This window comes from Papio anubis, chromosome 11, assembly GCF_008728515.1.
Source record: "Papio anubis isolate 15944 chromosome 11, Panubis1.0, whole genome shotgun sequence".
NCBI lineage: Eukaryota > Metazoa > Chordata > Mammalia > Primates > Cercopithecidae > Papio > Papio anubis.
Genome location: NC_044986.1, coordinates 124,329,611 through 124,401,699, shown reverse-complemented (window position 1 = coordinate 124,401,699; position 72,089 = coordinate 124,329,611). Strand labels below are relative to the sequence as shown.

At 42.4% G+C, this 72,089-nt stretch overlaps 1 long non-coding RNA gene across 2 annotated transcripts; it reads right to left on the bottom strand.

Moving 5' to 3' along the window:
* Positions 1 to 31,158: 31,158 nt before the first annotated feature.
* LOC103887232 lies at positions 31,159 to 65,297 on the bottom strand. Of its 2 annotated transcripts, XR_004177129.1 has the most exons (4): positions 59,774 to 65,297; positions 49,889 to 49,965; positions 44,023 to 44,198; positions 31,159 to 31,398 (listed from the first exon to the last, which is right to left on the bottom strand). It is a non-coding gene; the product is annotated as an uncharacterized LOC103887232 (long non-coding RNA). The 2 variants fall into 2 exon arrangements; XR_002524129.2 differs by lacking the exons at positions 31,159 to 31,398; positions 44,023 to 44,198 and adding an exon at positions 45,845 to 49,018.
* Positions 65,298 to 72,089: the final 6,792 nt, after the last annotated feature.

Sequence of the window (72,089 nt, the reverse complement as noted above, 5' to 3'; positions counted from 1 at the left end):
TCAGTGGAAAGGGACATTTTACCACATGCTCATGTTTTACAACAAGGGACAAAATTCTCTAAGCTTTTCTTATAATGAGAATCATTCTTCTTAGGCGAGGCATACTATTTTATAATACTGGACATGGAGTCTCTTTGAATAGGAAAGTATTGCTAAATTAGGCTCATATTTTGAAACATTATGCAATACTAATTATCTTGACTGCTGGTAGATCACATGAGCTACTCAAAAATAGATGCCTGGTGCTGCTTAATACAGTTCATTGATTTATTCCATCTCAATTTCATTTTAAAAGAGCTCGAAACAAAATGCCCTTCAGCTAGATACAACAATTTTCAGTACTTAGCTATGAGAAATCATAGAAAAAGGACAAAAAATAGGTACCAAATAAACTAAAATAAAAAATCTTTGAGAGAAGTTCATAGTGTCAGTACAGAGTCAATTCTGTCTTATCATTGGTGATTCTCAACCTTATTTACTTATCAGAAAAGTCGGGGGAAAGTTGAGACATAGAAAAGCAATCTAAGGACTCCCAACTGATGAATCAGAACCTCTGATATTGGAATCCAAATATTAGCACCTTTTAAAGCTCCACAGGCAACATGAACCCACAGCCAAGTTTAATCACCACTGCTCTGCTCCATGCAGAGAGGAAGGCTGGGGAAACTGCTCTGCTCCACACACACAGGAAGGCTGGGGACACTGCTCTGTACTATCCACATAGGAAGGCTGGGGACACTGCTCTGTACCATTCACACAGGAAGGCTGGGGACACTGCTCTGCTCCATCACACACAGGAAGGCTGGGGACACTGCTCTGTACCATCCACATAGGAAGGCTGGGGACACTGCTCTGCTCCATCACACACAGGAAGTTTGGGGACACTGCTCTGCTCTATGCACACAGGAAGTTTGGGGACACTGCTCTGCTCCATCACACACAGGAAGGCCGGGGACGAGTGTTCTGCATCACCTACCTTGGAAGATTGAGCAAAGCGTTTTCCTCCAGCTAGGTAGGGCAATTTATTCCTCAACAACAGCTGAAGGGCATGTACTTACCAAGTAAGAAAGGGAAGTGCCCTAGGAAGTGAGCACACTCCTGCAGGAAAGCTGACTCGCAGTTTAATGTTATTTGCTCTTGCAATCAGCTGAAATACCCTAATAATGCTATTCTTTATCCTCAATGGTTGATTAAATAGCTAGGATAACAATTGCAAGTACATTCTCGTTATTTAAGCTTTTCGGAACTGATCACACTCCCAATGAGTGTCTCATCTAAGAATTATGATGTGAACACAAGGAATAGCAGAAATTATCCTTTCAAATATGGGCAATAACAGTGTCCATGGCAGAAAAACACTGCTGTTGTGGTCTTCCTCCCATAAGATTACTCACTCATTCATTCACTCATTCATTGGCCAGATCTGTAGTTAGCAAGCCTTAGAGCTAGATATTCTCCAAAGCATTGGGGAAACTGGTAAGAAATGATTGACTTGTGGCATTGGCCTTCAAGACAAAGTGAAGAGTGCAGGCACCAGTGGGAATGTGTTAAGTGAGAGCAGTGCTGTCCACGGTCCACGGAAGTATGCAGGGCAGGGTGGGAGGGACACGTAATTTCTGTACACCCTGTCTGTGCAACTGGGCTGCAAAGTATTCGTGTGTTTGGAGGCGTGGGGGGATGTTCAAATTATTGATACAAATGGGAAACAACTGTATTTTTATTTAAGTTGTCCATCAAGCAAACTTGGGAGGATATGGTGTCATCAAGCTTTCCCTTGGGACATAGACAGTTGAAAAGAGCGGCTCACCCTCCTCAGCAGGTGGCTTGAATCTGTCTCCTGGCTGTGATTTCAAACACACTGGAGCCTGTTCCTGATGACAAGGTTCATGATGACAGCCACAATACTGCTCAACGTGATGTCCCGGAGGACCCAGGAAGGAGGTAGCTTTCTAAAAACCGCTATGAGGAAAAACAGTAAAACCACATCTCTGTTAGTCTAAATACTTCCTGCCAGTAGCGTTATAGATTACAGTTTCTACAATCATGGGAAACAGTCACCTGGGGTTTGCTACCCACTGTATCTGGGTGTGGATATTAAATACATTGTTCTAAATATTTTTCTCTATAACTCAAACCAGAAATTTTCATCATCCTCATGCCTCAGAGGAAATGGCTTATTTTTAAAGCTCTATGAGTACACGTGCTCAAAACCCGAGAGTTTTGTTTCATATATACGTTATGCCTTTGTTTTTATCTACGTTGTCTGTAAAAGTTTTTTGGTGCACATAGAAAAAAAATAAATGAAAGAGAATTTTCACATCTCTCTAGGTCTAATATAAATTCAAATCTTCTAGCTGAAGAAATTTTGACAATGCTCTCGGTTTCATAAGTAATTACTTCAGGTTTATAATTTTTTTTTCTAATTTGTTTCTGTTGTTGTAGTTTTCCTTGATAATTATCAAAATGTTCTCTAGAAAACAAAACTGTTAAAAATGAAATTCAGATGTCTGGATAGAGACCTCTTGTTATACAAGGATTTTGCCTATCTCAGTTACCAAGGCTGTAACAAACTAAGATCAAAGCCAAAAGGCCCTTCTGTGTACATTTCTACATGTGTCAAAGTCAACATATTCTGGTATAATTTCCAATTTTTTCCCCTCATACTTTAGGTAAGAATGGTGACTAAAGTTTTTTTTTTTTTTTCCACTTCTTGTATCATCTGTGTCTCTTGAAATGAATCATAAGGTAAATTGGCAGGACTCAGGCTCTTTTACAGAAGGTAAACGATTTTGTGCTATTTTAAACGTCTCTGTTTGTTAGGAGAGTGTGTGCAGGGTGATCCATCTCAGCTCCACTTCCCTGTTAGAAACAAAGTCACGGTGTAAAGCGATTTCGTCTTTTCTGTGTCGCAAAAGCATGGTCAGCATTGATGCTATTTAACATTTTATCAACTGAGGACGAGAGGAGACGGGAGCTCTTTGAGCGCCCTGCGAAGGCCGCGTGGCTAATGCTGACCCCTGCTCGCCGGGCTGCAGGGCACGGGAAGCAGCGACAATTACGGCTCCACTGCATTTTGCGAGACACAGGGGTCAGAACAATAGGATTGTTGTGCCGCCGAAGAGCAATAACTCAAGTCCTGCTTGCCTGTGTCAAGCTCCAGCCGGCTGCCCAGGCCAAACGTGGCTGAGCAGTCAGCACCGGCTGGAAAGTGATGGACGGCCTTGGGCAGCCCTAGGGCAGGCTTTGGGTCACCTGGGGGGCTTGGGGTGGAGACACCTTGCACAGAAGCTCCCCACTTTCTGAGTTCCCACTTCTCACTCTTGGAAGAGGGAGATGAATCCCTCTTTTACCTCTGAGACAGATTTCTCTGGAAGCCCTGAGTAGCTGGAGAGAAGGGAAGGTCCCTCTCTCGCTGTGGCTCTTCCTGCCCCCTCTTTCCCTCACCCTACACTCCTCAGGGCTGGGCCTCTGGGGACGGGCGGTTACACTGGGTTCCTTCCCACAGGTGCTGCCCTGCTTGGGAGAACCCGGCATGGGGCAAGGGCGCTGCAGGCCTCCTGTTTGCTCAGATGCCAGTATGTGAGGACAGCGAGGGAGCAAAACAAACCCGACAGCTGAAAACAGCACGACAGGGAAACACCGGAACCAAAGGTCCCGCAGGAATGTGGAGAAATCACGATCTCTGCAGCTTCAGGCCTGTGGCTGCCTGTAACAGGCTTTGTCTTTTTACCAGCGCTTCCTAATAGATTAGTTCTCGTTATGTAAGACATACTTTTCTCTCCTTTGTTCTTGGGATAATAGCTACGAGTTCTTTCTTCTCTTGGTCACAAGTGTGTTTCCCCAGCAGAGCTCACACCCGCACTCACACAAGGCGGAGCCTGCTGGCACACCCTCCACTCTGAGGCCACCCTGAGACTCAGGCCCTGCAGGTCTCTATTATTGGGTTCTAGGAAGGCGCAGTACTATCAACGCTTATCAATGCTTCAAGTGCCGTATTTTCAGGCTAGTGTAACTAACCAGAACCCTGTTTTCTCCCGAACACACACACACACACACACACACACACACACACACACACACACCAGTAACTTTAACAAATGACGCCAGGGAGACAGACTCTGTCCCGTGTGGCCACAGGGGGTCGCTGGAGAGCGCCGGTCTGGTCTTGCAGGCTCAGGGAGGTCTCTTCCTCCTGCCTGTCTTATCAGTAAAAGCATCCTCTAAGTCGTCAGGGACACCCTTGCTTTGCTTCAGAATGATCTCATTTGGAATACGTTTTTAAAAATGAAGCAAGAAAATGTAAGAACAAAATCTATTCCCTAGTACTGAATAAAAGGGGATGCGGTGTGCAGATGACTCAACTGGTTTGTGAAGATAGTCCCCTGCAAAGGCTGCTGTGGGACAGTCAGTGGACAGCCAGGAGCCCAGGTGCTGAACTTCCAGAATAGAGCTGTGGAACCGTGCCAGCAAAACTGGCCTTGGAATAATTTAGAAAAGAAAATTTTATGACATGCTAAGAGAATTAATTATTAAAAACAGAAGAGAAAAAGTCCACACAAAGGAACAGAAAGAACACGGTGATGTTTAGAGAATATGTTTGAAAAACGTAATAATTACTGTGCCTTACCTGGCAAAAATAAATTGAAAATTGAAATGCTGAATCTAAAATAGAAAGTGTAAAGGACAATATTTATTTTATTTTTTGGTGTAACCTGCTGTATCAGAATGAATGGTTAGAGTTCGTTCAGTGCTTTGATAAGTATATCTACCTATATTTTGGTAAGTAAATTGCTGAGGTGGTTTAAAAAAATCTATGTGCATACACACATGTTCATGGAAATAAAGGTTTAAAATAAGACAGAAAAAATTCACTTTGGGCTAGAAAAGTGAAAACGATTTCTGAGAATTTTCAGTTAACAAGATTGAGTTATCAATCATGTAAATCTAAATGAGTGAAGGAAAGAATCATAGCTGATCAAAAAACACCTGTATACCTGCCACAGATAAGGCACACACAGATACTCTCCAGGGAATGTGTACATCGTAATTCTTCAACTTTGTAGTATCAGAGGAATAGATGCCAAGGTTTGAAATGTTAACTAATAATTCATATAATCTTATAGCAAGTTCTGCTAATTTTGATATATATATATACACATATACATATACATGTATTTACATCTATGTATATGAAAATGCACATATATATTTTCATATATATAGAAAATGCATGTATATGCATATATGTATATGTGTATGTGTTTACATATATGTAAAAATATGAATTAAGAGCAGATGAGGCTGGGGTATTCTGAGAATTCTTCATTTAGCAGGTGAGTTTTCATTAATCCACTAAACAATTATTGAGTATGTAATAACCTTGAAATAGAAAAATGGCTTTGCTTCATTGTGGAGATTTATATGCTTGGAGGCATAAGAGAGATTTCAGGCTGAAAGGCAGAAGGAAGGGAGTAGTCTACTTCGTTTCAGGAGTTCTGAGGAAGTCATTCTGAGGGAGTTATTGAAAGGATTTTAATGGAAGCATGGAGATTTGAATTTTATTTTGTACAGAAGCCGTAGAAAATGTTTCAGTAGAAGAGTGGTTGACTGCTATCAACACAGAGACAAGATCCACCTCAAAATGCTTTTTCTTGTACTCCTTCTATGCTAGGGAATGTATTCCTTCCCACCTCCAATTTTTCTAATTCTGATTTGCCCCTGAATGAAAAATTCTTAGGAGCCATAAGGGTTTGAAGCATATACACTTGGCCCAGGCCCATAACCAGCTGGATTAGTCATCACCTGCCAGGTGCTGCTGCAGTAACGAATACTCCCAGCATCTGAAAGGCTTACAACAGCAGAGGCTCATTTCCAATCCCATTGCCTATCAGCCGTGGCCTTGCTCCACAAGGTTCTCCTCATCCTCAAATCCAGGGTCATGACAACCTTCATCTAGGGCTTTGCTGTTCCCAAAGTAGAAAGAAAAGAATGGTGGCTGAACCATGAGACGGCTTTCAAAGCTCCTGCGCAGCCGTGATCAACATCACTTTCAGTCTCCTCTCATTGACCAAAGCAAGTAACATGGGCAGTCTGGAGTCAATAGCATGAGGCAGATAAGCCCGTCGTGGGAAAGGGCTGGAATCATGGGAGTGGAATGATGCATGTTCATCCACATGTGTCCACGTGACCCATGGACACACAAAGCAAAGGACTCAGAATCTTTCCCTAAGTGTTTTCTTTATCATCTTCTTTTTCTTTACTTGTGGTTTGGGCATGGGAAAGGGTATGAGGAGGGAAGAGCCTCTCTCTGTTAGGAACCTGGGAATACGTGGTGTCAGAGCTCATGGAAGCCATGGCAGCTGGGAAGTCAAAGAAAATAGAGTTGAGAAAATAAAGCCTCCAGGAAGAAGAAGCAAGGAGAAAATAAAAAATGAGGTGTGTGGCAGTTCAATCGCACCTGCTTTTCCTGCAAACTGGTTCTTTGAAAAACGGTAATTAAACTGATAAGTTCCTAAAAGAACCTATCAAGAAAAAAGAGAAAAATATACACTTCCAATAGCAGTAATGCCAAAAAAAAAAAAAAAAAAAAAATCACCACACATCTTGATAACATCAGAAAGGCAATAAGGAAATATTATGAATCAACTTCATACCAATAAAATAGATAGCTAGATTAAATGGACAACTTCCTCAAAACACAATTTGCCAATATGGGTGGAAATGAAATATGAAATCTGAGTATGACATTTATGAAGTAATTCTAATTTGTTATAAAAACATCTTCATAAAAAAGAAACTCATGACAGTCACACTAAATTTTGTGTAACACTGACAAAATAAATAATTCCAATCTTACCCCAAATTCTTCAGAAAATAGAGGGGAAAAAACATTTTCTCACTCAATTTATAAAAATAACATAATGCTGATACTAAAATGCAGCAAACTGAGAATTCAAAGCTACTTGCTTGATTCAATGAGGTGACCCTATGGAAAAGTCAACAGCCAACATCACAGTTAAGAGTGTAACACTGAACATTTTCCACAAGGCCAGGAATATGGCAAGGATCCAGAAATCACAGTCATTAAAAAAGAAATAAATCAGACTTCATAAAAGTTAAAAAACTTCTCATCAAAATGCACCATTAAAATTTGTGAATGAGCAAAATAATGATTGGGAAAAAATATTTCCAAAATACGTATCTGGCAGGGGATATGTATTGAGACTGTAAAAAGAATCCCTGCAATTAAACAGCAATAAAAAGCAAGAAAAAGACTTGAACAACCACTTTACAAGAATACATATGATGGTCAATAAGGAGATAAAACGTTCGCCATCACTTGTGTTCAGAGAAATCCACGTTGAAACCTGAATGTCATAACACTGTCCTCCGTCTAAAATGACTAACATTGCAACAATGGACAAGACCAATTGTCAGTGAGGATGTTGAGCGGTCAGAATTCTTAAACATTGCTTGTAGGTGTTAACATTTTTCCACTTTGAAAAAATATGGCAGTGTTTTAATAAAATTAAAAGATATATCTTCCCTTTGATACAGCAATTCCACTCCTAGTTATTTACCTAGGACAGATAAAAATTCTGGCCCCCTGCAAAAGGCTTGTCAAAGGTTGTCCATACCGTCTTCATTCATAATAGCTGCAGACTGGAAACAATTCTGAAGTCCATGAAGAAGATAACAGGTGTAGACGAACGGTCGGGCACTCGTAGATGTAACAGTCCCCGGGAGTAACAGGGAGTCCACGACTGACAACGGACCAGTGTGGATACATCGTAGGCATTTCACCGAAAGATGCTGGACACAAGAGTCCGTACCGTATCACTTTATTTATGTCATGTTCTAGACTGGACAACCAAATCTATGCTAAGAAACAAACACTAAATGTGACTGCTCCATGTGGGGTGCTGGGAGGGAGGAGGGGAGCTTTCTGGGGTGGTGAAAATGGGCTGCATCTTAATAAAAACGAGGCGACCTGGAGCATCACTCTGTCAAAGCTGTGCTGTTAAGATGCATGGATTTCAGGGGATTTGCTACCTATAAATAGGATATCTATAAAATGGGTGGTAGAATTACACCCTAACAAAACAGAATTACACCCTAACAAAATAGGGTAGAATTACATTCCTAACAAAAATGACATTATATGTAAACGGTTGAAGGCCAGCATGGTTATATTGGGTGGTTCACTCCACTGCCCTGTTCCCTGTGTTTGTGTTCCACGTTTCCACACTAAATTGTTGCTAGCCCCTTGTTGTCCCTTCCCGTGGTGTGTGCTGGTCGGCCACACTCGTCACTGCCCTCTGCTCTGTGTGGTGTTAGGTTGAGGTGGAGGAGAGGAAGCAGGATTGGAAATGTACTCCCTTTCTTAGGAAACCTCCCCATGGCTTTATTCTTTTCCTCTCAGTAGAGTGGTAAATTGAGGAAAGTCATTCAACTATGTGCCCATAAATATAGGTATCAATACCCTCTCAATTCCCAGTTCTTGGTGTCAGAGTAAGTGTTGTTGGAACACAGCTGTTCTGTGCACATCTGCAGTGACTCTTCCCATAGCAAACTTCTGAGAAAATAGGGAAGTGTGAGTCCCCACCCATTAGTCCAGATGGGCAGTTGGCTTGTCTGAGACTCCATATCCTTCTGGTTGGGCATTGCACACAAAAGAATTTATCTCTACGGGGACTCAGTGTTCCAGGTAAATTACAGTGAAGCCAGCACCTGGGCCCCAGCCACTCTGTGTGCCCTCACCACACGTCTGACCGGGGCTGCCTCTGCAAAGAAGACCGTGGCCCGGGGCGGCCAGGCTCTAGGGAAGGCTACTCCGTGCCGGTGCATTGTCCTGCCATCGTTGTGAGGCACTGGGTTGGTTGTGAGTTATTATGGCATTTTAGACATCCATCCCTGCAGAGAACTCCTGAGTGTGGCTGACATGTCCCTTTTACCCGGCTGCATCATTCTCAGGTAGGTGAGGTTCTCCTCCTCCATGCAGCCCTCCAACTGGGGTGGAATCCCGTTGGTTAGCTGTAGGGGGTCCGAGGGGTTTGGGAACCTGGGATGCCAGTGCCTGCGAGGTGGGACCCGTGCTCCCCCGTCTGTGGTAGCCACGCCACCCTATGTCATTCAACGCCTGCCCAGCCCTTTCCTCCCCACATCACTCAAGCATAAGAGTCTTCCTGGGATGACCCTGGAGGGTGGCTCCTGATTTTGCCCCCTAGCCCAAAGGAAGTCTGCCAATTCAGAAGAAAATCAGTAGACTTCCGCGACTGAACCGTATGAAGTGTGGGTGTCAACGTGGTCCATGCAGTGGCACACGGGGGCTGAAATCTAAGACATGAAGCGAGCATTTGGATCCAACCTTCATGACACCCGTGACAGGGTGTATCATCATCAACGTCATCAGATCCGCTGTTTTTACAGCAGTTTCATGGCTGCACTGGTGACTAGTCATGTACACAAAATACAAATATTTTATGCCAAAACTCTTTTGAATCTTCCTAATGTCTAAAATAACTGGCCGTTCTGCCATAACCATTTAATGAAGGCTAATTTGATTCAATGGGAATGGCCCAATACTATGAAAAGGAAGTTTCTACAATTCATCTGTTCAGAAGCTGTAGTAGGATTACTTACTGATAAACTAACAGCGGACACTAAGAGACATCGGAGCATTTTGCTATTAAACATTGACCAACAAATTAGCATTAAGAAAAATGCATAACCTGCATAGTGATTCGTGTGAATTGGACCATACACATTCTTGCCAGGTAACCTATTAGCAAGTTTGGTGTCTTATACACGTTTTAAATTGTTGTGAAAAATTACAAGAACTATTATTTTATTTTTAAAAACAGTGGTTTGTTTTTGACTGAGATGAAGAATGGAGCATAATTTTTGGAAGCCCTAAATGGATTATTCACAAACCCAAGTATTAATTCTAAATTCAAAACCCAGGAATATATTTTTTCAGGAGTTCCTACTCCCACAATCTTCTCTCAAACAATCAGAATTAAATTTATCAAGGTGTTATTTTTTTCAGTGGACTTATAAAACCATAGAAAATATGATATAATGTTTGTTTCTTTAAAAAATCTTCAGCCTTTTATAGATTACTCAACTAAAATGCACTTAGAAACAAAGGCATATCTCTTCATTCTCTGAGGTTAGAGTGAAAAGAGAAAAGAAAATCTAATAAATACCGGTGAGAGCCATGCATCAGACCCAGGGGAGGCTGTCTTCTGTGACTGAGGCAGATGTTTTAAAAACCCATGCAAACTCCTAGGTCAGTAATTTACAAATGCTCCCTAAACATGGAAAGAACTCCAGTGACTTTCCAGGGTGCCCGTTGCCCTCCAATTTTATAATAGTCAGACATACAGGAAGGAGCTCATGTGATTAGACCCATTCTTCCATTTTAGATTTATTTATTACAAGATGCATTACATTCTTCACAGTTTTTAATGTAAGTGAGAATGAGAAAGCCAGGGGGAAAAATAAAACAAAAAACAGAAACTCAAATACAAGCAAAAAAAATTTTGCAAAATTCATCCATATGATAGTTACTTGTAAGAAATATCATTTTGTTGCTTAAAAGTTAAAAAATGTTTGAACAAGTGAAGTAGCTGAAAACATGATTTTTCTTAGGGTGAAGTCAGTCTCTGAAAGAATGACTCAGTGGTGCCTGAAATAAACATTACCTGTGTATGCCGTGGGAGTTAGCAAGGACTGGAGAAGGACCAAAAACAGAAGCAGCAGTCAAAAAGAGAGAAAGAAAAAAAAAAAAACAGAAGAAAGAAAAGGCTGCTTCCTAACAAAACAACAAACCAAAAAAAAAAAAAAATTCTCAAAAGAAAAAAAACCTGTTTTCTTGTTAAAGACAAATTTTCAAATGAGGAAATTCAAACTGCCCACAGTTATCATTTGAAATCTTAAAAGCAAAGAACCAGAGAACATTTGAGTTGGAGAGAACTTTGGTTAGAAAGGTGAATTAACGCAGAAACCAAAATTTAAAAATCGCATGTTCTCAGCTAAATAACAGGTTCACACAGACACGGAGATGGAAACAATAGATACTGAGACTCCACAATCGGGGAGGGAGAAAGGAGGGTCAGGGTTGAAGAACTGCCTGTTGGGTGCCATGCTTACCATTTGGGTGGTGGGTTCAAGGGAAGCCCAACACCTGTGTCACGCACCATGTTCACATAGTGAACCTGCACGTGTAACCCCTGAAACTAAAATAATAAAATATTTTTAAAAGGGGATAAATTCCCAGGAGATGAACCATCCCTCTACTCACCCACCTCCTCTAGGAGGTCTGCGAGAGACCACTTGGGTCAGCTGGGAAGGGTCTTCGTCCCACAGACCCGCGTGTTTCTCCACCTCCTGGGCACCTTGCTGGCCACCAGCATGATCTCACGATGACGTGATGCTATAAAAGTGATTATCTATTGATCCATGTGCTCAGTTTTTAAAATAAGAAGTCGAGCCTCATTAGTCACAGATTCACAGTTATGAATTTGCGCACTTAGTAAAATTTAACTTGTTATCCCCAAGCTTGTGCCACTTTTGAGGCCATCTGCAGACGTGCTCGGGAAAGCCTCAAAGGGTGAGAAGCTTGGGCAGTGCAGGCGCGTGTTCACGGCGGAAGTCAAGCTGTGTTCTTCCTGCAGCTCTCATGCTGTGAACACGTGTTCTCTTCACGGCCTGTTCCACGCCTTGCGTTTTGCTGTTTCAGGCCTTTTGCGGCGATCTCACTGTTTACAGTGACGCCCAGCACAGAGCTGAGATGCTTCCTGGTGTGTGTGAGAATCAGCAGCTGGGATGTGCCTCCTTGGGAGAGTCTGTGTTAGAGAAGCTTTAGTCAGGCCTGGGTTATGGGCTATGGGCCTCGGGTCCAATATCAACGAGTCCACAATGGTTATTAAATACGGCGTCTTTAAACAGAAGCACACACCCATCAAGGTTAGCTATTGACTATTTGATGAAAATGTGTGCCCAGCGGCTTTCAGGAACCTAACCTTGTGTGTTCCAGGGGAGCAATGGTTCAGGCTGATTCAGGGTCAAGTTGACTTCACAGAACACGAGAATCTGTGTTTAAATCTGCACAGTTCTCTTGGTTCACTTATTCCCTTCCAGGCCCGTTCTCATGCCTATCCCTGTACTGGATGATAGGTTATAGTCGGGACCAGGGGCAGACACGGCCCTGTTCTCGCCTTCTTTACAGTGAAGACCGACATAACACACTCAACCAGGTGGTTCCCCAGCTGAGGGGTCTGTTCCCAAGACAGGCCCGCGGGCTCCAGGAGCACCGACCTCACTGACCTGGCCGCTGCTCTCTCAGGAGGGTGGGAGGAGGGAGAGCACCAGGAAGGATAACTGCTGGGTCCCAGGCTCAGGACCTGGGGGACGAAATCATCTCTACAAGAACCTCCTCACTAGGGACATGAGTTTACCTAGATTACAAAACTGCACATGTACACCAGAGCTGAAAAAAAAGGTTTTTTTTTTTTTCTGTTTAACGTTTCCACTAAAAAAGCAACAATTGGGATGAGAACTGCTCAGGGATTGCGGCTGAGTGAATATGAAAGTGGGGGTGCAATGAGTACCCCCCAAAGAAGGGGGAAGGTTTTATTGAAAAAGTCCTGAGGCCAGAGAAGCAGTACCTTATCTAAAGGCTTTGTTCATAGAGTGCCCTGTTGCTGCAGGGTATTGGAGGTGGTCCCTGTCCACATCTAAAGATGAGGGACTCCAGGCTGGGAAAGAAAAGCCACTTGCTGAAAAGCACTCTTTCACACCGGTCATGGCTGCCCCTCCTGGGTAAAGTAGACAGCTCTTTGTTGAAAGCCTTGGTGATATTTACTTAATTCCCCCAGTCCCTCACTCTGCAACCCTCCCCAGCTTTCAGCTCCATCGTCCTGTGCGTTGAATCTGGCTGTCTGTATCTTACAGCAGAGACTGAAGGGCTCTCCTTTTGCAAGGCTGTCCTGAAGTCCTAATTCCTCCCGTCCAAGAAAACCAGCAGCTGATCATCATCTTAAGCAGATCAGCACCGGCAGCCAGATGCTGTTCAGGCTTAAGTGCCCAGAAAGCCGCACGGATTAATTGCACTCTGTGTCATTAACCTCCAGGTCGGATTAGGTCACCTCGATTAAAAGCTGATGCTGGAAAGATTGAAAAGGGTGAGAAAGTCCTGGATACGAAGACAAAAACTTAAAGCACGAATGTCCCAATCCTTGGGGCTTTAAAACAACAGTTCAACCGTCTGATTCATACAGAAATCTCTTCATCTGTTTTCATTCACACACTCACACTCCATTTCCATCCTTTGCACACATAAAGTTACTTTCAGAAGTTCAATCTACTGCTGTGACAAGAATCTTTTGCTGTCATTACTGATGTTGCAGGTTGTTTCGTTGTTGTTGTTTTGTGGGATGGTAGTGTGTTACAAACATTTGTAAAAGTCCATTAAACTACAACAGAAAACCCCCTAAAGGCCAATTCTTTGTGTAAAATTTGAGCCTGCTTGGTTGCCGTCAGAGCCTGCAGTAACGTGGTAATTTGCTGTGGAAGTGGGATTTCCTGTGTTGCTTTGGTAATAGAGTCCTGTGACGGGCCAATTGCCCGTGAGGACTGGTCATGTCCAGGTCTGTGAGCGCTTATGCCATTTCGATCCCAAAGGAAATGGCCTGACTTACTTCTACTGATTGTTCTGTAGCGGGGTAAGATGTCTAAGCAGAGAAGATCACCTGCTGCAGAGCCGAACTGTCTATGCTTCCTGTCCCTTTATGGAAGCCTCGTGAATCCTTCTGATGAACGAATAAACGACGTTTCACAAGTGTGCCTTAGATATGTAGGCTCCAAATCCTAAATTGGTGCAAAGGTTGTCCTCTCTCCTCTGATCCTTCTCTCTCTAGACACTCCTTATAAATATGACCACTCCCTCCATTCCAGCTCACCAGCAACCACCCAGCTCCTGGCCTCCACCCGACAGCCTCACAGAGGCCTGCTTTAGGGTTTCTCCACTCTGACTCTTCCCCTGGTTGGAACAAAACAAGTCCACTGCAATACAGAACAAGATGTGGACTGACACGGTGTGCCTCGATGGATACCCAGAATCCTTCTTGCCCGAACCTCCAGGACTCTCCTGCTGAGATACGCAGTCTGCACTGTCACCCACTGATATTTAGCTGGCCCCAAAAATGCACGAAAGGCCTGCTGGGCCACTCCCCTTTCCCTTCACCGATTTCATGATTGAAGCAGCAAAGCTGATACCTTTTTTTTTTTTTTTTTTTTTTGAGATGGAGTCTCGCTCTGTCACCCAGGCTGGAGTACACTAACTAGTGTGATCTTGGCTCACTGCAACCTCTGCCTCCTGGATTCAAGCTATTCTCCTGCCTCAGCCTCCAGAATAGCTGGGATTATAGGCACCCGCCACCATACCTGGCTAATCTTTGAATTTTTAGTAAAGATGGGGTTTCACCATGTTGTCCAGGTTAGTCTTGAACTCCTGACCTCAGGCGATCCACCCCCCTCGGCCTCCCAAAGTGTTGGGATTACAGCGTAAGCCACTGTCCCCAGCCCCATTACTCATTTTATTTTTTTCAGTCTTCTTTGGAATAACCTAAATTTGACCAACGAAATAAATAAAAATAAGAATTATGCTAGTTTGGGGGCCTTCTGGAAAGGTACTTGCTTCCTAATTAAAGGACAGAGGAGAGATTGCCAGCACTGCCTGTACCCTGTCTTCCTTGCTTCAGTACAAGGGACTCTGGCAGGTATGGGGTCACATAAGCAGGGAGACAAAACCCAGCCATCCTCCTGACAGCAGAGCGGAAAGCTTTGGAAAGCAGGTCGACAGTGACACGGCAATTCTCCAGCTCACTCCTGATGTGCAGGTCTCCAGGCATTTGTGACAGAGAATAACCAGACGCTTTTGCTTCCTAACCCACGCACACACATGTCCTTGCAGTTCAGTGTAACCTTCATTGATGCATTGTGGAAAACACTACTGTGCTTTGTCTAGGCTACAGAATACATAGCAAGACCCTGTGTCTTCCCCGAGAGCCAGCATGGCAGGTGGATGGGTCAGAGATGTGGGTAAGAGGGCCCTGTCTCTCTGACTCCAGGACTCAGGGTCGCAGCCCAGCCCCTCATCAGAACTCCAGCTTAGTCAACGTAGATTCTCTCATCTGTAAAATGATGACGGCAACACTCACTTCACAGACTTGTCATCAAGATTGGAGGAAATGATGACTACCAAACAGTGCCAGGCATTCCACACCTTCACAAAGCGTACCCTCCACAGCCCTCCCTGTTCAGCAATTTATTCCTGAATAACAAATCACCCTGGAATTCCAAAGCTTAAAGCAACCAGCATTCTAATCTCACTCTTCCTGAAGCTGAGGAATCCAGAGGCGGCTCAGGGGGCTCCTGGTGTTGGCTGCGGACACCATCTCATCTGAGGCTTGACTGGTGAGCACCTGGTTCCAAACGCGCTTCCCTGGTTGTCGGACGAACACATGACCTTCCTGGCTTTTGGATGGACACTTTAGTTTCTCACGATGTGAACCTCTCCAAAAGCTGCCAGAGTGTCCCTGCAACAGGGGAGCAGGTATCCCCCAGAGCAAGTGATGGGAGAGAGACAGAGTGAAGGGGGAGAGAGAGAGAGAAAGAGAAACAGAAAGAGACAGAAAGAGAGAGAGAGAAACAGAAAGAGAGAGAGAGAAAGAGAGAGAGAAACAGAGAGAGAAAGAGAGAGAGAGAGAGAAACAGAGAGTGAAAGAGAGAGAGGAGAGAGGGCAGACAGAGAGATAGAGAGAGGGCATCCAAGAAGCAAGCAGCAGTATTGTGCAACTGTACCTCAAAAGTGGCATTCCATAGCTCCTGCCTTTGCCATCAGTCACACATGGGACATGTGAGCACCAGGAGGTGGTGACAGGTAGGGCTACCTGGGAGGCTTCCTGCCACGGTGCTCAGATGATGGTCTGTGGCAAGTTCAGATTAAATCACTTGGAGCAGTAACAAACGGACACTAAGTTGATACAGAAATAATAGAAATAATGGAAACTTCAAAATGAGGATGGCACAGACCAAAGATGCTCAATAGAAATGTTAGTCACCTACATAGGTGAGCCCTGTAGAGAATTTTAAATTTTCCAGTAGCCATGGTAAAAAGTCACAACCTGGAACAACTTAACTTCACTGAGGCTCAATTTCCTCTCCCATGAAACAGAAATGTCTGGAGTCTCCACTTCTGAGGGCCACTGTGCAAACCGAATGGTGCCACTCAGGACGTGCCTCACTGTGTCAAACTCCCTAAATGTTGGGGATGCCATGACTGACACCGCTGTGTTCAGATTTGCTGTGAGTTGGGTTCTTGCAGCCACGGACCTGCACATAAAGAAATTGGATGGGGCGCTGAGCTGTTGACCTAATAGGACTCTAGAAAAGGCTGAAACATTTGATAATCAGAATACCTTTTGCAACAGTTCTGTCATGAACAGGACTTTTATTGACAAAGTTTAGCCCCAAGACAACTTTTTAAAAAACCATCTTGTTTTCTAAAACCATGTCTTCCTCACTGTGATTGCATAGCAAGATTACTGATGTGGGATGGCCACTCTCACACTCTATTATTTTATCACAATTTATGTTTAACAGATTGTAATTACATAAAATGCTGTACATTCTTCCAAATGCTAATAATGACTGAGAATATATGAATGTATAAGTATTACTAATTTCTTGTGCTGTTAAAAATGCAGTTTTATGACAGTTTTAACTGGGTTAACTCTGTGTGTGTGAAAGAGAGAGAGACAGAATGAGTGAGTGAGAGAGGGAATTTTAATAGAGGGCAGTACCATTATTTAATCTTCTTTTTATCAAGTGAGTTTTCAAAATATATTTAAAATTCTCACCTCCCCACTTTCTTGATGGCATATTTGGTTTTATGCTAAACTGCATTCAGAAGATCCTGTTAATAAAGATGGTTTAATGCCTGTGCATTATTATAATGGACCCCTTTGTTCTGCAGTTTCCCTGCAACATGGACTAAGTCATTAATCAATGGGTGCTGCAAAATAATTGTCTAGTTCTTAACAATTGTCTATTGTTGGAGCATTTGGAATTTTAAGATAAAGATGTACAGGCTGCTCTAAAAAATGGTTTAAGATTACCCTTCATGGAATCGTGGACATATTGTTGGAAGCAGGAAGCAGCTGACCCGGTTTTAATGCATTTTTGAGTCTCGCTGTTCAATTGCCTATTCAAATTGTGCTGCAAAAGTTGACTTCATTAATGTCAGAAAATAATGATTTCATATTTTGTATTGAGCTGGCATGATTATTAAATGCTGAAATATCATAGAATTCTTCAGTATTTTGAAATAGAGTGAAGCATGTGAATAATCACAATGATAACTTTTTGTCTATTTAACATCAGTTTTTGTACATGGCACTCCCATCTTAGATACCTACTATAAATAAGAACCTGTATCTGAGTGATTACTATTCAGCAAGAAATATATGACTACACCACGCTGCTTTAGTGGCTCAAAATTAGATATCTTTCTCGTTGAAAATGTTGTAATTTGAAATGTCAATAAATACTTTTCATGCCATCTTATACTGTAAAAAATTACCCCTTAAATCTGTCAAGATCGAAGTATAACTCATGGCCTGAAAAAAAAAAAGTAAATTCTAACTTGGGGAAAAAAATGTGTGCCCCGATTTTTAAATGTGGCTCCCCTTCCTGTAAACTTGCTGATATGACTACGTCTCCCCAGACAGCATTCCCAGGGACTGTCTTAGGACATGCTTATTTTAGGTATAGCAGTAACCCATTACAGACTTTTTTATTTTTTTGAGATGGAGTCTCGCTCTGTCGCCCAGGTTGGAGGGCAGTGGTGTGATCTTGGCTCACTGCAAGCTCCACCTCCCGGGTTCGCCATTCTCCTGCCTCAGCCTCCTCAGTAACTGGGACTACAGGCGCCTGCCACCTAGCCCGGCTAATTTTTTGCATTTTTAGTAGAGATGGGGTTTCACCATGTTAGCCAGGATGGTCTTGATCTCCTGACCTCGTGATCCGCCGGCCTTGGCCTCCTAAAGTGCTGGGATTACAGGTGTGAGCCACTGCGCCCAGCTCAGACTTTGATTAATAATTATTATTGAGTGATTTTTATTTGGTGAGTACCTGGAATAAATACCATTTCTTAACTGGAGAAAAAAATAGCTGTGTTTGTCTCAATACCCCTTCCCCAGTGGGACCAATTGTAACTATTCTTTTTCTCTCTCGTCTGTAACAAGGCACTGAAAAATGATCAGGCTTCTGTCTCTTAAGTGTATTCAGTGAGTCTTCAGGGTACGTTAAGGCAGGAAGGGGCAGCTGGTCCCTCCTGCCACTTTAAAGTCTAGGAGGGTGAGGCTATGCAGAGCACCCGGCTTATTTCAATAACTGTCTTTGGGGAGTTTCTCTGGGCAAAACATGACAAACACATCATCCCGTTGAGCCTTCACCTTCACCCAGCCAGATGAGGAGATGCATTGCCATGGTTGCAGGTGAGGAAACCGGCGGATGGTCCACCCAAGCCGTGCAGCTCCAATCCCAGAGCCGTGATCAGAAACCGGTCTGCCTCACTCCAGAGCCCCCAGTTCTGCCTTCAGGCTGCTTTCCATTCTCAGTCTCACGTTCCTGAGGGAAGACAGAGCTTCTGACCCCCGAGCCCAGGTGATTTCCAAGGAATCAACTATGGTTTGACAGTGTCGGTTTTGGGGGCATGCAGGGCTCATGGCATCCGAGCACACACCCTATTTGCTGGAGTAGTTCCACGGGAAAAATAGTTTGTTATATTACATTGTATATACGTATGCAGATACCTCTATTACATTACATGATGTATATTTAAACGTATACATATGTCACGTACACTATATTACACTGTGTGTATATGTATACGCATACATATCTATGTATTCTGGCCTCTTCAGTAAGCAGTATGTGTGTTGGGATGAATCAGAAACCACTCATATTTTTGCCTCTCTCACTTCCCTTTTCAAAAATGTTGATGGAAAAAAACAAAACAAAACAAAGCAAAACCAAACAAAACACTTTCTACCTCTGAAAACCTGGCCTGAACTCTTGATATTTGCTGTGGTTTAAGTGTGTCCCCCAAATTTCATGTGTTGGAGACTTAATCCCCAGTTTGAACATATTGAAAGTTGGGGCCTTTACGAGGTGATTGGATCATGATGGCTCTGACTTCATGAATAGATTAATCTATTGGTGGACTAATGGATCAATAAATTAATGGGTTAATAGATTAATGGGTAATCATGGGAGTGGAACTGGAGGCCTTATAAAGAGAGGTCCTGGGAGTGACCACTGGCCAGAGCTCTCCTGTGGCCTCTGCACTCCAGCCAGTCCTCCTGCATGGACAGCCGTGGGGGTGACCACTGGTCGGAGCTCTCCGAGGCCTCTGCACTCCGGCAAGTCCGACTGGGTCTCGTCCTTTGCAGATGCACGCCGGGCTCTCTGAGCAGCTCCTCCCTGGCTGCCCCATCTTCTCACTGGAATATGGCACATAAAGTTTCCCAGAATGTTTCTTCTAGATAAAGCACTGATCTCAAACTCTGCGTGTTTTCACACACAAAGTTGAACGAGAGCCAGTTCTAGGCCTAAATAGAAATACCTTTCCTGAGGGAATGAAATTTTAAATTCTCTGCTTAATGACATAAAAGGCAGAAAATGAATTTTTCTTTTCTTTTTTTTTTTTTTTTTGAGATGGAGTTTCGTGTTTCATGTCACCCAGGCTGGAGTGCAATGCCATGATCTCAGCTTACTGCAAACTCTGCCTTCTGGGTTCAAACGATTCTCCTGCCTCAGCCTTCCCAACTAGCTGGGATTACACACATGTGCCACTACGCCCGGCTAATTTTGTATTTTTAGTAGAGATGGGGTTTCTCCATGTTGGTCGGGCTGGTCTCAAACTCCCGACTTCAGGTGATCCGCCCGCCTCAGCCTCCCAAAGTGCTGGAATTACAGGCATGAGCCATCATGCCCAGCCATGAGAGAATATTTAATGTAGTTTTTATTTAAAAATCTGTTTTTATTCAAATGTATTAATGTCAAAATCATATTGATCCATGCAATATGTTTATTAACTGGAAATAGGTGTTGGTGTTTTTCCAATCATTGTGATCCAAATCGCGTAGAACTTAGAATTGTCTCCATAAATAAAAGCATTCTGCTCATAAATAAATTATAACATTTTGGAAACTGAGTTTAGAAGGGATTCTGCTAAGTGCATTGACATTTGACTTATAATGAAAGATGAAGTAATTTTGGATGCTGATGTGTTAGGATGTGTGTATAATAGTCTTCAGTACCCAGTAATTTCAGGGACGATCTCTGCTACTGTCAGATTAAGACAAAACAAGAGAATGCTAGAAATTATCTACTCCTTCACTTTCTTCTATTTGGGGACCATTTGGAAGTATAAGATAAAAATAAATCAAATGAATGAACAAACAAAGAAGAGAAGCAGATGAACAATGAAGAAACACAACCCAAAACCCTGCTTTGGTTCATGGTAACTGAGCATGGGCTATTTCTCTCCATGCCGGGGCTGGCCTGGTATCGATAGGTTTTAGTGTACTGACATTCCATTGTTTATGCTCATGGTTCTTTGAAGGAAGGCTCTCTCAGGTCTTGGAATGATGGCATTTACCCTACAACTTTTATGAGACGGGGACATTAATTAAATGTAAAATTCCCTTAGGCTTATATGAAATTTAAAAATAGAAATATAAAAATTTATAGTAATAATACTGTAAATCTAATAATTTTTAGTCCATTTAATTCTTTTAAGGAATTTTATGTATTTTGCCCTCCGTTACCAGACGCATGTCATAAATAAAGGTGATTATAGGACAGCTGGGAATATGTGGAAACATAATTCAGTTTTAGTGTTTGATATGGGACAGGGAACACAGTTAAGGCAGGTTATTTTTATGTTCCCATCTACTTGATGACTGGCGTCTCTAAAGCTACTGCAAAATCCATATTGGAGACAGGACAGAGACAAATGCTTTGCTGAGAGACGTCCTGCTTTTCACAGCGCGTGTTTCTGATGAGGTATTTAGCTTTTCACAAGGTGCATTTCCATGTGAATGCGGCTCCCCTTACATCTGGACAGAGGTGGAAGGAAAAGGCACCCCGTTCCCTAACCATTGCCTAGTATTATGTGACTTACACCCTTGGCCCTGCCCCTGAAGTTTATTACTCTTCCCAATTATGTTGAGACCTCTTTATTTTGCATTTATTTCATTTTGGACTTCATAGACATCCTTATAGTTTGTATTGTCATCTTCTTTTCTTCCCCTATCTCAATCACCTTGACCAGATACAATGCTGGACCAAGACCAAGAAAAGCAAATTTAACAGGGCCATCTATGAAGTCTCACCTTTAGAAGAAACCACCAAAACATCAGCTGCTGAAGTATAGATTTGGAGGGACTGTCGGGCCCAGACAGCCAGGCATGGAGCTGGGCGTTTTAGTTGGCAATCAGCTTATAGCGAGCTGACAGTGTGAGTTCCGTGGACGGATTCGGAGCTAGAAAGAATGAAATAGGAAGTATGATCTGGGGCACGAGAGGGAGGCGACATTGATCATCTGTAATTTACCGAGAGAAGAGTGATCAAGATCACCTAGATTATCAATCACTTGGTAGCTCTCATCGTGAGTGGTGTTGTGAGACACTGCTCCATCTGCGGGGGACGGCAGAGCCAGCTTGCTCTGGCTTGGCCTGAAGAAGACAGTGAGAGTCGTCAAAGGTGCCCTCAGTTATTGAAACCCTGTTCTGAGGGAGGTGGAGTGTTTTCCTCTACATGGCTCCAGGAGACTGGACGATGATGAGTGTCTGAGCATTAAAAAAAAAAAAAAAAAAAAAAAGACCCATTTGTTATACAAAGCAGGAATTTCTTAATGAAGAGGGCCAGGTCTCAGTGAGGAGGGTTTCTTGGCAGGATGTGAAAACTTTCCACAGACTGGATGACTCTCCATCAGAAATACTGTGGAAGAGTTGGCTCTGTGCATGAGAGGCAGCGGCAGAGGTGAGGTGGGTTTTTTTGTTTGTTTGTTTGTTTTCGAGATGCAATCTCACTCTGTCACCCAGGCTGAAGTGCAGTGGTGTGATCTCAGCTCAATGCAACCTCCGCCTCCCGGGTTCAAACGGTTCTCCTTCCTCAGCCTCCTGAGTAGCTGGGACTACAGGCGTGTGCCACCACGCCCAGCTAATTTTTGTATTTTCAGTAGAGACAGGGTTTCACCATGTTGGTCAGGCTGGTCTCGAACTCCTGACCTTGTGATCTGCCCACCTCGGTCTCCCAAAGGTTTGGGATTACAGGCGTGAGAGCCCGCACCTGGCCAGGTGAACTTTACTGACGGGTTTTCGAGGCTTAGTGGGAAAGTGGGAAGCTTTGCACGGTGATCTAAGTTTTGCAACAAACCTTAATCAGTGCTCCCCATTCCCAGATCAGCTGCTGCCTCTGGGCCTCACCTCACTATATCTGAGAATGTGCACAGGCTTCAGGGGTCATAAGGGAGAAAGGGGGAAGACATTTAAGGAAGCTGGCAAGGTTTTCTTCTTCCTGTGTGCAAAAGATTTTCTGTTAACAGTCAACATTATCCTTTCCCACTCTAAGAGCTCCTCTGTGCCTGGAAGCTGGGGCTCCATATTACAGACCTGCTTGCAGGCAAGGTTGGTTTGGGCTCCACCCACACGAAGCTCTTGGAACATGACTGGAAGAAGCTGTGATTTCTGCAGCAGCTGCTGTGGGTGGGAGAAGGGAGGCCTGACCCGTGGCTCTGCTGATGGCTCCTGAGGACTGCTGGTTGGGGCCCGCAGCTTCTGCCACCCCTGACTTGTGGAATTACCCTGAGTCACACTGCTCCCGCCCTCCCCAAGGCTGTGTAAATCCGAACTTCCTGCACATACTGAGGGGGTTTTGTTTCCTGACCGGATGTTGACCTGCACACTGTTGAGAAAGATGGTTCCCGTTGAGGTGGGTCTTTTTCTGAATGTAGGTTGACCCGCACACTGTTAAAAAAGATGGCTGCCATTTAGGTGGATCTTTTTCCTGACTGGCGGTTGACCCACACACTGTTGAAAAAGATGACTCCTGTTGAAGTGGGTCTTTGTCTGAACGTAGGCTGACCCGCACACTGTTGAAAAAGATGGTTCCCGTTGAGGTGGGTCTTTTTCTGAACTTAGAGTTGACCATACACTGTTGAAAAGATGGCTGCCCGTTTAAGTGGATCTTTTTCCTGACCGGAAGTTGAGCCGCACACTATTGAAAAAGATGGTTCCCGTTGACGCCGTTCTTTTCTGAGCGTCGTTCGACTGGTGCGGCTGTTGCTTGAAAAGCGGTTCCCATTGAGGTGGGTCTTTTTCTGAGCGTGGGATTGACCAGCACACTGCTGAAAAAGATGGCTGCCATTTAAGTGGATCTTTTTCCTGACTGGTGGTTGATCCACACACTGTTGAAAAAGATGACTCCGGTTGACGTGGGTCTTGTTCTGAAGGTACCTTGACCCGCACACTGTTGAAAAAGATGGCTGCCGTTTAAGTGGATCTTTTTCCTGACCGGAAGTTGAGCCGCACACTGTTGAAACAGATGGTTCCCGTTGAGGTGGGTCTTTTTCCTGACCGGATGTTGACCTGCACACTGTTGAAAAAGATGGCCCCCGTTTACCTGGGTCTTTTTGACGAGCATGAAGCCCTGGCATTCAGGGGAGGCAGAGCCCATCAGAGGAGGGAGCAGAGCAGATGCCGCAGATGCCTCGAGGGGGAAGAGGGAGGCAAACGCACTGTGGGGACAGACGTGTGCTCCTTCCTGGATGGCCCCCAGCCCTCCCCACCCGGCCGGTTCCACAGCCTCACCCCCAATCCAGAGCATGAAACTAGGCTTTAAACAAGCCTGTGCCCCTCCAAACCCCGGCGACCTGGCATTAGAAGGAAACACAGCCTGGAGTGGAGAGCTTGGGCTTCCTGCCCCGCCCTCACTGTTGGTTTTTGCCATAGGATGGAGGCCCCTGGTTTTATTTTCTGTGCTGTGAAGCATGGAAGGTTGACCGCGTCTTAGAGGCCCCTTCCAGCTCCGGTGTACACGAGCCTGGCCTCGCCCAGGGTTTCCTTGTTGATTTGTGTAGCAAATGGGAAATGTAAGTCATTATAAAGACAGACTTTCACTTAACCTGGACCTGTTCAAATAAGACAAGAGAAATAATGTGAGGCAGTACTTTTTATTTTCAATTAATTAATTATTAATTTATTTATTTTAGATGGAGTCTCACTCTGTATCCCAGGCTGGAGTGCAGTGATGTTATCACAGTTCACTGCAGCTTTGAACTCCCAGGCTCAAGCAATCTGCCCACCTCAGCTCCCCAAGTAGGTGGGACTACAGGCACGTATCACCATGACCAGCTAATTTTTGTATTTTTGTATTTTTTTTTTTTTTTGTAGAGATGGAGTTTCACCATGTTGTCCAGGCTGGCCTTAAACTCCTGAGTTCAAGTGATGCACTGAACTTGGCTTCCCAAAGTTCTGTGCTTATAGGTGTGAGCCACCACGCCCAGCCACTGATCCACTACTATTCAGACGCAATCCCATGGCCTTTTGGAGCAGAACTCCTGAACTTGCTACAATCTTTGTTTGTATTGTTTGTGGCCCAGAGGTCAAGGAGGGAATTCCTGCTGTTGAGTTTATGAATCCCCTTCTGAGTGAGCACACGTGACAGGTCCTACCCACTTTTTCTCATATTCTACCTTAAAGGTGATGGTGTCACAGGAAAGCAAACCTGGGCTCAGGTGAGCCTCTGCAAAGGCTGTGGTAAGGGGGTGACAGGTGGGGCTTGTTATGGGGAAAAAGGTCTGGCCTCAGCATCTGTGTGGGCCTCCAGCTCAGGCAGGAAGGGATTTTCCCCTCTAGGGAGGGAGGAGCAAGGTGAGGTGGCCAGTGTGGAGGCCTCGGGGCAGGACAGGGTCATAGGTGAGTGCGTAGAGTGACCCTTGAGGTCACAGGTGAGTGTAGAGGGTGACCCTAAGTGCAGACGGTGACCCTTGAGGTCATAGGTGAGTATGGAGGGTGACCCTGAGGTCACAGGTGAGTGCAGAAGTTGACTCTTGAGAACTGCCGAGTCTCTCCATCCCCCTGAGAGGCTGTGGGAGGGCTGTTCTTAACTCTAACGCTTATCGAGTTCAAGCGTCTGTCAAAGCCCAGGGCCAGGGGAGGACAGAAGACTAGGCCTAGTGTGGTCTGGTCACATCGATGTCCAGTATTTTGTCCAGGCTGGCCGGGGGAATAAGCGTTCAGTGCAGTGTCCACAGGCAGATAAGGGGAATTTGGAGGCTCCATGTCCGGCCTGGTTCTAGGTTCATGCAGGGATGGTCCTCGAGCCTCCCTGGCCCACAGGGAGGCGGCTCTTTGCACTGAGTTTTCCTGTAACACAGAGGGTTCGGGCTTTTCAACCATGGCTGCTCCCCAGGACCACAGGCTGGGCCAAGGCCAGTGCTGTCAGTAGAGACTGAGCGTGAGGATCCTCAATCTGCCTAGGTACCGACCAAGTTCTGTGCAGGCTTCATATCCCTTCCAGCACGTGAGTTCCCCGGGTGTTAGCCTCCAGTCAGGTGCCCTGGAAGCAGAGTACAGGATGGGACTCACAAGAAAACCTATGAAGGTTGAAGAACTCGAGACAAGAAGGGTGTGGGAGAGGGGGGCACAGTGAGGCAGTGTTCATGGGGTCTCGGTGGCCTAAGTCACTTTGCAGAGTCCCTTCTCCAGAGAGGGATGCAGCCCTTCCATGATCAGCTTCTTGGACCCTTCTTGATCCAGGGCAATTGAGAGGGGTCATCAGGGCACCCTGCTGAAGGGCACACATCCACATGGCCACATGGGTCTGTCCAGTGAGACAATGGGCTTACTGCACCCTGGGCTCTTGGGCCAGCTTGCTGCAGTGATGTGGGGTTGGGTGCATCACAGTAATCAGCCTTCTCTTCTTTGATTAAGTTGTTCCTTCCCAGCTGGATCCGGAGAGATAACCCATGAAACACCCTGGCTCAGCACCATCCAGCAGCTTTTCTGAATGGAGACGCTGCTGGGCCATTGGGATACCTGCTGTGGAAATGTTTACAAGGCAATAATCATGCAGTTCATGCCCCAGACCCTCTCCCAGGTCTGCTTTTCCTCCATGTCTGTTCCCAGGAAGGGCTTTGGAATCAGACCTGAGCTCGGGTCCCAGCCCTGGCAAGTTCATGTGACTTTGGTAAAGTCTGTTACATTGAGCAAGAGCGTCCTGGGATTTGAGCTGGGAATCTAAGCATGGTGAGCCCTGCAAGAGTTGATATGTGTGGGTATGGCGTCTGCCTGTGTTGGGTGCCCTGGAGAAGAAGGGGGTCAGTGATCACCATTGTTACCCAGGTCACCTCCTTACTTGGATGCCTGTCTCACGTCTGTCTAATTCTTACCTGTTCTTCATGCCTAGATGTGCATGCTTCAATCTAGCATCTCCATATCCTATCCCTCTATCCACACTGACCCTCCACGGAAATGCCCTGATGGTCTCGTTGGAGTGGGGAACTCTGCAGACATGAGCAGGGAAGCAGAGGCCCCGCCCCAGGACTGCCACGTGACCCTCAGGTGATGGTCAGGCAGTTGTTAAACTTTCTCTCTAAAGTAGTAATTGATCACAGTCAGTGCCAGAGAAAGGCAGTCTCCCCATAGATAGAAAACACCTGAACCTGGTGATCAGCAGCTTCCAGATAAGACCTCAGCAGTTGGACGAGCAGGCTCAAGCATGTGCACTAAGAGGCAAAATGGTGGAGTTTAACCAGTATATGACCTTCTTCTAGGAAGCTCAACTGCTAAGGGAAGAACGCCTCAAGTGAGCATGCACACAACTCCAGTGAACACCGTGCCCGCGGCCCCTCCTGAGCACTAGCAGGCCACTGTGCATGCGGATGGCACACCCCAAAGGAAGAACCAGGGGGAAGAAATGCAAACCCCAGAACCATGCCAACACATAAAACCCCAAGTCAAGGGTGGATGGAGCACTGAGACCTCTCACATCGCCTGCTTGGCCCTCTTCTGAGTGTACTTTACTTCCTTTTGTTCCTGCTCTAAAACTTTTTAATAAACTCTCACTCCTCCTCTAAAACTCATCTTAGTCTCTCCCTCTGCCTTATGGCCCTTGACCAAATTCTTTCATTTGAGGAGGCAAGAATTGAGTTGCTGCAGATTCACCTCTGCTAACGGTCTGTGAGAAAGTAATTCTGAACACAGGTGTGGCTGCAGCTGGGCTTTATTCTACGCTGTAACTGGCCTGGCTCATGCCTCTCCCTCCTTCCCGGATGAGTGAGGGCACAACAGGGCAGTGACTACTCCCGGCACTTAAATCTCAGACTCTCAATGTTTTACCTAATGAGAAAAAATAAATAAAGTGATTTGTAAAGGGATAAATCTGGGATGCTATGAATTTTAAACATGTAGCAGAACTGTATGTTATTTTAATTTTAAGAACAGTCACCATATCCAACCAAGAAAGGTTAGCATGTAAATAATATCCCTGGACTAGACTGTGGCCATCATGAGCTTCACCCTGGACTTTTGTAATCAACCCCACAGCAGCCTGGGAATAACCCCCAAATAGGGAGTTTTCCCGCTTTGTAAGTAAGATGTACATTCTAGAGCCAAAATGAAGTGGGAAAAAAAAAAAAACACACACACAGAAAAAAACTGATGCCTACCCAATTGATTCATGTTATCATGAATTCAATTAAACAAATTTTTTTTTTCTTAAAAGATTCTAAATTTTAAAAGAGGCATTTTGTAATCAAAAAGAGCCGGTGGCAAAACCCATCTTGCTTGTGGAATGTTTTTCTTTCTTTAATTTGTGGCCATCAAGATAAAAGTTTAAATATCAGATATGAATGTGAAAAGCACCATGTCTGCTATATTTAATATAATTATAATTTTTCAATATTTTATTAGAAACAAAGTCATATTATGATAACGAGGCATATTAGCATATTTATAATTTTGCCCTTCATACCCAGCAGGTTACTTGCAGGCTCTTTAATTCCAAGGATCTTTTGTGTAAATGTAACTACCTTTCCATTGCTAACAACACCATTGACCCCATGTCAGGCAACATTATCTTTTCGGCAATTTGCACCAAGACCTGCATTGTGTTTCATTTAGCAGAACGCTTATCAGGGAAAGACAGGAAGAGAGACATCCACAGCTCTTTGTCAAATAAATGGAGGTGATAATAAAAAAATGATAGGACTTCAGGAAGCAGACTAAGGAAGTGTGCAGACAGGAGGCAGAGAGAGTATCTGGCCGTTTGAGAGCAGAGAGAGGTAGGGCAGGAATGCAGGGGGCAGCTCCAGCTCTGAGTGGCTTTGGGGTAGGAGCAGGCAGGTTGCAATTCCTTGTTTCCAATTTCAGGTGCTTAAGAAACTCCACTTCTGGATTTGGGGATTTGAAATACAGGAGGCAACTGCAGAAATACCCTGTAAAGATGGAAGTGGGGAGCTGGTTTCATGGTCTCTGAACCCTCCACAGAATTGGAGGTTGCAGTGAGTGGAGAACATGCCACTGCACTCCAGCCTGGGTGATAGAGTCAGACTCTGTCTCAAAATAAATAAATAAATAAATAATAAATAATAAAAATTTTAAAAAGGTGTGTTCAAGCTAGTTATAATGATGTAAAATTCATGGTCCTAAACTGCAATTACTTTTGCACCAACCTAATAGTCAACGCCCTAAGAAAAGATTGTTGGCTCAACAGGCCAGGGCCAGAGTAAACAGGACATTTTCCCAAGGAAATCTGGGAAAGGAAAGAGGACTGATGCAGGGAGTAAGATGGGAGAGAGAAGGGCTAACGTTAGAGCAAGAGGGTTTTTCAGAACTCTTGGGCTGTTACCACGGTCACTCTGGACAGGAGGGTTGATCCAATTTTATTTATGTCTTTCAGGACAGAGTGGTTCCAGTGGGCATTCAGCTACATTTAAAAATGACAGAAAGTATAAGAGAAAGGAAAACTAAGTCCTACGTGAGTATCTTTCAAACTAAAATTGAAGCTTACGGTTTTTCTGCTGGGTTATGTGTGTGGATATTTAAAGTTCCAGTGGCTTCCCATCTCTGGCTATTATTTCTGTGGTATTCAGAACACAGGACTCTCCATTGACTGAACTGTCCAGTAGTATTAGGTCTTAATCAGCACAAAAGCATAAACAATCTGAAACATTGCAATCAAAATTTTTCTACACCAGTAGATAAGGAAGGAAGGAGATAAAAACAAACCTCTGAACACACATGTATTTATGCATGTGTACATGGGCACACACATGTACGTGGAACGATCTGTTAGAGTAGGGAGCTCAGTGACATGAGCAGGGCAGGAGAGGGCCCCCCCACCCAGGAATGTCAGGTGACCCTCAGGTGATGGTCAGGCAGTTATTAAACTGTCTCTCCAAAATAATAATTGGTTGCAGCTGCTGCCAGAGAAAGGCAGTCTCCCCAAAGAAAACACCTGAACCTGGTGATCAGCAGCTTCCAGATAAGACCTCAGGAGTTGGAGGAACAGGCTCAAGCATGTGCACTAAGAGGCAAAATGGTGGAGTTTAACCAGTATATGACCTTCTTCTGTGTCCTCACCTATGAAGAACGCCAAGTGAGCATGCACACACCTAGTGAACACCGTGCCCCGCAGCCCCTCCTGAGCACTTTAGCAGGCCACTGTACATGTGGGATGGCACACCCCAAGGGAAGAACCAGGAGAAGAAATGCAAAACCCAGAACCATGCTAACACATAAAACCTCAAGTCAAGGGTGGATGGAAGCACTGAGACCTCTCACATCGCCTTCTTGGCCCTACTTCCTTGCACCCTGCTCTAAAACCTTTAGCCAACTCTCACTCCTGCTCTAAAACTTGCCTGTCTCTCCCTCTGCCTTAAACCCACTTCTGCCTCTTGGCTGAATTCTTCCCTCCTCTAAGGGAGGTGGCAAGGAGTGACTTTGCTGCAGACCTGTTTGGATTTGCTGTTGGGGACAGAGCTATTTTACTGGTATCCTCTTGGACCCTTTGACATTTTGTTTTAGTGCCATATTTCACAGGCAATTCTTGATATTTTAAAATCATTTTTTGAAGGAGACATCTTGCTTTGGATTATTATTTTTTTTGCCATGCACAATGAATGGAAATGTTGCAAATATGAGCTTTCAATATCATTTGTAATTTTTTCATCAGAATATAAATTGCTGAACTTAGTGACAGTTATCAGAAAATTGAGGGACAATAATTTAAGAAAAGGTCAGTGGAAGTAAAGTGTGGCTCTCAGAAACAAGGGGCTCCCCTAGTGCAAAAGGCAGGCTCAGATAGGGAAATAGCAGGGCAAAGGCTGTGAAAGGCAGGAGGATTTCACACCCATCTGCCACTTACTCAGAGGTCGTGGACTGGCCATTTAATTTTTTGAAACTAATTTTCCTTATGAGAACAGATGTTAATAATGACCTGTCAAAAGTCATTTCCATCGAATACTATAATAACCTAGCTCAGTGCCTGGCCCATGCAGTCACTTAAGGAGTAGCAATTTTTATAATTATCATTATTATTATTGCTAGTATCTTGCTTAGTAATAGGTTGAATGCTGTTGACTTCCACTTGTCTATTGGTCCAAATTTTAAAGCTTCTTTAGTGTTCCCTAGAATGTCTATCAACCTGACTGAGAAGAGTGTTTAGGCTTTTGAGATGGAATCATTGACTTCAAAGTGCTCAGACATTACTATTGCTTGTGTTTTTAATCTGAAAGGGAAGACAATTACAACAATTATTGATTCATAGGATTTTTGTGTTGGAAAGAACTTCAGATAATGTTTTTTTTTTTTTTTTTTTTTTTTGAGATGAAGTCTCACTTTGTTGCCCAGGCTGGAATGCAATGGCACAATTCTGGCTCACTGCAACCTCCATCTCCAAGGTTCAAGTCATTCTCCTGCCTCAGCCTCCCATGTAGCTGGGATTACAGGCAAGTGCCACCAGGCCTGGCTAATTTTTGTATTTTTAGCGGAGATGGAGCTTCACTATTGTCTGCCAGGCTGGTCTCAAGCTCCTGACCTCAAGTGATCTACCTGCCTTGGCCTCCTGAAGTGCTGGGATTACAGGTGTGAGCCACTGCACCCAGCCAGACTTCCGATAATTCTTGAACCACTTCTCCGCAGCCACCACTGAGACTGAGGATGGCTAGGCCAAGAAAAGTCCCCCTTTTCTGACCCATGCAGCTGTAGTCAAGTTAGAGCAAGAATCCACGTCTCCTGGACACCACTGCGGGGTTTCCACCTTTTAAAATAGAATACAGTTGGGCTTGTTAGTATTAGAGCAGTCCTCTCTGGAGTATCAAAATACATGATATGACAAAAGTTAATTACACACAACCAACCAAGGAAAAAAATCTCAAACTGTAATTCACAGTTGAATCTTTATGGTTTCCATGGTAGTGGGAAGATGAGAGTGTTCAAATACAGCAATCTTGCACACACAAAAAAATGTGGTGGGTGATTTTTCCAACATCTCGTAAGTAGTTAATCAGGCCAGATCTATTGTGGTATTACTGGGAGCTGCGTGTCAGAGAGAAGAGCAAGCTCCGTTTCAGTGCCATCGGCGTGCGGCACCTGCGGCTCTCGCCGTGTACTGGCTCTCCCCAGGCAGGGAGACAATTAAATAATGAGGAAGGCATGGGCTTCCTGGGGACCACGGGCCAGTAGAAGGAATCCTCTTCTGCACCCCGGTCTGATGCTTTTCCTCATGCCAAAGTTTACCAGGGGATTCAAGGTGTGGTCAAGGTCAAGGTCCAGTGTCCACAGTTGCCTCTTTGACTGAACACACAGGGGACAGAAGAATAACCAGAGGGAAACTGGCCCACAGCTTTTTAATTTTGTATTTATTTTTCTGAGACTGAGTCTCGCTCTGTCGCCCAGGCTGGAGTGCAGTGGTGCAATCTAGACTTACTACCGCCTCTGACTCCTGGGTTCCAGTGATTCTCTTGCCTCAGCCTGCCGAGTAGCTGGACTACAGGTGCGCGTCACCACGCCTGCCTAATTTTTGGACTTTTAGCAAAGATGGGGATTTCGCCAGGGTGGTCGGACTGGTCTCAAACTCCTGACCTCAAGTGATTCGCTAGCCTTGGCTTTGAATCACTTCGAATCCCAAAGTGCTGGGATTACAGGTGTGAGGCACTGCGCCCAGCCACCCCCACAGCTCTCTGATGTGGCTGACAGTTACTCCATTGCACGGCGGTGGCAGAACGGCTTCTCCTCGTTCATGCTGGGTCATAGACCTGTGAGATTTGTCTCACTGTTTTCTTCACTTTTATGTAAGCAAGAATTATAATAGAGGGAAAGGAAGATAGCCAATACATATATTAGCTTCAAATCACAAAACATCTTTAATATAAACTGGCAAAAAGTGCGTATTAGTGTGGATGAGAAGAGTCAGACTCTTTAAAACATATGAAAAGATTTATTCTGAGCCAAATAAGAGTGACCGTGGCCCATGATGCAACCCTCAGGAGACACTGAGAACATTTGCCCAAAGTGGTCTGGGCACAGTTTGGTTTTATACACTTTAGGGAGACACTGATATGTGAGGGGGGCAGGGAAGTGCTGCCTAGAGAAGGGCAAGGTCCCTGGTAAGGGCTCCATCCTCCAGCCTGTGCCCATGGACCTAAGTGAGAACAGGCACTCCTGTTTTTGCACCTGAATGTTTCATTTTCCAAGCCCACACTGGCCTGCCATGCCCCCCCTTCCCGTGCCCATAAAAACCTAAGAGCACAGTGGGCAGAGGCACGAGTGTCTGGACATCGAGAAGAACAGGGGCACAGAGCAGGGCAGAGTGGACCTGGACCACAGGCACAAACCCCAGCCCCATGCAGCACGCTTGCTTGTCTAGGAGCACTGCCCTGCGGCCTGAGGACACACAAACTGCCAGTGATTGGCCAGCAGACTCCTGCTAGAACAAACTGCATGATCCGGTACAAGGACATATCCAGAAAAAGCCTCCGGGTGGACCTATGGGACTGACCACAAAGTACGACGACCTTGGAATTCCATGTTAATGCACCCGGAAGACATTGACTCCAGAGGAGGCTCGGAACAGCCAGGTGGGCAGGTGTTCCTTGGACATCACAGTTCCAGGACCAGGACGGTCCCCCTGATGGAGATGGTCCCTCTGGATTTAAACTGTCCCGGCAACACCGGCTCCTTCTCATCAGCACATATCCTGCTGATGCCATGTGTAGATGCAGCTGCCTTAAGGCACTGGGATGAGATTGAGCAGTGGAAGGCTGGGGAAATGAGGAGTTTAAAATTATCCCCAAATAGAGAAGAGAAATTAAGAAATGAAATTTTGTAGCACGTGCCCATTCACAAACACTTTGAGATTCTCCTAAATATTTCAAATGGGATAAGGAATGATATTTAAGCTACCTAGCAGGGGAAAACTTGTTTTCAACATTAATATTAGTATTTCAGAGGAAGAGCTTATTTTCCTCAATGTTATATAGGTTTATTAATTAATTCATCACCAATGTGCAAGCCAGCAGCTGTGGTGCTGTGTGCTTATTTTTAATGAAAACTAAAGGAAGACATTTCATTTAAAAAATTTATTTCAACATTAAAGATAATAATTCATAAATATTGTTTTTGCTTTATAATAAGAAAAAATAACAAAATATACTAATTCTTTTCTCATTGGTTCAGGGAGTTTGTAGAAGACCCTTATAAGATTCTGATTGGTTTTTTCTAGTCTATCATGCTACCTCTTTATCTTCACCATCATATCGAAACTTTAGTGAGAGATTTTAAAGCTCTTAACCAACAAGGTAAATATAAAGCATACATGGTCTTCAGACAGATTGACTTTAAGCCAGGAGGGAGCATTGGTGTTTCCACAGTCTAATCTGTATGTTGGTGAAATGATGCAGAGATCTCGGTGAAACAAAATGTATAGACAACTGTCACAGTCGATTTTATCTGCTTCCCAGAAAAAAGAAAATTCATGATGAACATCAGGGCATCTGAGACAAATGTGAGAAGCCTATCCCAGAGTGTCTGTTCTAAGGATGCCTCCCACTGTGGTCAGTGCCCTCCTGCTGCTGCATATGCAGGCAGTTTTTTTCTTTTTTGAGACGGAGTTTTGCTCTGTCGCCCAGGCTAGAATGCAGTGGTGCAATCTCAGTTCACTGCAACCTCCGCCTCCCTGGTTCAAGCGATTCTCCTGCCTCAGTCTCCTGAATAGCTGGAGTTAGAGGCATGTGCAACCAGGCCCAGTTAATTTTTGTATTTTTAGTAGAGATGGGGTTTCACCATGTTGTCAGGCTAGTCTCAAACTTCTGACCTCCGGTGATTCGCCTGCCTTGGCCTCCCAAAGTGCTGGGATTACAGGCATGAGCCACCTCACCTGGTTTATATTTTCTTTTCTTTCTTTTTTTAAGACAGAGTCTCGTTCTGTTGCCCAGGCTGGAGTGCAGTGGCATGATATTGTTCCTGAACCTCCCGAGTAGCTGGCGTTACAGGCGAAAACCTCCACACATGGCCGTGCAGGCAGTTTCTAATTTACATCCTCGTAAATGATGGCATCACGAACATACTCACACACATGTCTTTCATCTGAATCTTTCAGATTATGGAGGTAAAGGCGGAATTGATTCTTAGCACAGAAATATTGAGTAAAAGGACCTGAATTTTAAAGAAACATTGATAGGCAATTGCAAGGGAATTTATGGTATTCTAACACCTGTATTCCCATAGGCAATGCATGATAACTCTCTTTTCACTATTCTTTTGCAAAGATTTAGTGTTATTATTTAGACACAGCTTATGCCTTTCGGTACGTAAATTCTGGTATCTGGTATATTTTTGCATTTTATTGCTTATTCTTGATGTTGTTCACATTTTAATGTATTTATTGAGCTTTTTTCTACTTTAGATATTTGTATTTATTTCTATTTTGTGTTCATATTTTATTTTTTATTTGTGAGTCCTTTTGTGTTAAGATTATTGACTCTTTATAATTCTTGAAGCTAACAATTTTCTGGGTTAATTGAGGTTGTTTCTGAGAGACGTGGCTGGAAGGGTGAGAGAGAGAGAGAAGGAGAGAGAGAGAGAGAGAGAGAGAGATAAGAGGGAGAGGAGGGAGAAGACAATGTAATTTGCCTTTCTTTGCTTAGTCACCTAGCAGAATTATACTAAGATTGTGGTCAATTGGGCCTATTTTAAGTGTACTTATTCAGAGTGGATGATATCGCCATATTTACCCAGTATTTCAGTTTGTTCTTTAGATGTTGGCTGTTTAATTAAGGGATGTAAATGGCTACATGTAAAATAACTCTTTGATAGTGGTTCCCTGTATCTAACAATTTATTCAAAGACTCGCTGTAGGTATTTTTCTTCATGCTACGAAAAGGAAAAGTTAGCATCAGTTCCATTTTTGAATGTGTAGAATGATTCACCGACAAAACCAGTTTATAAATTGCATCCACCAAAGAGATATTTAGGAAGGGAACATTATGTCACGAAGATCTATTTATTTAACCAGAACTTTGTAAACCTGTGAGATCATGTCAGCACCTGCTCATTTTGCGCCTTCTCCAGAAGGCACCTGTGCTCCTGTCTGAAGAATCCCAGCAGGCCACGCTGGCTGTGGAAGGCACGTGGGCTAAGGAGGTGCTGTGCTCTCAGAGCGAGTTGCCCTGGATGTCAGGGTACAAGTGTGTGTCATCATGCACCTGGAGGTCCTTGACTTCCCAGGTAATTGCAATGTCCGGAAAGGCAAAAAATAAACATAAAGCAAGTCAGAAATTAAGATTCAGAGAAGTTTTACTTTGAAGGGAATCTAAGGTTGGGAGCAGAGGCCGAGAAGACCTATATGAGCAGTTCAAAGAAGAAGTGCTTTTTTTTATTATTGTACTCTAAGTTCTGGGGCACATGTGCAGAACATGCAGTTATGTTACATAGGTATATATGTGCCATGGTGGTTTGCTGCACCTGTCAACCTGTCACCTACATTAGGTATTTCTCCTAATGCTATCCCTTCCCTAGCCCCCTACCCCACAACAGGCCCTGGTGTGTGATGTTCCCCTCCCTCTGTCCATGTGTTCTCATTGTTCAACTCCCACTTATGAGTGAGAATATGCAGTGTTTGGTTTTTGGTTCTTATGATAGTTTGCTGAGAATGAAGGTTTCCAGCTTCATCCATGTCTCTGCAAAGGTCATGAACTAATCCTTTTTCATGGCTGCATAGTATTCCACAGTATATATGTGACACGTTTTCTTTATCCAGTCTGTCATTGATGGACATTTGGGTTGGTTCCAAGTCTTTGCTATTGTGAATAGTGCTGCAATAAACATACGTGTGCATATGCCTTTATAGTAGAATAATTTATAATCCCTTGGGTATATACCTAGTAATGGGATTGCTGGGTCAAATGGTATTTCTAGTTCTAGATCCTTGAGAAATTGCCACACTGTCTTCCACAATGGTTGAACTAATTTACACTCCCACCAACAGTGTAAAAGTTTTCCTATTTTTTTGCATCCTCTCTAGCCCCTGTTGTTTCTTGACTTTTTAATGATCACCATTCTAACTGGCATGAGATGGTATCTCATTGTGGTTTTGGTTTGCATTTCTGTAATAACCAGGGGTGATGAGCATTTTTTCATATGTTTGTTGGCTGCATAAATGTCTTCTTTTGAGAAGTGTCTGTTCATATCGTTTGCCAACTTTTTGATGGTGTTGCTTGTTTTTTTCTTGTGAATTTGTTTAAGTTCTTTGTAGATTCTGGATATTAGCCCTTTGTCAGATGGGTAGATTGCAAAAATTTTCTCCCATTCTGTAGGTTGACTGTTCACTCTGATGATAGTTTCCTTTGCTGTGCAGAAGCTCTTTAGTTTAATTAGGCCCCATTTGTCAATTTTGGCTTTTGTTGCCATTGCTTTTGGTGTTTTAGACATAAAGTCTTTGCCTATACCTATGTCCTGAATGGTATTGCCCAGGTTTTCTTCTAGGATTTTTGTGGTTTTAGGTCTTATGTTTAAGTCTTTACTCCATCTTGAGTTGATTTTTGTATAAGGTATAGGGAAGGGGTCCAATTTCAGTTTTCTGCATATGGCTAGACAGTTTTCCCAACACAGTTTATTAAATAGGGAATCTTTTCCCCATTGCTTGTTTGTGTCAGGTTTGTCAAAGATTAGATGGTTGTAGATGTGTAGTGTTATTTCTGAGGCCTCTGTTCTGTTCCATTAGTCTATATATTTGTTTTGGTACCAGTAACATACTGTTTTTGTTACTGTAGCCTTGTAGTATAGTTTGAAGTCAGGTAGTGTGATGCCTCCAGCATTTTTTTTTTTTTTTTGCATAGAGTTGTCTTGGCTATGCGGGCCCTTTTTTGGTTCCATATAAACTTTAAAGTAATTTTTTTCCAATTCTGTGAAGAAAGTCAGTGGTAGCTTGATAGGGAAACCATGGAATTTATAAATTACTTTGGGCAGTATGGCCATTTTAGAAGAAGTGCTTTTTAAACAGTGAGACCCTAACACTTAAAACCTTAGCAGCACAATGTTATGTTGGATCAGAATGTAATGAAATGTCTGAGGTTTGGATTTGTAGTGTGATATTTTTCTCATTTGAGCTTGTTTTATCTCTTCATTTGTGGTGATTGTTTTCTTTTGTAAAAGGGCATTTTAGGCTGGAAGTCCATCTGCTGCAATGCTGCCCGCACGCGCACCCCCACCAGGCTGGCCCTCAGCATGTGTGTGAAGGTTCGTTTTCTACGCAGCATGACTGGGCCGCAGGGTGCCCAAATAGTTGGTCAGATGTCCTTCTGGGTGTTTCTGTGCGGGTGTTTTGAGATGAGATTAACATTTGGATCAATAAGTTGAGGACAGCAGGTCCGTCTTCCAAACACGAGTGAGCCTCATTGGATGGTGAAGGTTTGCATGGAACAAGGCTGGCCTGCCCCGAGCCAGACCATTTTCTGCCTGGTGGCCTTTTTGCTGGGATATTGGCTCTGCAGGTTTTGGACCCGCCAGCTCCCATGGTCATGTGAACCGGTTCTTACACACACACACGTGTGTGTGTGCGTGTGTGTGTGTGTGTGTAACAGGGTGCTCTGTTTCTCTGGAGAACTCTGGCCAACATAATTGCCTCACCATGAAGAATGGAGCAGGTGAGTCTGCTCAGGCCCTAAGCTGGAGGAAAGTGGGATGGGGTGGATGGAAGAATCTTGGGTTTCCCCGTCAGCCTCTGTGCATCCACTGAGCTTGAGCATGGATGACAGGAGTTTGTGAAGACAACCACGGTGTGCTCTGCAGTTGATGAGGCCCCTGTTCTCCTCCCTGAGTCTTCTCAGGCCCTAAGCTGGGGGAGGGCTGCTGGGGGGATGGAAGAATCCGTGTGGCTCTTGTGTTTGCCTGTCAGCCTCTGTGCACCTACTGAGCTTGAGTGTGGATGACAGGAGTTTGCAATGACCACCACCGTGTGCTCTGCAGTTGACAAGACCCCTGCTCTCCTCCTTCTGAATGAACTCTGCCCTGTCACTGGAGAGTGCCAGCTTTGGGATCCTTCTGCCTGAGCTTGATAGTGGACGATAGGAGTTTGCAATGACCACCACAGTGTGCTCTGCAGTTGACGAGACCCCTGCTGTCCTTCCTCTGAATGAACCCTGCCCTGTCACTGGAGGGTGCCAGCCTTGGGACAATTCAGGGAACACTCTGCACGTGAATGACTGTTTGCCTATTTTTAAACAATTGTGACAGAGGTGACATTTGTTTCCAAAAATTCAGGGTCAGAGGGCACTGACCAGTGGCACTTTGCGATGGGCAAATGTAAGAACTCCAATAACTTTCAGAAATAACTGGTAACATATTCTGAAGGGGCTACTATTTAGATATAAATACAAACTGTATTTTGTAATCACTGGGGTGAACTTCGGAGCTTTTGGCTATGTATCCTGTCAATCAATGCACAAAAAAGTTTTTTACATATTCCAAAGTTCCAATTTCTTTACCTAAAAATGGAGATATGAGGAACTACTTATCATGTAACACTTTTTACAATTAATATTTGATATAGACTTGCACTTGATGCTGTTCCAGCATGGTCATTCCTCCCCTGGAAGAGCTGAGATCTATCCCATAAACATAACAGGAATCTAAAAAAATGACTTAGAACCCAGAACGGAGAGCCACTTTTTCTTCGTATTTGAGGGGTTGGAACACATTTAATGGAGGAGTCAACTTCTGCGCTAAACATAAGGGGACGATGGTTGCGTGGTCAGTGCAGATGCGGAGGAAGCTGGAGAGTGACGGGCAGGTGCCCAGGGGCTGTGTGTCGATGCGTGCGAAGACAGGCTCTGTGTGAGTGCATGTACATGCAGGTGTGTGCATGTGTTCATGCCTGTGCGCACACACACGTGCTTGCAGCCATGTATGTGTCCACACGTGTTTCTGCATGTGTGTGTTTGCACCTGTGTGAGCACTTTTGTCAGCTCACTCCTATTTGTTTTCATGTGCACATGTGTGTATGTGTGTATGTGCTTATGTGCGTGTGTGCAGTGTGTGTAGCGCTAAAGAGAACCGTAAGGAAGTCAGTCTGGGGAGGTGGGATGGGTTTGCCACACGGAGACCAGGAAGCCTCCTCTCAAAGGTTGTCAGTTTTGCACTGCTAGGTGGGCAGTTTAAAATAGAAGATGAAGAAATGACTTCACGCACACATCTAGAGGGAAGCACATTCACAGAGGTGCTTGGCAAAATGAAGTGTCAAATAGGGTGAATTTAAACAAATGCAACTGCCTTTTGGAAGTTATAGAGAAATTCACGCACCAGTTTTCACTCTTCAGCCTTAGAAATATCCTCAGAAGATAAAATATAAATTAATATATTTTGTGAATAGCCAGAGATGTACTACTGAGATTCTTTTATGTGATAAGCTTTCACAATCTGTTTCAAGTTTTCATTTTAAAAAATATTTAATCTGTGCTCAAAAATTAATTTATATCTTGAAAAATGACAAAGCTCCACACTAAGTCATAACTGGGTTCAACAAGATAGCAGTTGAATAGATGAACTAGCCTTTTTTTGCATAGTGATTACACTGAAAGCAGACATATGTTTTGCAATCTAATAATAACAAAAATTAAAATGACCTTTTATTGTTATTTCATACTAGTTTTTACGGTTGTGTGATTTCATTATATTCTTAGAATAGATACGTTATAAAAATCTTGCACTAAAAAATTATAAGCAATGCAATATATAGGTTGACTGCAAGAAAAAGTTCCAATTAACAAGAGTAAAAAATACTATCATTCATATATTTTATTATGCTTCCTGATAATTATTTAACAGAAGCTATACATTGTCAGTGTAGAACTCGATCAAGCATGCTGCTCTTGATAAATCATGATTAGTAACTACATGCTCATAGATTTTAAATTCAAAATCTATAATCAACAAGATAATATGATTTTACCTTTTATGAAATTCTGAAACAATCTTTATGACCATTTTATATCTTTAAATGTCAGATATTAGGATATATTAATAAAAAGAGCCCTTGACTGGCAGTCAGACACATAGTATGTAGCCCTGGCTCTGGTTGTCCTGTCAGCTTAGCCGTTCTGAGTCTCTGTGATGTTACCTGTATAACGAGGGCATTTGGGCCATGCGTTCTCTTGAATCCCTGGCTATTGTGAAATGATCAGATTTTCCTCTGCATGTAGGATTCAAAGAATTTGCGAAGTGCTGTATAGTTTTAATGCAAATCGTATTTAACTCCATGCAATATAGTTATTTAGGTACATATGATAGAGTTAGAAAGAAGATAATAAGTATGAAAGAATTACTGTTGGTAACCACATTTCTTTTGTAGTCCCTTTTTCTTGGAAGTCAGCAGCCAGGTGAGCAGCCAGGTGGTAGCATTTTAAGTCCAGCAGCCATTGCACTCTTTTAACAAAGGGGTTCGCTGTCTATGCAGAAGAACTGCCTCCACAGGTCAGCTTAAATCAAGTCATACGCTTGGTTTAAAATGATATGATAATTTCTATTGAGCTAATATAATTGAACAAACATTTTTTGACCATGTGTGTTAGTCCTGGGCCTGTTTTAGGCTCTGTGAACATCTGTTTTAAGCCTAAAACATACACAATCACTTCCCAGTGAACTCTAGGAAAAATCTGTAGTTCGATTTTTTGATCCGGTGCAGCTAAGGGGAGCTCGGGGGGAACAGTGCATGAGCCTCAACTGCGAGGGGAAGAACCTGTTATAAGCTGGAAATGAGATGCAGGCCTAGGGGAGCCAGGGATCCATTCTGAATTGGTTGCTCTTTGGAGGGATTAGCGAAAGTGAGGATTAATTCGGGATTAGGTGTTGCCATGAGTTAAGGGCAGTTTAGCAATCAGGTATCCAATTTCTAGGTGGAAATAGCAAAGCAGTTCTAGGGTGTTATTAGAAAGAAAGCAATTACCACTCGAAGAGGGGGTCGAGATGGCGTTTCACAGCTGCTGCGTCACCCCAGAGAAAGCTCTTCCTCGAAACCTGCAGGTAGCTTTATCTACGTCTCCTCCAGTTCTGGCCCATGACAGGGCTGTGCTTTTTCGTTTTAAAACTAGACAAGTTTATACCATTTTGAAATGATTTAAAAAGACATCACTTAGTATGGTACCATGCTTAGATATAGTATACAATAAACTACTTAGGGGAACGATGGTGGGTTGGACTGACGGGGTGTTGACATTTCAGAGAATTGGTTGGCTCAATCCAAGGGCAGACGACTCTGCGGCCAGGAGCACGGTTTCTGCTGCAGCTGTGGAACTCCCCTTGGGAGTATGGCTTCGTCTCATCAACACGAACTTCTTCGTTCATTAATCCCAGCAGTGATGCTAACAGAAGTTAGTGTGAGAATAAAACGAGGCAAGGTATGTGAAATGTCCTGTTCTCTCCATAACTGTACATGGTAGAAACACAATGGCAAACTCACTGCTTATCCCTCTCCTCTTTGTTCTTTTTTTTTTTTAATCCTTCTGCCATTATTTTCTGTTCATGGGATTCCAGATGGAAATAGATATGGTAGAACGTTGAAAGGAATTTATTTGCTTAGTGGAAGTAACTGTATCTAGTGAACATTAGTTCAAAATGGTTTATAATGTTCATCAAATTGTTAGGATTTTTACTGCATCCCAATCCTAATCCTTTTCACAGCTTGTTCCCAACTGCGGCATGCACCTTGGGCATTTGGTTAATGGAGGTGCCATCACTGTGGCCTCATACGTCTACACTGCTGGCTGTTTCAGCCTCCTGGGGATACCCAACAGCCTTTGGCTGCAGTGGTACTCACAGTGGGGTCCACCCAGTCCAACTCAGCTGCAGCCATGGTCATTTAGCTCCCTCGTCCTTCCCTTTCTTCAGCACAGCGTGGTAGGTGGATTTGAGCATCCTACAGTTAATGAGAGCAGCCGTGTAATAGAGTCTGGGACTTAAGACCCTGTGTGGTCTCCTTTGACCAAGGAGCAACAAAAAGGGAGTAGCAGAAAAATCCCCTCCGCTTCTCCCTCCGCGGGTCTGTTCTGAGCTGGGGAGGCCAGCAAGACCTGTCTGAAGACAGCCTGCGAGGCTGAGCCGCCAGCCGTTACTACTGAGTGCTTCTACTTCTGTCAGTTAGCACCTTGATGTTTTTTATTTTTCCTCCTTGCCCCACTTCCTTTTCTTTCCTTAGTCTTAGTATGCTGGAATTGCACTTCCTAATGAAAATTACAGCACACAAATTTTGCCTGATTCTCCGTTTTCTAGGGAGCAGAGGGAATTAAGAACACTGCTGCGGTGCGTTACTTTACAAGGCAGATTTGTGGACTGGTCATTTGGAGGGAATGACCTCCACTACCTCAGTTCTTAGCACCCCATGATGAGAAAAGCATGAGCCCTGTTCCAGGAAGAGGCACATACCCAGAGCCTGGACTATCCTCAGTGGCAGAGAACACTTTCCGTATACAAAGCACTGCCCACTGACTGCTACCAGGTTCTCATCCGTAACTGGCCACACGTATGTGAATTAATTGTGATCTCAGTATTACAGGCTCATCATTTCCTAGGGCTCCTGGTGGCGGCAGTAATGCATCATCATTTGATGATGATCATGACACATCTGGGAACCAGGCAGGAAGGAAAGAGTTGGTTACATCATCAGGTAGACCAGATGCCCATGCCACCTGCTTCTTTGGCCCTGATGCGCCTCATCCTCAGCTTCTACCTGGCCTCATGGGAGGCTTCCAGCATCCGCTGGCAGAGCATAAAGGGACTTGAGTGACATTCACAGAATTCATACAGTACGTTGCTCCTAGACTGATGTGGACCTTGGTTGCACTGCAGCCCCTCTCAGCATTGTCCCTAAAGGACATGGGTGCAGGGCAGCCCTCCAGGTGGCAAGTTGAGCTGTACATTTGGTTTTCCATTTTATTTGTAGGGAGATACTCAGGAATATATACCAACTCGTGAAGGGTCATCAGTGCCTGAGCTGGAAACAGTGATCTCTGTCCTGGATGGCCACCTGCTTCTCCTGCAGCTGCTCCCAGCCCTTGCCCAGCGGACCAGGGAACACAGTGGCTCTTCTGGCCACTGTGAAGGGATGAAGTCTGTGTGTGGCTCTGAAAGGATGGGCTCTCTCCTACCACTGCTGAATGTTCAACATTCCAACAGTAGAGTCCAGTGCTGGGTTCTGGGTGCAGCACCTTGGGTGCCACACTATGCAACAGACCACAGACCCTGCTTGCCTGAGAGGGGCAGCTCTTATCCTTATCATAACTGATGCACGCTGCAGAGATGGGAATGACTTCCTGCCCGATAGACCTCAGGCAGGAAAAGCTGCTGAGGCCAAACTGACTGATCAACAGACAGCACATCATACAAGTTTTCTCACCAAAAAGTTGTTAGGGAGGAACAGACAGGCGTGCGCCGGGGGCTGACGACAGGAAATGTGCTGCTCTTTCCCTGTATCCACCGCCACCCTCTGCGGCAGCTGCGGAGTAGAGAGGTGATCACTCAGCCAGGGAGGGGCAAGCGTTTTTCTTCAGCAACTTCTCCATGTTCTTGGAACTCATGCAATTCAAAGGAAAAATAATGAATATGAAAGACAATATGGAAACACCTTCAGGATAAATGGCAGAGTGGAGAGCTCTCAACATAATGCAAAATGCCTCTTTTAGCAAGAAAACCATATGAGCTCACAGCCCCTTTGTAGGCACTCAGTAAGATTTTCAGAAAATTTATAATGGCTGTGATTCTCTACATATTTATTTAAAATATGATTAAATACATTTCCTACACATTATTAAAAGGCTGCATTGAAATTGGGAAGGTATATATATATGTGTGTGTGCATACATGTATATAAAATTATTATTATTATTGTTTTGAGATGGGGTCTTGCTCTGTCACCCAGGCCGGAGTGCAGTGGCGCAATCTCAGCTCACTGTAACCTCCGCCTCCTGGGTTCAAGCGATTCTCCTGCCTCAGCCTCGGGAGTAGCTGAGATTACAGGTGCGCACAACCACACCTGGCAAATTTTTGTATTTTTAGTAGAGATGGAGTTTCACCATGTTGGCCAGGCTGGTCTCGAACTCCTGACCTTGTGATCTGCCCACCTTGTCCTCCCAAAGTGCTGGGATTACAGGTGTGAGCCACCACACTCTGCCAGGTAAATATGTTTTTACAAAACATCAATTGAGATTTTTTTCATGTTGAGTAATAAATTCTACACAGTGAAAGGGTGAAAAATTGCATGGTATTTAGCCCAGACAATGTCAAACTAACCTTGCATTCCTGGTGTAAACATAATTTGATAATGAGGTACTATATATGTGAATTATACATATGTATGATGTATATATAGATGATGTGTATATATGAATATAAATAAACATGCATACATATTTGGTAATGAATTATTACATATATTATTAGGTTCATACATAAAATATTAGAATGTTTTACTTTATCAATATTTTAGTATTTTGTTGCCTTTTTAAATGATTGATATTGGCTTGTAATGCTCCTTTATCTTTTAATCCTTAGTAACCGGATCATATGGAAAGTGCATATTTAGTTTTTTAAGAAACCACCAAATTGTCTTCCAAAGTGGCTGTATCATTTTGCATTTCCACACACAAAGAATGAGAGTTCCTGCCTCTCCACATCTTCAGCAGCAACTGATTTTGCCAGTGCTTTGGAATTTGGTCATTCTGGATGTCTAGAGGCACCTAATTGTGATTTTCATTTGTAATTTCCTAATGACATATGCTATTGAGCATCTTTTCATATGCTTACTTTCTTCCATATATCTTATTTGGTGAGGGATCTGTGTAGACATCTTGCCCAATTTTTAAAATGATTTGTTTGTTTTCTTCTTGTAGAGTTTCAAGAGTCTCTATGTATTTCAGATACCAGTTCTTTATCAAATATGTGTTTCACAAAGGTTTTCTACTAGTCTAGTTTGTCTTCTTATTCTCTTAACAATGTATTTTGTACATTTTGATTTTCAGTGAAGTCCACCTAATCAATGATTTCTTTCATGGATTGTGCCTTTGGTGTCATATCTAAAAAGTTATAGCCAAATTCAAGTTCATCTAAATTTTCTGCTATGTTATCTTCTAGGAGTTTTATAATTTTATAGTTTGCATCTAGGCCTATGAATAATTTTGAGTTGATTTTTGTGAAGGGTGTAGGTATACATCCAGATTCTGTAGTTTTTTTTTTTTTTTTTTGCATGTCGATGTCCAGCTATTCTAGCATTGTTTGCTAAAAATACTATCTTGTCCCCATTGTGTTGCCTTTATGCTTTGTCAAGACTATGTTTGTATAGGTCAACAAATACCACACAGTTTTGTGTATTGTAGCTTTATAGTAAGCTTTGATGTCAGGTACTGTTAGTTCTCTAATTTTGTTTTATCTCCTTCAAAATTATGCTGGCTCTCCTGGGATTTTGGCCTCTTCATACAGACATTATATTCAGTTTGTTCATATTCACAAAATAACTTGCTAAAATTTTGATGGGAATTGTGTTGATCAAATGGGGGAAGAACTGACATCTTGACAATATTGAGTCTTTCTCTCTATGAACATGGGATAGCTCTCAATTTATTTGATTTTTCTTTGATTATTTTAATCAGAGTTTTCAAAATTTAGTTTTCCTCACATAGATACTGTACACATTTTGCTACATTTGTACTTAAGTATTTCATTTTTGAAGTGCTGAGTAAGTGCTACCATGTTTTTGACTCAAATCCAATTGTTCATTACTGGTATAAACAAGCGACTGGCTTTTGTATATTGACCTTAAATTCTCCAATTTTGCTCTAATAACTTATTTGTTCAATTTTTTGCTAAAATTATTAGTTTAATTATTTTCTACAATTTTGGTTGATTCTTTGGGATTTTCCACATTAAAATTATGTAATCTGTGAACAAAGTTTTATTTTTTCTTCCCAATTTGTATGCATCTTCTTTCTTTTGTGTCTTATTGCATTAGCTAAGATTTCTAGTAAGTGTTGAAGTAAAAGAAGTGAGAGGAAACAGCCTTGTCTTCTTCCTCATCTCAGTGAGACCTTTTTTTTTTTATGATGAAAGGACAGAAACCCCATCTTTCTTCATAATGATAGGAAGCCTTTATAAAACACTCAATATTTTAAATATTCAAAACATAGTAAAAAATTGCATTTTAATTTAGAGGTTAGGAAAAGAAAACCAACACATGGAATAAAATAAGCTAAATTTAGTAACATTAGTAACATTGTAAAATAAGATACTGGTATTTTAACAGGAGCACCCTGGGGAGAAAAATTCCTATTTAACAATTAAATGTCAAATTACTTTCCAGAGATAGATATGTGCTTAGGGTTGGCTCAACTTCATCCCCAAATTAAAAGGCCACACAGAGATATGTAATCATACTGCAGTAAGCACCTCACAAACTGTTTACTTCAAATGCGTGTCTATACAAATGATAAAATCAAATGCAAATGCATTTTCTTAGAATAATGATGCCTAAGACATTATATGGCTTTTTGTTTGTTTGTTTGTTTTGTTTAGTTTTTTGTGTGCAAACAAGTAACCTTTGTCTGGCTGAAAACGTGTAGTGGACTGTAGTATTTAAGAAGCCGGCGGAAAGCAGAATGATACATTTGGATAATGTGAGGAATGTTCTCAAGAGGCAATTCGTGTAAGTGTGGTAGAGTCGGGAAGCCGCTATGTGTTTGCAGTGACCTGGGGCTGGGAACAGGGCAAACTGATCCTCAGCATGACGATGAGGGAAGCAGAGCCCACCAGAATCTGAGGACAGGTAACTGTAGGGAGAGGCCCACCCACCCCCTCGCCCCCCGTCGGATCCCTGACTGTTAAAGGCACAGAGCCAGTTTTTGATACCCAAGAAAGCTAGATATAGCCATATCCAAACTTCATCTCTTCCTTTTTCCAATCATCTGCTTGTCTTCGAAGTGACCAAACCCCGATAGAAGCGGATGGCCAGAGATCCTTGGATACTGTTCACACAGGTGAGCTGCCCTGGACAGAAAACAGAGCTAGGAAGGGTGGAGGGCGAGTCTAGTGCTACAATCCCAAAGTGACCAGCCCAGAGATCTTACAGACATGGTGTTTTAGATAAAGCAAAGGGTGGTGTCAGTTAGCTCCCATTGCTACAGGGTGGAAAGGGGTCGCCTCTCCCAGTTACTTCCTGTTCACACTGCTTGATATCCACCCGCCAGATCTTCAGGACGACTGCCCAGCATTCATCTCTCTATAGGGTGACACATTCATTGAAGGATATTTGCACTGAAGTTGGATTTAGCGTCGGCTCCAGCTATGGTCGCTGTTAGGGAGTGCATGTTTGTGTCCCCTCAAAATGTGTATGTTGGAATCCAGCCTCCAATGGATAGTGTTAGGAGGCGGGCCTTTAGGAAGTGGTCAGACCATAAGGGTGGAGTCTCATGAATGGAACTAGTTCCCTTATCCAAGCCCTTATATAGGAGCTCATAAATAAGTGTCCTGTATGAGAGAGCTCTCTCGCTCTTCTCCACCATGTGAGGACACAGTGAGAAATTGGCCGTAGGCAGGCTGGAAGACGGTCCTCACCAGAACCTCACCTTGCAGACACCCTGATCTCAGAGTTCCACCCCTCTCAACTGTGAAAAATAAATCTCCATTGTTCAAAAGCCACTTAGTTATAGTATTTGGTTAATAAATACCATAAGCCAACAATAAAACCATAGCCGGGGTCAACCATGACAGAAATGATAGAAAATAGATTAAGCTTGGTGAGAGATGGGAGGGAAGACATGGCTCGATAGAAAATAGATTAAGCTTGGTGAGAGATGGGAGGGAAGACATGGCTCGATAGAAAATAGATTAAGCTTGGTGAGAGATGGGAGGGAAGACATGGGTCGCACAGATTTTGAGAGACACTATCTTGGGAGGGAGAATGAAGTGTCACGGAACGGAGGAGGAGAAGCACAGAGAACTCATGGAAAGGCATCATTTTCCTCATATTGCCCTGGGGTGGCCTTGCTGAGGGATCCTGGCCAAGCAATTCGAATCAGCAACACACAGGCAGTGTCTGGGCTTCCCCTACACAAACATGCACACTCACGGGTGCAGGAGCGTCTGCTCACTCCTGCCTGGACCAGTTCCCCAAACACAGAGTTTGTGTGAAGTGAACCAGTTTTTACGGAGTTTCCCAAACAACAAAGGCTTCCATTGCAGGCTGCCATATTTTTCCCTGCGATCTTGAGAAAAATATCTTAATGTTGCTGGTTTTCAGTACCCTCAGCTTTAATGTGTTGTACTAGGAATGACTGTTGCTGGCAGCTTCCCTGAGAAGCAGAGTCTGAAATTGGAGAGCTGGTAGATTGTTATTAGGTGAATACCTGTATAGGGAGAGAAGAAAGCAGGAGAGAGGGCAGAGGGAGAAGGTGGGCTAGGGGAGCCGTGCCCCCAAATGGTCTTCAGACTTGTCCTGAGTTGTGCAATGTGGGGGATCCTGTGGGGGGTGGTGGACAGCTGAGGGCCCTCAGAGCACCCTGGAGGAGTAGGTCCTCTAGTCCTGTGGGACAGGTCGGGGTGCAGCCCAGTGGCCACATCGCCTACACAGTGTAGCAATGATGCAGATGAAATATTACAGAATTATTAGTCACGATTAGCTTTTCAAACGATTCAAACAGAAAACACAGGCTCTCTTTGCCCTTTGACTGCTGAATCACCAAGAATCCAGTTTGATTATAAACAGGTTATTTTTCTTTCCATCAAAATCTCCTTGGGTCCACATTTAATTTGGATATAATTATGATCAAATATCAGATAGTGTATTCTGGGTGAGTTAGCCCAGTTTCTCAGCAACTAATTATCTCACTGGGTTGACTTTTTCAGGTATTTTTTCAGGCCTGGCTCTTTTTAATCCATTGAATGTTCTTTTGGAACTGGCCAATGTTATTTTCCCTGAAGTATATCTCACCAGCCCCGAGTCGTTTTTTACTATTTGCATTCGTTTTAAAATTGAAAATATGTTGAGAGTCCCAAGTACCCAATGTAGGTATCAGTAGAGTTCAAGGCTAGCATAAAAGCCATATCCCTTGGAAGGTAGTAGGAATGGGAACTCATCTGACCTGAAGAAGAACAGGACAGCAGAGAGAATAAAAAGATGCAGGTGGTAACATGGAAATAAAGACAAAACAAGCAATGTGTGGAGGGAAACTTGCATGTGGAGAGGGAGGAGTGACAAGTCAGAGAAAGCTTCTTACCTGATTAAATAGGGATTTTCTCTAATGACATCTTGTTATTCTGATTTCTTCACTCAGGATACATTGTTAAGTTCCCACTGTAATTATAAGAAGCATCCCAGAAACCATTCGTAATGTTGGTTTTCTCCAATTGCACAGTGACATGAAACCCTACAGTATCAACATTGGATTTATGTGGGTTTTATATCTACTCTGAATAAAATGAAAATATTTAGATTTATATATTTTGAAGTCAGAGATGAAGTGTTATTTATAATTAAACATAATTAAATATTATTAAGTATAATTAAATATGTCTCTATCACTTTTTTCTACCATACAACGAAAGTTTTTTGGTAAAGATAGATCACTTGAATTCTATTTTACCTACGGTGAAAAAAATTATTTAAATGTAGCTTGTTGTGAGATCAAGCTTTCTGCACTGAGATAGAAAAATTGGTAATGCGTATCTTAGCTAAAATATAGAAGTGTGCTAAAGATTTCATGAAGTGATTTTTCAAACTTGGTTTCATTCTTGTTTACTATATACACTCAAATATACTCATTGAATTTAAGCTTTGATAATTAGTAGTTTCTTATTTCCAATTAGATTTATTGGTAAATGGCTTCTTTTCTCTACTTTCTTTGTTGTTAGGACTTACCTTTGACATACTTCAATCTCTCCCCCATATTCACACACCTCTTTGTAATTTAGTTATCAATATTCTTATTACAGTTTTATTTTTATTTTTAAAAATAATCCAGTAAAGCATAGCTTTTCCATTATTTTCAATAACACTGTGTTGTTTTAAATGTATGCCCAGGAAAAGTATGTGAATGAAAGATGTTTTAAAAATCAGTCTGATTCTTTTAGCAGTAGAATATAATCCATTTACAATTTTTGTCAAAACATACTCTAAATTACTTTAGTCACAATACATTACGTTTTCTTTTTATTATATGTTTTGTTGTTTTCTTTTGAGTGTGTGCTAATACTGATTGATGAAATATTATTGATTTCCATATCATATTACTAATAGTACTAGTGGATTCCTCTAAAATTTGTATATATGCATTTAAACCTTGATGTCTTTATCAGCCTCCCTTGTATTGAATAATTTCTTTGACTTGCACTGATATAAACATCTTTCCATATCTCTCCTACCTCTACTCTCACTGCCCACAGATAGCAGAAATTTATTTTTAATGACCTTTAATTTTAGGTTTATTTTTAGAAATTAAAATAATTTTTGAAATTAAGTATCTCTAATTTTGCATTAAGTATCTTTAATTTTAAGACTGTTTTAAGCTACTTCATTGACATTTATATACCACATCACCAACACTTACTTTGACCTGTACTGTGAATTGTATTGGAGTTAATGCTTATTGCGATTCCTTGTACTTTATAGTTTCTTCTTTTCAATGATTCTTGTTCTTGTGCTTTGCTTATTTGTTTAACTAATATATGAATCTAAGCATGTATTATAGCTATGTTGTCAGAATCATATTACTATATTATAGAGCTTCAACTTCATATACATTTAGCAAACTTGATTCTCATTTTTTGAGCTGCTGATTTTTTTGTTACCTAATTACTTTCATAGGTCCATGTCTAAGGTAGCTGGTAAGTATCCAGTAAGTTAACAATTAAGGCCATTGTATAGTTTTCCTAGGGGCCCTCTCTGGTGTCTTTCAGTTCCATGGAGGGCCCCTCTCACCTGCAAAGCACAATTAGCTGTTTTCCCAGGAAACAGAGATTTTCTATCCGAAGTATTGGCAGGGAGTCAACCACAAAGGAGAGCCCCTTGGGGAGAAGAGAGGCTTTGCAGCCCTTCTCTGTTGCCCTCAGAGTTCTCTGCAGAAGCGTTCACACTGGACACAGGAGGCAGCCGGTGCCAGGGCACTCAGGATGTGGCCAGCTTGAGGGCAACTTTCCCAAGCACAGCCCTGGGGAAGCCCCATCCCTCAGACCCACTCCCTGGTGCCTGGTCTTAGCTCCTTCTATCTTCTTGTTCAGCTGGGGGTAAGGCAGGTGTGCAGATTTCAATGAGAAGGGGCTGAAATTGTGGGAGCAACATAGGGAAACACATCCTGTTATAAACAAGCTGTTTCTGGTTAGATATTGTTTTCATTTTTTTTTAATACTTTTACTTTGTCTTTTGATGTCCCCAGATTGATTCTCTCAAGAAAGGGCCCACCATGGCAGAGGTTACATAGAGCAGGACCAACTAACAAAGTCCACTGAGGAATGACTCGCTCACTGCTTCATTAGCACTCATTCCTTGTGAGCCAGCTTGCTCCACGGCTGTCTTCGTTCTCAGCTCTGAGGTTTGGGGACTCTGTGACATTCCACCAGGGAATGTGTTTCTCTCTTGGGTGTCTCCTTGCCCCTCCCCATCGCTGGCTCTTCACCAGTAATGGCAGTTTTCCTTATTCTCTTTTATATCTACCAAAAACTCCTTACCATCTTCTGTATCACAGCTACTCCTTCAGACCAGAATTAATAGATATTTCTTCTAGTGGGCGGCACTTGGTGAGTGACATTGCTTTCCTCTAAGATGGGAACTGTGAAAAAGTGATGCGTTAAACAGGGTGGAAGTATGTTTGTGGGTACGTGTGTGTGTTACTTCGCTCAGTTTGGGTGGTAGTATTTTTGACACGCTTATGGGGAATGTACATGAAGTTATCCAATAGGTGACCTAGAATTTAGAGAAAATAAGGCTTTGAGAACAATCCGTATGAGCGGATGAGATCCTTCAGGGTGGCGTATGATATACTGTTAGACAAACTTACTTAGCATTTCCTGATGTCAAACACACCTGCAAGTGCTTTATAAGCATTCGCCCATTTAATCATCATATTTACTATGAGATATATATCATTAGCATATATGTTTTAAAGAAGAGGAAACTGTGGCCCAGAGAGGTTAAGTGTCTATTATGTAAGATCTCACTGGGCAGAGACAGGAAGATTCAAATGACAGAATCCTCGAAAACATCAGTATGTAGAGACGGAAGAGAACATGAAGTCCGTCAATGAGACTAAGGAGAAGCTGGAGGGCCAGGAACAGGCCAGAGAGGAGAGTTGGTGTTGGAGAGGCGAAGGGAGGTGATTCTGGAGGAGGGGCCTATGGCTTCCAGGGCACATCCAGGGCGGTCACTGGAAAGCGGGAGGACCTGCAGTGTCCGTGTGGTCACTGGGAACCTTCTCCTGGGAAAGTTCACAGTGGAAGGTCCTACTGAGGAGGGAGTGAGGAGGGAGGAGGGAAGGGTGAGGAGATGGGCATGGGTCTGCTCAGAGGTGAGGGAGGAAGAGGATGATGCAGGTACTGTAATGCCACCCTGGACGGAGACACAGGGGTATGTGTGTGTGTGTGTGTGTGTGTGTGTGTGTGTCTGAGATGACCTGAGAGACACCAAGTACATGAATAGGAAGGAGAGGAGAAGCCAAACACCTAAGGCCCAATGCCACCCACCTACGAGCACGTAGAATGAGGAATCAAGACCCCTGGGAAGTCTGGTCTTCCAAAAGAAGAATGGAGGCAAACACATGTTGAGCCGTGGGAAATGGGAGTGAAGAATCAAGAAAAGACAAAGTCTCTGACGAATCAGCTTCCAGGACAGCAAGCAACGCCCCTGCCTTGATTCTGCAGCATTCACCCAGTGACACGAGACCCGGCCACCAGACTCATGCATGTCAGCTGTGGTCCTTGCCAGAGGTCCCTACACATTAAAACAGATCGATTCCACATCACTCTTACAGCTCACTCATCTGTTAGAAATAAAGTAAAATTCCTCTTAAACACATTGCCTTATAAAATGTCATTTTATCAGCTTCCTGTGTAATATGCATATTTTGCATTATTTCTGTCTCAAAGACATTTGGTCCTAGCATGCATGCAGAACACACACATGCATGTACACATCGGCACATGTATGCACAAGCATGCATGCACACACGTACACATTCACACACACATACCTATGCCTGCAGAACACATGCATGCATGTACACATCTGCACACACATACACATGCACACATCTGCACATACACATGCCTGCAGAACACTCATATGCCTGTACACATCTGCACACATACACACATGCTTGTACACATCTGCACACACATGCACATACGTGCAGAACAAACACATGCATGTACACTTCTGCACATACATGCACACATACGTGTACCCATTTGCACACACATGCACACACGTAGAACAAATGCATGTGTGTACACACACACATATACAGAACACACACATGCACATGCAGAACACATACATGCATGTACACATTAGCACACACATACACATGCATGCATGCACACACTTGCATGTACATGTACACACGCACCCTCCCTCCTTCATGCGCACAAATCCCAGTTTTCTTCCCTGAGTTTCTGTAAGGTGCTCTGCTACACACCACTTACAACCTCAGAGCCCCAGTGAGGGTTTGTCTGTGGCAGTCCCAGGACTGCAATGCGTTATTTGATTTTATGTGAGAGCCATCCTTTGTATCTCATTTTTTGTCACAGGATATCAAGTGCAGGTCTTTGTACAGAACAGATTCTCAGTAATTGTTTATTGATCCATTGGTAGTGACTGATATTTTAGGAATTCTTTGGGGAGAATGATCACAGCCATGGTGCCCAGCAGAAGAAAAGGGTGGTGTCATGACCTCTGGATGATTTACAATGACAGGTGTGGGTTTACACTTTTTCTCAGCATTCTTATATAATGCAATAAGATGCTTGCTAAAAATACAAGTTTTAGAGATTTTTTTCCACTTGGATTGGAGCTGAATTGCTTTGCACATTCTTTGGAGAAAAAGCTGAAATTCTGTTAGCTAGCATTATGAGTCAGCTGTCTATATTTATGACAGAGATTTTATAGAGTGCATATATTTATTTGGAAATGGTACCTGAGGGAATAAGGAAATCAGGATGAATGTCTTATGGTGTCTCTCTGTGATACCTGAGCAACTGTTGTAATTCTACCAATTCTGTAAAAAAATCATGCAGGCATGCAAGTTAATTGTTTGGAATTTTGAGTGCAGAAAATCTGAGAGAATGAGTTTTTCAATTTCATTATTTTTGCTTAGTGTAGACACATTCAAATACTAAGAATCATACTGCATTTTAAAATGAGATCTATGAAGACTGTTTGCCACTATTTGCTGGCCTCCCTCTTGCACACTTATTTGTGATGGGGAGGCTACATTGTTTTTCTCCACAACAGGCATCAGAATACATTTTCCGGAGGTAAAATCATGTCTGGAAAAATGTTTTCTACCCTTAGCAATGATCAAAGTAAGACCCCGGGTATTGGTGACTCCCAAGGAGTCAGAGAAAAGGGATGTTTCTTTGCATGATAAAATGTTGCATGTACTTATTGCTGTGCAGAGAGGAAGAGGAAAAGAGCAACAGAGAGAGAAGGTGAGGTTAGATAAGGAGGCCAGAAGGAACATGGGTGATGTCACTTTGCTCAAGAGCAGGCAAAGAGAGAGAATGCCAAGCGGTCAACGTGAACTTTGGAAAGCAGGGACGTCTGGAAGAGAAGGGTGACTGCAAGGCAGGTGCTTCTGGGCTCTGTGATCAGCGCCAGGTGCAGTTGGGCTACCAGGAACCTTGGAGAGAGTGCTCAGAAGTAGACACTGGGGCTCTGGGGATTTAAGGCTTGGTTTCTACTGTCCTAGAAAGGAAGAATTGGGAGGCTGTTATTTAGATGGCAAGGGACAAGCTAAATTCAAATTGTGTTTTTTGTGGCAACTGAAAGGACCACAGAATAATAAAGATATTACCAGTGCTTAAATATGTGACAAGGCTGGGCGTGGTGGCTCACACCTGTAATCTCAACACTTTGGGAGGCTGAAGAGGGTGAATCGCCTGAGTCCAGGACCAGCCTGGGCAACTTGGTGAAACCCTGTCTCTACAAAGAAAACACAAATATTAGCCAGGTGAGGTGGTGCGCACCTGTGGTCCCAGCTACTCAGGAGGCTGAGGTGGGAGGATCACTTGAGCACAGGGAAGCCAAGACTGTGGTGAGCTGTGATCGTGCTATTTATTTATACCTATTTATTACTCAGCCACCAATATCCATTTACTTAGCTGTTCAATTCCAGGGGAATGGATAGCAGTACCAGAATTTTTAACCTGCACGCCCACAATAAACACGTTATTAACTAGAACATCTTCCCACATAGAGAAATGTCATTTGTGAACAAAAGCAGTACTCCAGCCTGGGTAACGGAGTAAGACCCCGCCTCAAAAATCATAAATAAATACGTGACAAGTCTGGTCATGAGGCTTCAATCACCCCAAGGAACACTTCCTTTAGAAAGTGCACTGTGGCACGCTCCCTGAAGCATGCCAACCCTTAGAACAGACCCACACGCGTGGAGGAGGGGAGGCTGCAGAGGGATGAGAAGTAAAGAGGAAAGGAGGGTGGCAGGCACGTGGGAAAGTGGCCCCTTCAGTGAGGGAGAGTGGACATGTCTCTGCAGAAGGTGAAAATGAAAGAAGGAAAGGGCTTCGATTTCTGGTGAGAAGGGAAATAGACAAAGCAATGAGGGTTCTGCAGCAGACACATTACAGAGATGTGATATACAGCGGTACTGACCAACTCCCAGCGAGCACCCCGTCATTGGAGGTCCTTCAGGCCACATGTCCAGGGTCCTGTGGCAGGGCCTCCTCTCCACACCCCCATCTCTCGACCACTTTGTTCCATTCACATTTCTCCTCAATTCTTTTCTTATTTTTGATATGGAGTCTTGCTTGTCACCCAGGCTGGAGGACAATGGTACAATCTCATCTCACTGCAACCTCTGCCTCCCTGGTCCAAGCAATTCTCCCACCTCAGCCTTCTGGGTTCAGCTGGGATTACAGGCACCCTCCACTACATCCAGCTAAGTTTTGCATTTTTAGTAGAGGCAGGGTTTCATCATGTTGGCCAGGCTGGTCTCGAACTCCTGACCTCACGTGTTCCGCCTGCCTCGGCCTCCCGAAGTGTTGGTTGGGATTATAGGCATGAGCCACTGTGCCTGGCCATTCTCCTCAGTTCTTGAGGTCCTGCTCTGTGGGCTTCCAGACCTGTGAGCCCGTTATCAGCACCATCTCCCATTCTCAGCCCTGCTTTTCACCTTTTTCCTTTTCCCTCAGGCTGACCAGAGAGCCTCAGGGCACAGCGACCTTGGCTGCCGCCTCTGAGGGGGCTGTTTTCCTCCTTCCCCCGTCCTCCTGCCCAGCATCCCACGTGCCAGGTGGGCCCACCTTGATCCTCACTGGTGCATCCAGGCCGGGCCACCTCTGTTTCCTTTAGAACCTCAGAGCCTCACGACACCAGACTGTACCTGTTTGTTCCTGCACCACCTCGCCTGTGAATTTGGAGGTCACAGTTCAGCATAGAAAGCACCTGCTTCTGCAGCCACAGAAACAGCAGGACTCCGCCGTGATGCCTTTGAATGGACCACGACTTCAGCCCAGCCTGTCCCTGGCGAGGCAGCTGACACCCCCACAGCCTGCCAGGCCTGTTTATGATGAATCTGAACAAATGAGTATTTCCTCCATTTCTTCAGCATGTATCCAGGCTGTCCTCTAGAATGTAGGAGCCTCTGGAGGAAGAGGGAGTCCTGGCTTCTTTAACCACCCGTAGGAGCACGGTTGGTGTGACGTAAGCACAAAGATAGCAAGATAGATAGTTTTGAAAATATGTAGATATGTAACAAGCAGGATTTTCTTGTAAAAAATCATACCTTAGGTTAGTCTATAAAGGATAAACGTTGGTAAAAATAAGAGTTTTCTTGCCACAAACCTCAAACAGGATGGACTCACCAAATGTAAGATTCAATATTAATTTCTGTTTTTAAGAGATGAAATATCTCGCATTGTTCACATAAAACCGAGGCCAAGGTGCGTCAGGAGGAGCAAGTGACACGCAGGGAGCATCTATATCTTGGAAAAATGTATCTGTGGGCAGAAACATATGGGTTCCTCTCTGAAAGCATGAGCTTCCTCAGGCCCCATTAGGCGTGCATTTTTCTAAATAGTTACTCTTAAACTTCATACACAAGCCAAACAACATATGGAATGCTGATGATTTGCATAAAATATGAGGTGGGAAACATCCCATCATTTCTTCCTAAGTGTGTTGCGCACTTTGTTTTTGGAAACAGCAAACCCAAGAGGAAAAAAAAAGTGACTTCAGTTTGAGATTAAATGTTAGAAAGGACCTCTCCTCTTCCAGCATCCACCTGGTTCCCTGAGGCCCTCTGTTACGCCACTTCAGTGTGGTACAGCATCTTCTCTTTGGAGTCTGGTGAACTCTTTCAGGCCCCAGACACATCGACTTTTCGTTAAGATGTCACCACAGAATCTCTGTCACGGACTTACTACTTCCACCTGAACAGGCACACTGGCTTGAAGGTGTCAGAGACTTTCACCGTCATGGGCAGATGCTACAGCCCGTCCCTTCCGTTGCTTTCCTCTGGGTTCTGTGACAATAAGTAGGTTGTTCTCACACCCTTGCAAGGGACGTTAAAACACGCGTGTTTGTGAAGTGTGTTTTGGCTGCACCGGGAGAGCCAGGGCACAGCACAGCTCCTGGCACCTTTACCTTAACTCCGTCCATGTGCCGGGAAGTTGGGAACGCAGCGATTTTACACCTCTCTGCCTGCTCTGCCTCTGGGGAGAGACTGGAGGGGTGGTGACAGGTTGGGTAGGGATGCTGAGAGTGAAAATCTCGCACGTGTGGACGTTTATCCTATCGTGTCCGTTCACTCAATTTGTCCCTCCTTCGTCCCTCCTTCATCACACTCATCGAGGGTCACCATGTGTCAGGCTCTGTCTGACACAAGACGACAACGGCGAGTTAAGCCAGAAACAGACCAGGCCATCAAGACCCCCGGAGAGGGTACTGGGCCCACCCCAGCCCTGCTGCAGAACCCAGGACTCAGTTTCCCCATGGCTGCAGGTGTGTGTTCCAACACTCAGTGTTCTGGCTTCAGAGAGCAGCTGTGTTTCTACATCACGCGAATGCACAGGGAAGCACTCTGGAACCTACCCTGAAAAATATAAGTTCTTACTTTCTGTGATACGTCCTCACCTTGATTCACAATCAGAGGTCAGGAGAAACCTGCTGGGGCCATGACTTGTCCTGCTCTCCACGCAGAACCGAAGTGAGCCCTGAGAGGCCGACCCTGTCACCTCGCCGTCGTTAGAATAATCTGCCCATCATCCTCCTGCAAATGTTGCCCTGGAGAGGGGGGTTCTCCTCTGGTTTACTGTCTCTGAGGGTTCTTCCTGGTCTCAATGGTGTTTCAAGGATTAACCGTTGATGATGGACTCCTTATAAATGTAGCACAGAGACGCAGGTAGGCGATGACACAGTGTGATGTGGCCCCTGTCCTTTTCAGAACTGGCCTTTTCTCTCCATGCTACTTGCCTCATTTAGACACATATGTGACTGTTGCTGATGGGATATTTCCAGGGTCTAAGCAATCCTCTCTGACAGATAAGATATCTGCCACCAAAGCCAGATCTTAGCACCAGTTAAGACAGGGTTCTGGCCAGGCACGGTGGCTCACGCCTGTAGTCCCAGCACTTTGGGAAGCTGAGTTGGGGGGATCACGCGGTCAGGAGTTCGAGACCATCCTGGCCAATATAGTGAAACCTCGTCTCTACTAAAAATAGAAAATAAGCCAGGTGTGGTGGCGTGTGCCTGTAGTCCCAGCTACTTGGGAGACTGAGGCAGGAGAATTGTTTGAACCCAGGAGGTGGAGGTTGCAATGAGCCGAAATGGTGCCACTGGACTCCCGCCTGGGCAATAGAGTGAGACTCTGTCTCAAAATAATAATAATAATAATAATAGTAATAGTAATAATAATAATAATTCTAACCCTCACCCCAGGCAGAGATGACGACAGTGTCAGATGGCAGGGGCTCAGAAGAATGAAGGCACAGACATCGACCTCCTCCATCAGAGGCCTCAGTGTGAGAGAGAGGAAGAAAATCTCTCTTGCAGGTGCAGGTCCGGGACCCACAGGTAACAGTGCCAGGCCGTGGCCTTCAAGGGGAGGGGGAGAGGACCCATGGGTAATAGTGCCTGGACGTGGCCTTCAAGGTGGGGGAGGACCCACGGGTAACAATATCAGGGTGTGGCCGTCACAGGGCGGGGGGCAGGACCCATGGGTAACAATGCCAGGGCGTGGCCACCACGGGGCAGGGGGAAGGACCCATGGGTAACAGTGCCAGGGCGTGGCCTTCACGGGGGAGGACCCAGGCCTGCACACATGTCAGTCTTGGGCTCTCCCTCAGCTTGTGCCATCCACCATGAGCTTTTCTGAGCAAAGCATGGCCCAGGCCAGCAGCGGGTGTCTCTCCAGGCTAGGCACACCCAATGCCAGCTCAGATGGAAACCTGGGCGCGTTGGCCGGGAGCCCTGTGCCAGGACAGGTGGGTGGGCTGGCCTGGGGGTCCTTGTAGCCAGAGAGAGGTGGCAAGCTTGGAGGTCTCCAGCAACAGAGATGGCACAGGGAGCACAGCTGGGTCTCTGTCTCCTCCCAGCTGCCTTGGCAGACAACAGGTGCAGCAGTGACCCCCTCTGTGGCAGATGATGGAGGTGGCAGTGACCCTTTCTGGGAAGGAAGTCTGCCCTTGCTACGGTTACCCCGGAAGCTGGGAGCAGAGGCAAAAGGAGAAAGAAAGATGGCAAAGAAAAGAAGAAACACACAAAAAGATGATCTGAGAGGCATCAGAGAGCCAGGAAAGGGAACATTTTGGACTTCTAGATATGGTGGTTCTTGGTAAAAGGGACCTCCAGCACCACACACCGGGCCACTGCAACCACAGCCAGGCGCAGAGGAAAACTGTGCAAAGAGTTTGAGAGTGAAGAGCACACCTCTCCTCTTACCCTGCAATTCTACTCCTGGGAATGCATATCGTAAAAACAAACAAGCCCTTGCGTTATTTCTACTCATTAAAATTAGAGAGTTCGCTGTGTAAGAGGTGATGTGAAAAATTTCCAACCACGTTTGAAACATGAACGGTGGGCTCCGCGCCTCGTGTCTGCCTGGCATGTGTTTCTCCACGGTGCCCGGGAGAAGGTTTGGGAGGCCCACGCCACAGCGTTGGCATCTACCAGGCACAGAGGGCAGAGCAGCTGGGGGAGGCCAGGGCGACGGGAGAATTTTTTTTGTCGTGAAATATGAGTAAAATAAATAGATGCCAATAGAAAAGAAAAAGCATCAGTGTTATAGAAAATAAGTAAAGAAAATTTAAAAAAAAATCAGCGTTAAACATTTTTTGGAATACGATCAAGCAGTAAGTATTCTCAAAATTCCAAGTTTTAATAGAAATAAATACTTTCTCATGAAGACAATTTGAACTTATTTGCTGTTTCTATGTGTCATTCCTTAAAATAACTTTTCCAGGTATTTCAGAATTAGCAGCGTGGAAACAGTGGGGAGCGTCCGTCCCCTGGCTTCACTCCTGCGCGAGGAGCCAGCCTGGGCGAGGTGCGGCTGCGTGCCGGCCTGTGTGCGCATGCGCACGTCCGTGTGTTTCCCTAAACCCAGCCCTGTCGAGAATCACCGAGCAACACGGTGGGGAGACCGGAGCAGGCGGAGAAGCAGGGTGTATGCCAGCCGTGAGGGGAGGACGCTGCAGGGCTGAGTGTCACAACTGCTGGTTTCCTTTACGAAAACGTGTAAGACTAATTTCCAAGCTATGTATGCTGTGTAAGGTGCAGAGCTGAAGCCGGCCAACATCGTGCCTCATGTTCTAGGCGTGGGTGACACAATTTCACATCCCATTTAGTCATCCCAGATCTCCCTTGACAGACAGCAGCCGTCAGGAGACGGTTCTTTCCCCAGCAAGGAGTGGAGGGTGCTATCGGAAACCACTCCCAGAATCTCTGTGGTGTGTGTGTGTGTGTGTGTGTGTGTGTGTGTGAGATGTGGATATTCAGATGTGTACGTTGGTAATATATACACACATATGCATATTAGTCTGGACGTTCCAGGGAGCAGAAGCAATAGGAGATTTTTGATAGGAACCAGACTCACAGGAGTGCTGGAGGCTGAGCTGGAGACCCAGAACAGCCACTGTGGTGGGGTCCAGTCTGAGGCCAAGGTAGATCCGTGTCCCAGCTCAGATACTCGGGCAGAGAGAGAGAGTTCTTTATCATGCAGACTTTCCCTACTCTGCAGGACTTCAGTGGTTTGGTGAGAATCATCCACCTTAGCCAGGGCAATTTTTTTCTCAGTCTACTGATTCCAGTGTTAATCGTGTCCAGAAGCCTTCGCACAGACACCCCCAAAATCATGGTTAAATATCTGCGCATGCCACGCCCAGTCATAATTAATTTTATGTGTCAATTTTATGTTGACACATAAAATTAATTAATGCTGTTAGTTATATTTCTATACAGAAGGGGAGGGACAGAGAGAGAAACAGAGGGACAGAGAGAGAGGCAGAGAAGAGAGGAGAAAAAAGAGGGGGGCTGTGAAAACGGCCCTTAAATTCTAGACAGAGCTCTATTATTGATACGAAGTGTAAAAGTTGAAAGTCCATTAACCTTTCAAAGTTAGAGTTCCTAAATTACAAAAATATTCCAAAACAAATATTTAGATTGTCATGGAAATAAAAGTGGAAAAAGAAATTGTAACCAAACTATATCCACGATAGAGTCACGAAACAGTCTCTAAGTTATGAGACGACCTTGAGGAAATATGCAGACAGCCATTTTTCTCTGGTTTGTATGACTTACAATCTGATTTTCACGTTGTGTCTTTAATACTAGTATAATCATAATCATTCTGCATGTTAGAATGGTGTTATCAGTTTCAGTACATAGAAAATTAAGAATAGGCCCAGTGAATTGTCTAACTTGTCATTTAAAAGAGTTTATAGTATAACATTTATTAAAACACCATATTTTCATCGCAGTATTCCGTTTTTGATGATCTATATTTATTGAAATACCGCTGTGCACACACATTTAAATTTAAAGATTGAAAATTTCTTGCTGTATTCTATAGGAGGAAGTCTAAGAAATTATAAAATTATATGTGTCTATACATACATACAGACTGAGATGTGTGCAGATATAATACAATAAATCTAACATTTAAAAAACAGATTTTCTTTTTTACTTCAAGTGTAAAAAATTCAAGATCAAGGAAAAAATAAAATTTTAATTTGTATTCAGAGACATTGAATGTGTCCAGAACAGATAAGACCTCTGTATTCAACCATGGACCTATGCATATCTAACTTTGTAAATAAATATTTGGAATGATTATTTAAGTTACAATCCAATTTGTCCTTTACAAATGGATTACTATGGGTTCATTAAATTTGTTCATTAGGCCTCCATAAGGGGCCTGCTGTGTTAGGAGAAAAACAGGAACAATTTGGAACAAATTTGTTATGTAAATCAGGGCATGCAAATGGAAAGGAAAGCTTGAGATTCCATGGGCTTTATTTCCTTTAAAGAATGAAATGGCTCAGTCCATTTGGGTAATGGTTCCACAAGCTCCTGTCTGGTGGGTCACTGACATAGTGTGAGACCATGTCAGTGCCTAGCAAAGCTGCACATCTCTGGGCTTTCTGCTTTGGAGGTTTCCGGAAAGGAATATGCTAATCAGTTGAACCGCATGAAATTAAAGTGCATGCACATCAAAAAGCATTGATTATTTGTAGTTTTCCAGGATTCAACATAAATAGCCATTTAACAATCAGGGTCAGTGAATTTACGGGAATATGAGAAAATACATAGATATTCACTCAGACTAAAAATTGGGATTTGGATTTCATAAGAGCATTACTTAAAAGCAGATAACTTTGGAGGTCAGGTAGGTAATATTTGTCCTTAGAGGTTTTAAGCAATAAATTGAGCATTATTCAAATAGATGTAAATGAATGCATGAGAATAAAGATATGAACACAAATTTGGTACCACAAAGCAAAAGGTGATGACTAGATGTGCAGATTCATTAAATTATTGAATTAGCAATCACTCCCACATAATTCTCGCCTGATTTCCAAATTATCTGCTTACCCTTCCTTCATTATTTTATGTTTTATTCCCATTGAGTTATCGACTCTTTTAGTCTGCACATCTCAAGTTTGATTTATACTAACCACATGGTTTCTAAGCCCTGTCATTTTAAATGGCTTATTCCTAATCCCTTCCTTGATTGTATGTCAGACAAATCCTACTCATCTTTCACACCCAATACTCAAGCCCCACTTCTAGAACCTTCCCTGTTCCAAATATCATATTTCTCCATGTATCAGACACTTCAGAGTAATTATTTTCTATTTCCATAATTTATAGCATAAATACTTTATTTTATTGAACATCAATTTCTCTTCTGTACTTCTCCAGTTAGATTATTCATTCCTTAAACTTTGAGGTCAGCCTTAACCATTATATCCCCCAGGACATATAAAACCGTAATGATTAATTAGGTATAATAACTTACTGCTTGTGAACTACACCTAACAGCTACCTATAGAACATTCCACCCGACAGGAGAGAGGAGGCATTATCCTCCAGTACCTATGGGACATTCTTCCACATGGACCATAATATACCATAAAAAAGCCTTAACACATTTAAATAATTAAAAAATTTAAACATAATGTTTTCTAACCATAAAAGGGTTAAATTAGAAACCAATAATGGAAAGAAATTTGAAAAATTCACATGCATGTGGATATTAACACATTCCTAAATAACCAACGGGTAAAAAAGAAATTACAAGATACATTTTAAAATACTTCAAAAGTAACGAAATGAGGACACAACATGACAAAAATTGTGGGAGTGCAGCTAATGCAGTGTTTAAAGACAAATTTATAGCTGAAAATATATACATAAAGAAAGCCAGATAGATCTTTAATTGGTAATCTAACCTCAAACTAAGATATCTGGTCAATGAAGAGGAAACTGAACACAAAGCCATGAGAAGAAAGGAAATAACAAATATTAGAGCAGAATTAAATGAAATACAGAATAGAAAAGCCACAGAGAAAGCCAATGAAACTAAAAGTTGATTATTTGAAAAGAAGAAAATTGACAGATTTTTAGCTAGACTGACCAAAGAGAAAGGGAAGAAGATTCATTTCCCAAACGAGCAAAGAAAGAGGGACTTACTGACAATACTATAGAAATACAATTATTGTAAGATAATTATCATAAGGTATATAATTGGCTAGCTGTGTAAAAGTTGGAAGTTCATTGACCCATGAACAACTACATGATAGCAAATTAGATGGCTTAGATGAAATGGACAAGCATCCAGCAAGACAGAAACTATTAAAACTAACTCAGGCCGGGCGCGGTGGCTCACGCCTGTAATCCCAGCACTTTGGGAGGCCGAGACGGGCGGATCACAAGGTCAGGAGATCGAGACCATCCTGGCGAACACGGTGAAACCCCGTCTCTACTAAAAAAATACAAAAAACTAGCCGGGCGCGGTGGCGGGCGCCTGTAGTCCCAGCTACTCCGGAGGCTGAGGCAGGAGAATGGCGGCAACCCGGGAGGCGGAGCTTGCAGTGAGCTGAGATCCGGCCACAGCACTCCAGCCTGGGTGACAGAGCAAGACTCCGTCTCAAAAAAAAAAAAAAAAAAAAAAAAAAAAAAAAAAAAAAAAAAACAAAAAAAAAAAAAAAAAAAAAAAAAAAAAAAAAAAAAAAAAAAAAAAACTAACTCAAAAGGAAATAGAGAATCTGAATGGGTCTAGTAAAGAGATTAAAGGACTAAACTAGTAATCCCAAAACTAACCACCAAAAAACCCAAGACCTAGTTAGCTTTATTGTTACATTTTACCAAACACTTAATAAAAAATCAACATTAATTTTTCTCAAACTGTTAAAAACATAGAAAACACTTTGCAACTTGTTCCATGAGGCTGATATTACTCTAATAGCAAAATCCAGTTAAAAGGCATAGAAAATCAAACCACAGATGAATGTATCTTAAAAACATAGATAAGAAAATTCTTCACAAAGTAGTAGCAAGCAAAGCAACCATCTACCTATAAAAGGATTATATAACATGACCAAGGGGGATTTACCTATAAAAGAAAGATTGGATTAGCATCCGAAAATCAATTAATGAAATACACCATATCAATTGAATAAAGGATAAACAACACATAATCATCTCAATAGATAAAATAGAGCATTTAATTAAATCCAACATTCTCCATGATAAAAATGGTTAACAAAATAAAAGTGGAAGGGATCTTCCTGAACCTGATAAAAGTCATCTATAAAACTCTCAAAGCCAACGTCATGCTCAGTGGTAAAGGCTGAATGTTGTCTCAATAAAATAAGGAACAAGGCAGGATTCCACTCTTTTCACTTCTTTTCAATATTAAACTGGAAGATGTGGCTGGGACAAGTAGGGAAGGAAAAGAAATACCAGGCACCCAGATTGAAAAGGAAGTGAAACCATATGTAGATGAAGATGACATAATTGTATATAGTAAATTCTAACATATCTATTAAAATAATTAAAACTGATAAATGACTTCAGAAATGTTACAGTATGCAAAATTAATATATAAAAATTACTTTTATTTCTGTGCACTAGACATGAACAATTCAAAATTAAAATTAAGAAAAAAATTACTTATGATAGCATTGAATTAGGAATAATTATAGTCAGAGAAGTGCAATGTTTATACTCTTAAAACTACAATAAATTGTTGAAAGAAATTTTAAAAGATCTAGATAAATAAAAAGATATCTCATATTCATGAAATGGACATCGTAATGTTGGCAATATAGGATACTATTCCAATTGATCTACAGATTGAATATAATCCTGTCAAGATGCCAGATGTCTTTGGTGCAGAAATTGACAAACTGATACTAAATTTGCATGAAAATTCAGGTGACCCAATATAAACCAAACCTTTTTGAAGACGACAAAGTTGAAGGATTTGTGCTTCCTGATTTCAAACCTTACACCAAAGCTATAGTAATCAGGACAATGTGGAACTGACATGAAGATAGATATATGGACCAATGGGACAGCATGAAGAGTATGGAAATAAGGGTGTCAAGACCACCCTATGGGGAAGCAATTGTCTTTTCAACACATGTTGCTGGGAACTGAATATCCATGTGCAAGATAATGAATTTGGCCTCTGATTCACACCAAATACAAAATTAATCAAAGAGCTAAATATATAATGTAAAACTATTAAACTCTTACAAGAAACATAGGAGTAAATTGTTGTGCATTTGAATTAGGCAAGAGTTTCTTAGATAAGACATCAAAAGCATAAACAATGAAACAAAAGATGATAAATTGAATTTAATCAAAATTTAAAACTATTGTTCTTCAAAGGAAAATAGTTCTTCTCTTTTTTGGAAGAATTTGAAGAGAATTACTATTAATTCATTATTAAGCATGTGGTAAAATTTATCAGAGAAACCTGTAAATGGGTTTTTCTTTGTGGGTAGAATTTTTTTATTACTAATTTAATGTATTAGGGTTATAGGTCTAATCTGATTTTCCATTTCTTCTTGTGTAAGTTTTGGTAGTTCTTTTATTTCATCTAAGTTATCTAATTTGTTGGCAATTGGTTGTTTATAGTATTTCTATTAATCCTTTGTATTTCCTTAAGGTTGATTGTAATGAACTTCTTTCACTTCTAATTTAGTAATTTGACCTTTCTGTCTTTTATTCTCGGTCAATATTCCAATGTGTTGTCAATTTTGTTGATATTTTTAAAGAACCAAAATTGGGGTTCATTGATTTTTCTCCCTTGTTTTTTCTATTATCTAATTGTTTTATGTCCCAAGAATATTTATTATTCCTTTCTTTGTTATTTCTTTGAGTTTAGTTTGCTCTTTTATTTGTTGTCCCCTTAAATTGGAAGATTAGTTTATGTGTCTGCAATCTTTCTTCTTTCACAGTGCTCACATTTCCTGTTATAAATTTTGATCTGAGCACTACTTTCATTATATCTTATAAATTTTAGCATATTTTGTTTTCATTTTCATGCATATTAATGTATTTTCTTTTTCTTGTGATTCTCTTTTTCTACTGGTTTTATAAAAAGTTGTTTAATTTTCACATATTTGTGAATTCTATTTATTTCTATTTGTGATCCTTTAAAGTCAGATAACATATGTTGATTTTTACATTTTTAACTTATTAAGACCTATTTTATGGACTAACATGTGGCCTACCCTGGAGAATGTTCCATGTACTCTTTTAAAAATTGTGTATTCTGCCATTGTTAGATGGGGTGTTCTACAGATGCCACGTCCGGTTGGTATGTAATTCAAGTCTTGTTTTCTTACTGATCTTCACTCTAGAGGCCCTATGAATTACTGAAAGTGGTCTATTAAAATCACTAACTATTATTGTAAAATGTCTATTTCTTCTTTCAAATTATGTTTATAAAGGGTTGATTCATTAAAAATATATAACAATTATAAATACTTATTCACCTAAAAACAAAGTACCAAGCTGATGAAGCAAGTTAATCTTTGCTTAATTTTTGCTTAAGTTATTAAGTTAATTTTTGCTTCATCAGTTTTGTACTTTTTTAAGGCAAATACATATTTATAATTGTTATATATTTTTGATGAATTAACCTTTTTATGAACATATCATGTCCTTCTTTTTCCTTTATAACAATTCTTAATTTAAAGTCTATTTTGGCTGATATTTGTATAGCCACCCCAGCTCTCTTTTGGTTACTATTTGCATAAATTACATCGTTTTACTTTCAATCCATTCGTGTACTTGAATTTGACTTAAGTCTTTTATATATAGCATATAGTATGATAATTTTAAAAATATATTCTGACAGTCTCTGCCTTTTATCATGTAGAAGTTAGTCAATTACATTTAATGAAATTTCTGTTAAGTAAGGATTTCTGCCATTTAAGAATTTATTCTATATATGTTTTATACATTTTTTCTCTCACTCTCTCCATCATTGCTTTCTTTTGCATTAAACAGATATTTTCTAGTGTACAATTTCAGTTCCTTTAACATTTCCTTTAGTATATTTTTTGAGTTATTTTTGTAATGGGTTGTCTGCAGAGTACAATAAATATCTTAAATTATACCAATCCAGTTTGAATTAATGCCAATTTAGTCTCAAAAGTATTAAAAATTTTGCTTCTATCTAGTTTTGTTCCCCACTTTTTGCTGTTATTTTCACAATAGCTTCTTTATATAGTGTTTTACCATCAATCTAGATTTATAATTATTATCTTATGCAATCATTTTTAAAAAATAAGATGAAGAAGGAGTTGTAAACAAAACAACTCATTTATACTGCTTTTATTTTTACTTATATTGTTCATTATTTCAGGTGTATTTGAGATATTGTTGATTGTCCTTCTGTTTCAGCCTTAAGGACTCCCTTTAGCACTCCTTGTAAGTTAGCACTAACAGCAACAGATTCTGAGTTTTTGTTTATCTGGTAATGTCTTAATTTTTCTTTTATTTTTGAAGACATAGATTTTCTGGACATAATATTCTTGGTTGACAGTGTTTTCTTCAACACTAAATATATCATCCCACTGCTTTCTGAACTTAATTGTTTCTAATGGGAAACGTGTTGTTAATTTTGCCAAGCATCCCTTGTGTGGTATAAGTTGTTTTCCTCCTACTGTTTTCAAGATTGTCTTTGACTTCCAACAATTCAGTTTTAACATAGCTTAGTTTGGATCTCCTTGATTTTATCCTGATTGGGGTTTGTTGAACGGTTTTATGTGTAGATTAAAATTTTTCTTCACATTAGGGAAACTGTGGTTATTATTTTTTGAAATATTACTTGTGCCTCTTTCTCTCTCTGGCCTTTTTCTGAGGCCCCATTTTGTGTATGTTTGTACGTTTGATGGTCTCTTGCAGGTCTTTAAAACTCTACATTTAAAAAAAAATATTTTTTCTATGTGTTCCTCAGACTGTGTCATCCCAATTGACCTACCCTCAAGCTTACGTATTCTTTCTTCTGCCTGCACGAATCTTCTGCTGAGACCCCGTAGTGTATTTTTTGCTTCAGCTATGGTACTTCCCAAATGGAGAATTTTCATTTGATTCTTTTAGTTCCTCTCTAGTAGGTTTCCAGGGCTACTATAACAAAGTACCACAAAATGGATGGTTTAAACAACAGAAATGTATTGTCGCACAGTTCCGGAGGCTGCAAGTTCAAAACCTTGGTGTCAGAAGCATTAGTTCCTTTTTAGGGCTCTGAGGGCAGGATCTGTTCCAGTCGTCTCTCCTTGGCTTGCAGCTGGCTGTCTTCTTCCTGCATGGCCTCAGTCTCCAGTCCTGTATACAGGCCTGTGTATCCAAATGTTCCTAATACACCAGTCATATTGGATTAGATTCCACTCAGTTACCTCATTTTAACTTGGTTACTTCTGTAAAGATGCTCCTCCTCAAATAAGATTACGCACTGAAATACTGGTGGTTAGGCTTTCAACATACAAATTCCAGGGAATGTGAGCTGTTACTTTTATGACTACTATTACACTGGGGAGGGAGAAATGGTACTGGGGTAAGTCAGATCTCTCTGGAGCTTGCTGTTCCTTCTGAGAATAAGCTCTTTTTCTTGAAAAAAGTGTCCCCCAGGGTGCTGCAAGCCTTTGGTTCATTTCCTGAGTTCTAAAAATGTTGAACCTAACAATTTTGCCAGGTTTTCACAGCTTTTATGAAAAAAAAACAGAATTTGGAGTTGCTTCACAATTTTCTATTTACTTGCTTTTAAAAGGTGTGTTATGTCTGTGTGTGTGCAACGAAGCAAAGTTTTATAGTTTTACTTGTTTAGGACATGTGTGAAATAATTTTTAAAAACTCACTATTTTTCTTTAATAATATTTCTGATATTTGTTTAGTTTTTATGTATAGTTATGTCATTTATTTTTAATTGTGAGAAAATATTCCATTGTGTGAATATATCAACATTTATGTATTTATTATTCTATTGATAATCATTTTCCTCAGTTTATTACAAACACTGGTATTTGAAAATTCTTATATGTGTTTCTTTGGGCCCGTGCTCAAGACTCTCTTTAGGGTGTACTCTAATACCAATGAGTTAAATCACAGACTCATAGGTATGTACATCTTCAACACTACTAGCTAATGTCAAATTGTTTTTTAAAATATATTTCCCAATTTACACTTACACCTGCAGTGAAAGGAAGTCCATTTTGTTCCAGATATCCTTTCACAATTTATATTACTAGGTTTGATTTGTGTGAGTGTGTGTGTGTGTGTGTTGATACTTACCCATTTTGCTTGCTGTTCGTTGTAATTCTTAAATCTGAATCTATGCTTTGGTGTCTATAAGTAATTTGGAAAATTTCTGTGACATGGTTTATTCAGGTATACCTTTTGCATGAGCAAAGGCACTGGCCATCTTGAGGTAAATATATTAATGGTCTTGATAATGTAGTAAGTTTTTGTTTGAATATCTTCATGAAGATTAGTGTTGGAAATGAGTGTATTGCCTTAAACAAAAATCATAAACTGAGTTTCCCCTATGGAAAGGAACAGTAGAACAATGTTAGATCATCCATATGAACACCTCTTGAAAAACATATAAACATCAATGATAGCTGCCTGTTTTTGTTTGGGCTGTAAGTGTAAGAAAAAACCCAAAATGATAATTCAGAATTTAGAACTTTTATATCACATTGATTTGGGGTTGGAATTTAAACAGCAGACTTTGTGTGTGAATGATACAAGCTGAAAAAAATAACTAAACTTAAGGGATTTTAAATAAAAACAAATCAACATAAAAAGAGCTTATGTTAACACAGGGAAACACTACACCACAAAAATCAAAGTCAAAAAACACAACAAAAAGTAGAATTACACATTCAAGAACTAGAAATAAGAGAGTAGTAATATTAAGATCAATTCTAAAAAATATGGCTGAGTTGGTTAAAACAAACCAAATAATAAAAGCCGTGATGTACAAAGAATGAGAAAATTGATATTTCTGTAAATTAAGTGGAGCATCTACAAAATTAAAAGCATAGATATGGCAATTAAATCAAATTATTTGATATATCTTAAGAAGGAATTAATGAAATAAATGGGTGATTGAGCTTTATAAATTTATCAGAATCGATTAGAGATGACAAAATAGAAAATATTAAATAGAAATGAAGAATTATGAAGGATGCAATGATAGACTCCAGTTTCTATTAAAAGTATCAGAAGAG